This window comes from Sycon ciliatum, chromosome 3 (assembly GCF_964019385.1).
Source record: "Sycon ciliatum chromosome 3, ocSycCili1.1, whole genome shotgun sequence".
Lineage (NCBI taxonomy): Eukaryota > Metazoa > Porifera > Calcarea > Leucosolenida > Sycettidae > Sycon > Sycon ciliatum.
In genome coordinates, this window is record NC_088645.1 from 12,611,086 (window position 1) to 12,681,957 (window position 70,872).

Sequence of the window (70,872 nt, forward strand, 5' to 3'; positions counted from 1 at the left end):
ACTGCGCCGGGTCCTGGTCTGGATCGACAGCGAGCTGGGCCACGAGGCGGGGGGTGCGGACGAGGATGCGTGGAACGTGGAGAGGATCTGGCAGCAAGACATGATCGCCACGATGCACCTTCTCATCGCACTCAATCGCCATTTCACCGCTCAGGGAAAGGGCCCGGCCAGTCCGATTCCCGAGAACGTGGCGATCGAGGTTCATCGGAACGAGATCGACCCGATATCGCTGAGGCTTGTACACAAGAAGTGGCGAGAGCACTTAACGGGTATAGCCGGATTATCACTGGCGTCCACATCTCCATTGCCACGACAAGCCGATGTCTTCGATAAGTTCTTCGTCGAGGCGCCACAAAAGATCGTCGAAGCCGAACAGGTCCTGTTGAAGTTCGCTAACCTGCACCTCTGCAAACTGTCGTTTCAGCAGCCGCTCACGGATTTCCACGAGGACTTCCGCGACGGCGTTAGTATAGTGATGCTGTTGTCTATACTGGGTGGGTTCTGCATTCGATTTCACGAATTACGGTTGCCCGTAGGGAAGGACGACGATCGTGCTAACAACTTGCTGTTGGCATTTCGCCTGATGCGGGATGCGTCCATTGAGCATCCCGGAGTCGATCGCCCCGATGACATTATCCAGGGCTGCCCTAAGGCGACCATGCGCGTCCTATTTCCCATCTTCAAACTCTACAAGCATGCAGTGTAGAGTCGTGTGGAATGCTTGCCTCTGTCGCGTAGACACAGTGTGTGGCTCTGGAGTGTGTGGCTCTGGAGTGTGTGGCTCTGGTGCTACCTAACTGTACACAGTCTGTACATTCGGATACTGGTAAAATATTTTAGACACTACAAACACAGCTGGGCATTGTACTTGATCAGACTTGACTAGGACCACCCCAACCCGCTTGCCTTCCCAGGCAACCAAATCCCGATGCTCTCTTTTTAAAGCTCGATCCTACCTGACGGTCCATCATGACTTGAAGTTGTGTTTACGTTCACAGCCTGAGTGTGAGTTACTTGAAGCAATACAACTGCTACTTGACCTGACACTTACCCCAGCAATATTCCATTCTCTTTCCTTATATATTCAGCCATGATATGGGCACAGTGTCAGCTGGCACGGTGCTGTGCTGCACATGGCTGGGGTTGAGTACTGATCAACACCAGTTCAGCTAGATGTAACTCCGAAAAATGACTGAGTATTTCTGACTTAATTATCATCTACGGACATATCCGCTTTTTACCGCTTCCGTACCAGGAACGATTTACAAGTTATTGATAACGATGAGTCCGTTCTTTCACAATTATGCTAAAACTAATGCATCGGCTCCGGGTCATGCAAACCGGGCCACGGAAGCCATTGCAAGGGCAAAATGAAGCTTTCACACTGCATGCCTAATGTTCGCTATAACAAAATTAATATCCGCGAACAGTTGGCAACGCGAGTCACCTGCAGCTCGGGTCGAAATTTGGAGTTTTGACATGAAATTGCGCGTACCGTCGGAAATAGCGTGCATCTTAACCTCTCTATTCTGAAATGCCTACAACCCTACACAAAAATCACTGTGGGAGAAGTAAGCAGTGCCGAGTTGAAAGACTAGTGCAGTATATGACTTGAGAACGGAGATGTTGTTTTTCATCAGATTGACTCCGGAACTAATCACACGCGATTTTCTTCAAGAGGCATTGATTGTAAAGGAAGGCCAGCAATTCTGTGAATTTTCACGGATTTCGCCCGGCTCTGCCGATTTCAACGCTTTTCGAGCACTACCGGCGCGCGGTATCTGCAAAGGCCTATCCAAGGCCGTGCATGTGAACTAGCACAGTAATAGCAAATACGGCACACTGCATGACGTATGTAATCAAGCACGCTCAGAAGGTCATGATGGCTGAATCTTGCCCGAGCCTGCAGCCCAAGGGCCGTAGGCCCGAGGGCTGCAGGCAAGGGCAAGATTCAGCCATCATGACAGACAGAGCGTGCTTGATTTGATTTCTTACATCGCGAAGCAACATATTAGGGAAGGTCAAAGGTCGAAAGGTCGAAAAATTATTCCCGAAATGACATCAAACGGTCCGAACATTCCCGAAATGACGTCAAACGGTCCTGAAACTCCCGAAATGACGTCAAACGGTCCTGATGGCCTGATTATGCCCGCGGCGGGAAGATCGCCTATTGGCCATGGCCCCGGCAACGATCACGTGTCATGTAAGAATACACTGTCCAGACCGGGCGAAAATACAGGCGAAGATACGCAGCGCCCTCATCATGTCGAGCTCTGGAAAACAGGAGGTCTCGAACACCTCCTGCCTCTTCGGCCAGAATCGATTACGGGCTACCCTTAGCTTATAATCACAAACACGATCAAGACCAGAACATTGATACAACATTACTAGCACAAGCAGTAGAACAGAAAACAAAGCAGTGCAGCAAGGCGATGGAAAACAAAGCAGTGCAGCAAGGCGATGGAAAACAAAGCAGTGCAGCAAGGCGATGGAAAACAAAGCAGTGCAGCAAGGCGATGGAAAACAAAGCAGTGCAGCAAGGCGATGGAAAACAAAGCAGTGCAGCAAGGTTATGAAGCTCAACCAAAGGGACACGGGGGAAACACATGAATCCATGTATACACACAGGAACCAGCGGTAAGAGATAAAACAGGACAAACGGTCGCTACAATTGCCTAGCTCCACGGTAACAAGTAATGGCCAGGATGAATAACCAAGCCTAGCTAACTGTTATGGAGACATGATAACTTGAAGTTTGAAATACACACAACGTGGCGGCTTTTCTCAGTGTTGGGCATGAGAACCGGCAAATGCTAGGAAGGCGGTTGGGATTCAGAGCAAGAGTATGCCAACCAGGGAGTCGTGAAAACCTGGGCTTTACGACTCCCCGGTGCCAACCTGCAACGACCTGCTCTCTTTAGTCTGTGAGTCTAGTTCCAGAATGATTGCGAAGGGCCAATCTGGCAGCAGTTTAATGAGACGACTGTGTGCACTGCACAAAGACATGCAACAACGGTGGTACAGCACACTATGATCACAGTGAGCCCAAATCAGTGTATTATTTTGATTTAAGAGGTACCAAAGCCCAAAGGTGGTACGGTCTATACCACAGTGACCGTACCGTGTCCGACCGGCCACTGCACTGCACCACTGCACTGCACCACTGCACTGCACCACTGCACTGCACCACTGCACTGCACCACTGCACTGCACCACTGCACTGCACCACTGCACTGCACCACTGCACTGCACCACTGCACTGCACCACTGCACTGCACCACTGCACTGCACCACTGCACAGCGGCTGGAGGCACAACTACAGGGAGACGATCACAGTGCACGATGGCCGCCGTCGTCGCAGGAGATCACCAGTAAGGTAATCACACTGCGCCAGCGCTACCACAGCAGGGAACACCAGCGAGCACGAAGCAATGGCTACAATGCTGCGGTGAGAGCTGTCCGGAAGCAATGCGCCCAAACATTGTCATACCGTACGCCGCAAAACAATAGAAGAGAGCGAGCACAATCACGTACGTTGTACATCTGCTCAGTGATGATGCCTTACTGGGACACGGTCTCGCTTGCTCTAACGGCGGCAGTCAGCTGGCAAGCCAGCGTGTGTACCTATATGACCTGAAAGTACAGTGATACGTCTACAGCCATGTACACGGGACAAGGCTTGGCCATACTGTGTAAAGCATACTGCAGTGTTCAGTCTACCATGGGCATCACGGCAAGACAACGCCAAGGAGAAGCATATACGGTGCGTGAAGCAGTGGTTAAGATCGAACACACGTCGAGAGCAGTCCTCTCGAAGTTCTGGTGGCGGCTGCTGATGCGTGGATGGGTACAGCATGGTGTGTAGCGCGTCCACTGTACATATACCAACGTGGTGTGTAGCGCGCCCACTGTACCAACACGGTGCGGTGGCCTGAGTACAGAACAGCTTACATGCTACGCTGCGCTCCTTGGTTAGGGTCAATGAAGGATGGCGAAGCAGCAGGTAGCTCCGAGCGGCGTGATCGGCTGGCAGCATGCAGCAGAGTTTTTTTTTAAACGATCTTGAAGTAGCATATTCGTTCTGTCCATGATCGCCTGGAAATACACAGTGCTAGTAGTCGGTGTGGCTAGTCATCAAGTGCCATCGCATCGTCATCATCATCTTCCTGGTTGTTGTCGTCGTCGTCGTCAAACTGCAGCGGAATGGCCCCACCACCACCGGCAGCAAAACCTCCAGTCCTGGCGGGCGGCGGCTCGTTAGCCTCCGATGCCATGGCGTCGTAGCTCAGCTGCCAGTTGGGACTGGCCACGTTGCTGCTCTGGCCCTGCGGTGGATCCAGACTACCCATGCCTTCGAACAGGCGATCGTCGTCATCGAGATCGCTTCCTTCTTGGGCTCCATCTGCGCTCTGGTCGTGCCGTGGCTCCATACCACCCATGACCTCGTACATGTCACCTTCATTGATACGGGCTGCTGCCGCTGCTAGGTCTTCATCTAGATAGTAGTCGTCATCTGCACTGCCGTCCTCCTCCTCCTCATCTCCATCAGTGTACTCCTCTTGGTCATGATCACCGGCGTCTCCGTCGTCGTCCTCGTCGTTGTTTGTCGTGTCGTTGTGATCCTCATCTCCGCTGTCGGCGCCTCCCTCTTGCTTCAGGTACGCCGTCAGTTTCTGGTTGCTCACGTCGGTGCGTAGGCCGAAGATTGGCAGCTCGCTGTCGACGTTGTGGACTCTCTCCTCCTGCAGTGCAGGGAAAGCCAACACCACCATCATCATCATCAGCAGCAGCAGCAGTGACAACAGCAGCAGCAGCACATTTTTTCCTTTTGCAAGAATCGTGATTTTGTTGTTTCCTTTCTGGGGAACCGTGTGAAGGAGATTTGGTTTAGAGTTTGCAATTATTTTTTAACATTTTGGCTTCTTTTTTCTTTTCTTGTCTCTTCTATAAACATTGCTGTTGCATTTCACATTTTTATCAATCAATTTTGCTGTTCTCGTTTTTGAATTCTTTGCTCTCCCCGCATCCATATCATCATTGGTTTGTGCGTTCAATAAAACACGTTTTAGTAGCAGCAGCGACAGCAGGTCCACTGGATTGACACGAGCGTAACACACTTCGCTTGCACCAGAACGCCCGCCCCAAGCTCCCCGCCGCCTTTATTTTTGTCACTGAAAAAAAAGTACTATGATGTATTCGCATAAGATGCAATTGCACTCCAGCAGCTACCATACTTTCTATCCGTTGACCTTTTCTCATACAGTACTGTCGGGCGTTGAAGAACGGACCGCCGAAGAACGGCCAGGCTAGAATTTCACCACATTATTTTTAAGAACTGCCTAGGCTGGATTTTTGCAGATAAGAACGGAAACCGTAATGTACACTATAATGTACACTCAAGCGCATAACTCTGCATAAGTGTACATGTAAGACTGTACCATCGAATAAGAACGAAACCGCTGTGTTCGCTAAAAATAAGAACGGGCTAGAATAGAACCCTGACCCCCCCCCCCCCCCCCTCCCCCAGTTCTTCAGCGCCTGACTGTACTGTAGTGGATGATCAAGATGACTAGTACCGTAAAGTACCGTTGATCGGCCCCCTCTCTAATTCCCGCCCCCTGTCGATTTACTACCTGTGAAGCGATTTCGACGTATACAACGAAATACGATGTTGAACCGACGCTTGCACTGCTGTACACAATATGTGCCGATCCAGGATGAAAATGTGCACAATTTAGCACATCGAGTCTGATCTTTCAAGTTGTTGTACATCGTACTGCACTTTACAGCCTTGATCTAATTCCCGCCCCCTGCCGAAAAACCAGCTGGGAAGCGACATGGCGTGGGGGGATCAACGGTACTTTACGGTACAGCTGTTTGGAATGATCCATAGATTGCCAAATATAGTCTGTTCTTCTTCCCTCGTTTTTGATCGTGATGTAGTCCAAACTGACAATACCACAAGAAAACCTTCTTGGAAATACTAAACCGACCTCACCGACATGTGTGCGTATACTATAATTATAGTCATGGGTGCGCATTTTGTACATTTCTATCACTTCGAATGACACGCACGATGACCAAGGCGAAAACAAAGCATAGCGAGGGCACTGAGCTCTCCAGCTGTCTCGTTGGAAATTGTAAGTGCTTTTCAGTGTTGACACTCTGTACAGAGGTGGTGAATCACTCTTGCGAGGAGCATTACATCATTATATGACGTCACCTGAAATTCTGCCGGGACAGCATTGTATGCGGGAGTTGCACACTCTTCGGGTTGTGTGTTCTCTTGGCGACGAGGATTACTTTCCGCACCGCAGGTTCACATGACTCAAGACCTCCAGTCCGTGTGCAGTTTTGGACTGTGTGTGTGTGTGTGTGTGTGTTTGTGCCAGCTTGTTCGGTTGGTAGGTACACTTATGCCTGATTGTGTTGGGTCTGTTGCCAACAGGCTCGGCTGCTTGAAGGTGTAATGTTGTACCTGCCACCTTTGTTGGTTCCAGGGTTCATATACTTTCTATTTGAAGTATACATACCTGTTAACCATGGACTGCTTCTGGCTAGATGAACTCTTGTGTAATCAATGGTGCTAGTGAAGCTTTTATCAGATCCACTCTGATTTAGCCACTCACACTAGTAGCAAGTATTACCTTCACTGGGGGCAGGGGTAACTGCAGTTGGATCCCGGGACGGGTACCCTGATACCGTCAATCCTTTTTCTGCACCTTGTCCTCACCCACTTACTGAGGTGTGGTGAGCCCATAAGTGGGATCATTTTCAAGTCTACCCAGAGTTTTGGGGATTTCAGGGGTGTCGGCCGTTGGGCGGTTCAATAACCAATTGAGTCATCTTTCCAAGATTCCTTTTGAGTCTCTCTCCCCTCTCCCGGGGGGACTCACGTAACCAGTTTTGGCAGTGAGCAACAAGTACAGTGTGTGTTTGTGTGTGTGTGTGAAATGAAAAAGACCAAAAAGTAAGAGCCACTTCATAGCTGTGTGGTGTAGACCAGGCTAAATAGTGGCGGTCAATTCTTCAGCCTTGCAAGCTGTTGAATGGTGCAATCCCAGCACAAGGCTGCTATGGCTTCTGCTGTAGCATCGCTATCATCGCCTCCGGCGATGGGCGTCCAATGGTCCAATGGTGAGTGTGTGTTTGTGTGTGTGTGTGCGTGCATGTGTGTGTGTGTGTGTGTGTGTGTCTGTGTCAGCTAGTTCGGTTGGTGGGTACACTAATGCCTGATTGTGTTGGGTCTGTTGCCAACAGGCTCGGCTGCTTGAAGATGTATTGTTGTATCTGCCACCTTTGTTCGTTACACGGTTCATATACTTTCTATTACTAAGTAGAAGTATATATACCTGTTAACCATGGACTGCTTCTGGCTAGATTAACTCTTGTGTAATCAATGGTGCTAGTGACGCTTATAATTATCAGATCCACTCTGATTTAGCCACCCACACTACATGTATTACCTTCACTGGGAGCAGGGGTAACTGCAGTTGGATCCCGGGGCGGATACCCTGATGCCGTCAATCCTTTTTCTGCACCTTTTCCTCACCCACTTACTGAGGTGTGGTGAGCCCATGAGTGGGAATATTTGGAAGTCCACCCAGAGTTTTGGGGATTTCAGGGGTGTCTGCCGTTGGGCGGTTCAATAGCCAATTGAGTCATCTTTGCAAGATTCCTTTTGAGTCTCTCTCCCCTCTCCCGGGGAGATCCACGTGACCAGTTTTGGCAGTGAGCAACAAGTACAAGTACAAGTGTGTGTGTGTGTGTGTGTGTGTGTGGTGTGTGTGTGCGTGCTTGTGTGTGTGTGTGTGCGCGCGCGCGCGCGCGCGCGCGCGTGTATGCATGTGAGTGGTGGTGTGCGCGTGCGAGTGTGTGTGCGCACACGTGTTTGTCTGTGTGTGCATGTGCCTGTTTGTGTGTGTGTGTGAGTGCGTGTGCATGTGTATTGTGTATGCATGTGGGTTGTGGCGCACGCATGCGTGCTTGTGTGTGTGTGTGTGTGTGTGTGTGTGTGTGTGCGCGCGCGCGCGCGCGCGCGCAGGGATTTGCTACGATGCACCGTGCACTGTGCATCGCATTTCACGCGATGCAAAGAAGAATATCACTCAACGCACATCTGAGTGAGTTGTGACGTACAACTCTTGTCCACTGCTGTGCTTATGCCTTAGTTAGTCAGTCAAGTGTCAAGTCGTCGGTGGAATAGCGCGAGCTCCAGTGTGGGAGCAAACCCATTCCTAGGTGACTAAGCTATACAGTAATATTTCGGTACTGGGCAGGAAAACACGTGTTTGGCTTCTTCACTCGGAGCTCCCTCAGTGTACAAAATTAATTCAAATAAATTGATAATTCAAGAAATTCAGAGAAAAATAGAGTTGACACTCACAGCAATAACTACTTCATTCGCAGGCAGATACATGTACGCATGCTAGCTCTTCAAAACAGGAGAGAAACTACTATCGAGGAACATCATCTGGACACAAAAAAAGTCTTGAAAGTGTTTCCCTTACCCATTTTGTATACGATTTCTCCCTCTCGACTAGCTTGGTCTCTTCCGAGCGCTCTTTCTCCACTTCTCTTCCAAGATAAGGCGAAGGCCTGGTCTTGTACGACTGCCGGTGAATGTTGTCAAAAAACACTGAAGACATTGCTGAAGATTACTCTGCTGCTCGACGTCTTTAACTTTGTAACTAGTCTCTACACGACGACAAGTCCAACAAGCATCGCATTCCGATCCGAGATTCGCGAGAACTCTGCTGTCGATTCCGATATCGGGTGCTTCGTTTTTGTTTTTTGAATTTTCCGCCGCACCACGTGGGTCGCATCAGTTTTCTCAGGGATGTTTCGTGATACGACGTGGATAACCAGAGTGTTGTACATCTAACCTCGTTTCAGATCGAATTTTCCTTTCGTTTCTGGGTTGAATATTTGAAAAGCATTGAATGAGATTGACGAGTACGAGTATTATTGCAATAGTTTACATTCGTGTTTTATCATTTCCTGATGCCAAGCCATCCAAGAACATTTCTTTCAACACACGAGTAGATCTACTGGGTGTCTGTCCGCCAATCTAAATGCTGCGACTTCACAACCATGGTGAGTTCTTGAAATTAGCTTGGCCCAAGTCAAATTTTGTTTTGATTGAAAACAATTTGAACACATTTCAGGGAGGAATTTGAACTTCTTCCATAGATACAATGCAGTCATTGGTCCTAAGCAATAGAACTGTTCTAAATTGTCACAATTGGTCTATTTCTTGACGTTGTGCTCAATATCTCCGAAATTCCCCGAATCGCACGAGTATATTGTAGAGAATTTTGTTGAATTTGAAAATTCCATAATAAAAATTATGACAAAGTCATGTCCGCTGTACAGGTATCGGTGCTGTGCATTTGAAGCAACTTGGAATGATCCATACGGGCACGGGCACATGATATACCATGATGTACATGTAGTTGGTAGTGAATGGCATCATGATCAGAAGATCAGAATAGTCTAGACAGTACTGTATGCACCAGGACCGCCGGAAGCAGCAGTTTTTGATTAGTCCGGGGCCGGTCGATAGTATCATGGCCTTTCATACTTTTGCCACTGTGTGTGGTATGGTGGGCACACAGCCCTCCACAGTAGGAAACATGTGTTGTTGACCGAAAAGTTGGTCTGGTAATAACCTGACCAACCGGACTGGTTCCAGTGGGCCTGGTATACACAATGTCATGTACAGTCAGACCTCGCTTAACCACACACGTCTGTTTTCCACAAAAGATATCGGATAGGCGAGGGAACTGAATACTGTAATCGAACACACATACTGTATGTACGTATGACATATGCTGTAAATTGGTAACCAGCAATTTACTTCCGGATGGCGAGGGGTCCGGACAAAAGAGGACCGGATAAACGAGGTCTGACTGTACTCTGCGCGAATCGACACTGATATCTCGTTGTTATCGATCGGATCTTTCTTTTTGTTTCTACACAGCACAACACTGTGCAAGGACTCTGTGCAGATCACCCAAGTCATGCCCCAGCAGTACAGGCAGCAGCAGCAGTGCACCCAGATTCACTCAACACCGCACCGTCTTCTGGACGGAGTTCAAACCGAAGCGCACCGCCCGTGCTGTAGTGTCCGACTGGCAGTCCTCGGCGTCCCGTGTGCTGCATCAGCTTCAGGAGCAGGTTGACTCGGCGACGGGCCTGGCCAAGGTGGAGCAGGCGCAGCGGGACATTCAGCAACGACAGGACTCCGTTAACAAGCTCCGCATCGACGTGCGACGACAGCAGCGCGAGCTGGAGGAAGTACTGACGTCTCTAAACTCGGTGCGATCCCAACTGGAGCCAATCTCGGCACGTGACCCTCGCTACTTAGCGTTGACGACAAAACTTGTGGAGCTGCTCGAGAAAGAAGCAGCGTGTGCTGCCGGCGTCAAGCAAGCCGAGGAAGCAGAGCGCATGGCGTACACGTTGCTAACACAGCTAATCGTCGAGTCGCACATGCTGGAACGCACATCGACGGACCGCATGAAGGCCTGGGGCCTGGTGCTCTCCATTGCCGGCACCATCGTCGGCTTTCTCAGCTCGTCGCTTATGTACCGGCGGCGGCAACGCGAGATCAAGACATTGATAGCACAGACAGATCAGAGTATTGGCTGCCTGGCGCCACAGCTGGACGAAATCAACAGCAGCGTCGCGGGGCAGCAGTCCAAGTGGGACGAGCTCAAGACCACCATGCTGGCCATGCTCGAGGAACAGACGGACGCCATCGCACGCCTGCTCCTGCAGCAGAAACTCGGAGAGCTGCTTAGCGACGACGCGCCCGGCGGTGCGTCGGGAAGCCCGGAGTTTGGCAGCCGCACGCTGTCCGAAGAGCAAGCACTGAAGCTGGGTGGCCGGATCAGTGAGGAGGTGAGCAGGCACGTTCACCACATCTTACACCAACACATGTGCAAGATGCAGGACGAGTTTGATGCGGTCAAGTCACAAGTGAGCACCAACTCTGAGCGAGTTGTCGAGACCGCTGCTGCTACTGCCGGTGGACCCGTTCCAGAGTCAGCGTCCGGCGGAAGTGGTTCCACGGACAGCACAGCTCCGACCACTGCTTTATCAAGGGATGTTACACTGTCACAGAAACTGGAGCAGAGTGAGAACATGTTCTTAGAACTGCTGACGATCTCAATCGGGCTGGCGTTAATAGTGACCTTGCACTCGGTGGCAGGTATTTAGCAGTGCTGAGGCCATGCTCTCTATGACATCATCACTGTGGCCATACTGTGTATGACATCACCATTGTGGTATGACACCACCATGACATCATCACGGCCTTTCTCTATACCACACCGGCAACTGACCGATGTGGTTCCAACCATGGCACCCTGGTTCGTGTGTGTCGGGCACTGTGCGGATCATTTATGCCCGTCTGGCGGATGGCGGTACACCACTGGTCACTGCAAGCGTACACAAGATCATGCAAGCCCGTACTGACCGACACGTCAACGTTCACACGCTTTCCATGCCTTCATCACTGTATGACTGGGTGGGATACAGTGTGTAACCGAGTCGGCATCTTCACAAGCCAGTTGCTCTGCAGTCTATTTGCTGGTTATACTGCATAGTGGACTGCTGCATTGTGAATGCCAGGTGCACAGCATTGCAGCGCTAAACTATGAACAGTCGTTTCCAATCACGAGGCGATTGTATCCTGCTTCAGCGCACACTGGCACTGTGCTATTCTGAGTGAATCATGCTGAAGTAACAATCAAGCATGGCGATCAATCACACTGCAAATGGTCGCGAACCTGCGAGCAGCGCGCGCTTGGCCCATGCTAGGAATCTCTATTGCTGCATCAGCAGTATGCCAAGCCTCAGCCCTCTTGCTTGGCCATTGCCCCCAGCCATGCCAATACGCCAAGGTGCAGATGGCATGCGTGTCTCTTTGCAGCCCCGTGACATACTCTGAATATATGTCGCCGTTTGTTTCATGGATACACCATAAAATTGATTTTTGATTTTCTGCTATACAGTAGCAGCAAATATGATTTCCCTCAGCTGGTCTGAGTAACTTAATCACGAATCCATAATAATAATAACATGCCACCACGTGTTGTATTGTGTGCGTGCGCCTAATGCAGTGGTCCTTTTTTAATCCGGCGTCATTTGTGCTACGGAAATTCTGCTGGTTTAGGGAGGGTGCTGGATTAACAAATCTGACTTACTGTCGCACAATATACATGAAAAGGACATTTTGGTTACTGAAAGTTATGCGGGTTTAAAAAGTGTCGGATTATAGAGGACTGTATTTAGAACTTCAATAGCATGGGTATTTATTTTATTTTACGGGCATAGTTGGGTACTTTTGTTCCACGTGAACTTCACAGTTGATTGGGTAAGAAAATCATCGAGTCATCCAATCGAGCACTACTAGTACTGTAGTAGATAGTACATGATGTACCCATGTGTTCATTATTAATGTACATGTGTCTTCATTCGTTGACTGCCCTGAGTGTGATTCGTCTGGAGAGCGATAGGACTCTAACGTGATACAGAACTGTCGGGCGCCGAAGAAGGACCAGGCTAGAATTTCATCAAGCACAGCATACCAATGTGTTCACGCTGACTCAACTGCACATAGACGAAGCTCATGCATAACGGTCCAGCTAGGCTGCCCCCCCCCCCCCCCCAACAGTACTCTGTAGGCCGCAGGCAGTCATACCTGACCAAACCTGGCTTGGGTATGACTCACCGATCAGCTGGCATCACAGACACAGATCCGGCTAGGATGAGTTGCAGGCAACGATAATGAGTCTGCCAAGCCAGCATTCACTCTCACAGAACCCAAAGCTCATCACATGCCATGTCCTACCCCCTCACGCACGCAGCGGCGGATCCAGAGATCTCTACAGGGGATGTCCAGTTTAGCCAAAACTGAATAGCTGATACAGGCACACGTACAATCATGTACATGCATCATTACGGTTTCCAGTAGTACACAACTCCCCTGGATCCGCAACTGGCATTCAAACTCGGTCTGGTCTCAACTTGCAAATCAGCAATGATCTGAGGATAGAGTTGTCGGTTGAAAAGATGTTAACATGATGTATTGCATAGTTTCTAATGAAGATAGAAAAAACCCAGAACGTTAGAAATGAGGACACAAGCAGGCGTCACCCGGCAGAAGAGGTTGACAAGCACGGGTAGGCTGTCCAGGAAGCTTTGAACACAAGCTACCGCTAACGCAGAGTGCAGGGAAACTCAAAACCCGACGCACAAGAAGCAGAGAAAAAGCAGCCCAACGGTGGTGAGAGGAGTGGAACAATTGAACTAGCAGCACCAAACTCAAGAACAGCACAGCACAGCATTCTTGCCCGCAAGCGGAAGAGCGACAGGGCAATGGGTACAGGCATGGGCTGGTCGGACACTGCGCACACAGTCAGACAAACTGACACGGCAGACTACGCAGTACCAAAGTCACCGCGAGCCTGCTTGTCCTGGAAGAACAAACGCACATCAGCACATACACGCACGCACGCACACACACACATCAGCTAAGTTCACACATGGTCAACGCGCATTCTAACAAAATCCCCTGCCACCATCAACACAACCGTATGAACCAATCATGTATGCACACTTTAAAAAGTGTGCATGACCGTGTCTTCATGAGTTGTGTATGTGACATGATGAAAGTGTGTGATACCAAGCTGGGTAGTAGCCAGAGGGCTTGTGCCACGTGAGTCTAAGTCTAGGAGAGGGACACACATGCATTCACACACTCACACAGACCCCCCCCCCCCACCACATGCACCCCCCCCCCCCCACCACACACACACACGCACGCCTCAGACCTGCCCATCGCGGAAGTGATGATAGCGAACAGCTATGTTTAAAATAGACATAGCAACGTGTGCTGGGATTACACCATTCAACAGTTTGCAAGGCTGATGAATTGACCGCCACTAATTTTAGCCTGGTATCCACCACACAGCTGATTGAAGTGGCTTTTTCTGGCCAGTGGGTCCCCACGCACACCCACACAGAAGCCGTCCACATACCTGTGATTCTGTCCACGCCTTGCTGAGGTTTCTCTTCATGTCGTCATCTCCGTCATCGTACATCTTCTTCAGCATGTTCATGAGGCCGGCGGATGGATCGTCGGACGGTGTTTTCCCTACATCAGCCATCTTAGACTTTCTGTCAAGAGACGGCAATCAAGTATCAGAGCCAACACAAACAGCAAAGCAATCGAATGGTAAATGGCACAGTAACGCTTCAACAGAAAGTACAGTTGTGCTCGGCGAAGTCCGACCCAAAGTGCATACAGTCGTCCCTCTCCAATCCAGCACTTTATAAACCAGCACCCTCGATAAACCGGCACAATTTTCAGTAGCCAAAATGTCCCCTTCATGCACATTGCAGCAGTATATCTGATTTGTTAATCCAGCACCCTCCCTAATCCAGCAGATTGTCCGTGGCACAAATGGTGCCGGATTATAGAGGGACCACTGTACTGGTATTTGGCGCCCTCAACTTGCACGGCCATTGACGCCCTGGAAGTGGTACTAATGTGGCTGGACGTACACATGTACAAATACAGTGGTGTAATCGGAACTGGTCCAGGGCGCCAAGTTTGCACTTTGGGTCGGATATCAGTGCAAGCGCAACTGTACAAATCAAATGATTACAGTCAAAAGCGCTTACACGCAGTACACAGCGTAAGGCGGAATACTACACATGTGTAATAGTACATATCAGACAATCGCTTGACCATCACGAGGGTAACGCTTACATTTACCCCCCCCCCCCCCCCCCCCTCTGGACAGCATTGCTTCTGCTGTTCCAAAGAGCCTCAACATTAATGATAGCTTGCATGCCGTCCTACCGGTAGGACCCAAGAAATCGCGCTACAAAAGTGATTTTGGTTGAGAAATTTCTTGAAACAATTGTTGAGATGAGGTCTTTGTCAGGCAAAGTAATGGCGCAAAAATGCAAGACTATGTCCAGTGCATTGCATACGCGCAATTTTATCAATTGTCAAAATGGCCGCACATACTCTTGTCGGAGCGCTAGCAACTCTGTCCAAAGTGAATTTTGACCATGGCACATCAATCGTGGTGAGGTACTAATGTTTTTATTAGTCTGCCAAGGCAGTGGAATGCATAATTCCATACACCGTTTCCATGGTTACCATTTGCTGTTACCATGGAATTTCGTACTATGCCTTGTGCGATCACGTCTAAAATTTGTGGACTCCTTCATTAGCCCCTGAGCAACAGTTTAGGGTCAAGTTTTAGGTCAATGTTAGAACAGAGGCCATGCAGCATGTCTGTGTATGATGGTCCTACCGGTAGGTCCTACCGGTAGGACCGAGGTCTATGCAAGCTATCACTAGGGAGGTTCTGCTCTACGTTTTGGGAACGCGACGCAAAGAATCACGCGAACTTTCTTCGCGTTCCCGTAACGTAAAGAAATGCTGTTCTGCTCTACGTTTCACCTAGAGAAGTCACGTGGAATGTGTACTGGGAATTTCCCCTTCCATATTTGGCAGTTTTCTGCATCCAGTTGATCGATACCCAGCAAATCCGTACGCATTTTCTCTGCGTGTGCCACAACGTAGAGAACCTCATCTCCGCGTAGAAATCTGGAGCCAAAACACGCGAAGCCGTAGACTCTAACCCAGACACCTGCTCTCTACGTGATTTCTCTACGTTTCACGTATAGCAGAACCTCTCTATTAACAATCTGGACTCCCACTTTGTTGACAAAGAAAGAGTGAATGCCGGAAAAATTTCACGGTTCGCACGAGACTCGGCTGGAGGCCGAGTCTTTCGCATCCGTAGGGACGCCACCACCCTCTGGGATCAAGGCGCAAATGCAGCTCCTAAAGCGGTGGGAGGTGAGTAGATCAGACCCACCACCAAGTGGTCAAAGACCGAAAATCCCATTCCTGGAAAACCGAAAACTAAGTCTCAAAATGCTGGATCCCCACCACCACTTACTTTTTTTCTTCTGTTTTCTTTTCCTTAGCGGTCAGGTGACTCCAGCTGCCTGGTGTAGCCTTGTGTAAAGTCACCTGCACGCTGGTGCGGCGAATCTGTCAAAACACCATAGTAGTGGATGCACACAGTCACACACGCACACACACACACACACGCACGCACACACACACACACACAGTTGCACACAGTCACATACACAAAAAAACGAGGAGCTGAACTGTCATCCGTGAAGCACGATCACACGAGTGGTGTTTCCCCAGCATTGGTCAACCTCAGCGGCGTAGAGAGAGAGAGAGAGAGAGAGAGAGAGAGAGAGAGAGATAGAGAGAGAGAGAGAATCAAAATGGAGACCAACTGCCTGGGTACAAACCTTGAAAGTAGACTTCTCTGGTACGATTTCATCACCGAGCGTAACGGCCAGTGTGTGATTCTTGCCATTCAAGTTTTCGACAAGAAGAGAGAACGACCTGGACACAAGTGGCAGAAATAGGTACACATCATAAGCACACAAACATACAAACACACACACACACACACATACACACACACACACACACACACACACACACACACACACATACTTGTTGCTCACTGCCAAAACTGGTCACGTGGGTCTCCCCGGGAGAGGGGAGAGAGACTCAAAAGGACTCTTGGAAAGATGACTCAACTGGCTATTGAACCGCCCAACGGCCGACACCCCCTGAAATCCCCAAAACTCTGGGTGGGCTTGAAAATGATCCCACTTATGGGCTCACCACACCTCAGTAAGTGGTTGAGGACAAGGTGCAGAAAACACACACACACACACACACACACACACTACTACTACTATTGACAGCTGCCAGAAATGGCCACGCCGCTCCCCAAAGGGAGGTACTGTCAGAGAGGTTAGGGGAGAGGTAGGCAGTGCTTCAAATGGCGCTCCAGGTCCTGTCGCCTCCGAAACTGGCGCTGACTACAGACTCGGCAATGATGTTCAAAGTGCTGGCGATCAGTCACTGTAGGGCGCTTCGGGCGGGGTCCACAGCGATGGCGCTTGAGGCCAGCAGTAGACTTGAAAGTACGCTGGCAGGCAGTACACACCGGGACCTCGGCAACAGGAGGAGCATCAAAAGGCGGTCGGTCGTCACAGTTGTCACTCCCTAGGCACTTATGCACTGCAAGCCCACCCCTGCTCCGGAGCCATCTACTGCAGGCAGGACACTGTACCGACCCGGGCTGCTGTGATACGGGGAGCTGTCGGACTGCTGTGCACTTGTGCCGGGCCATGTCGGCACGCCGACGAAACAGGCGGCCGCAAACGTGGCACACAATCGTCTTCGGGGCAGGCTCCTTCACCCCCGCTGCTGCCGACACTATGTCACGCCACTCTCCGCGATCATTGGCTGATGGGAACCAATTGTGCACACCGGCCACAGTCAGATCAGCCTGGACAACGTCCTTCCAGCGATGTCGGGGGCCGCAAAACGGGCGGGTTCGTGGAAGATGAGCGAAGAGCAACTGCTTGGGTAACCGATTGTTATCAAGCCGAGCTAGGTGCCCAAGCCACTCCAAGCGTCTTCGCTGTACCATGCACGACAGTGGAGTAGGGTCACCCCACTGTGTGCGTAGTTGCTCCGATGTAATGTGCTGCTCCCACTGGCGGCCGCGCGAAATGCCAAGGATTGACCGTAGGTTGGCGTGATGGAACCTGTCCAGCTTGTCCAAGTCCGACTTCAATGGGGTCCAACACTCCGAGCCATACAAAACCGTGGTGAGAACACATACCACATACAAATGCCGTCGAGTAGGCAGGTTCAGACTCTGATCATGTAAAATCCGCCGAAGACAGCCAAAGGCCCTGGCACCCTTCGCAAGGCGGCTCTGGACATCGGCATGAGCTCGCGAATCCGGAGTTATAACAGATCCAAGATAGGGGAAGGAGGTAACAGCTTCAACCCTTTCATTGCCAATTGCCAGATCGGAACAATCAGCGGCAGCGACTCCATAGCCCGCGACCAGTAGCTTAGTCTTCGTCATGCTGACCGTGAGGCCAAAGCTGGATGCCACATCGCAGAAGGCGGACAGGGACAGGTCGGCTGCAGCACGAGTTGTTGCGAGTAGGACGGCGTCATCGGCAAACTCAAAATCATCAGCATGACCAGTCTGAGACTGTCGACGTCGCCCAGCTGCACGGGGAAACAACTGTCCATTAATCAAGAAGCTGAAATCCACACCAGACTCGATGCCGCGCTCCCTGAGAACAGACCTCCACCGCTCCATCACCAATCCGAAATACAGGTTGAACAGCACAGGAGCCATGACACACCCCTGCCGCAAACCATTTTGTACAGAGATCGGATCGGTACAACCACCAGCAACACGAACAGACGCCAACATGTCCGTATGGAACGACTTCACGAGAGCCACAGCCTGAGGGGGGACACCGAGCCGAAGCAATGCCTGCCACAGAGCCTCACGAGGCACAGAGTCGTATGCTTTGCGGAGGTCCACAAAGACGCAAAACAGCTTCGATCTATGCTCATATGATTTCTCTACCAGTTGGCGGACAGAGAAGATGGCATCAGCACAACCACGGTTTCGCCGGAACCCACACTGCGACTCCGGTAGCTCATCCTCAGCGAGCACTTGCAGCCGATTCTGCACGACCCTAGCAACTAGCTTCCCCACAACCTCCAGCAACGCAATTCCTCGCCAGTTGTCGCAGCGAGAAAGGTCACCCTTCTTAGGTATGGGGATGAGCACTGCATCACGCCAGTCCTGCGGTACGTAACCCTCCGACCAGACAGATTGAAGCAGGTCCAGAAGGAGTGGGTGGAGGACGGGCACACCAGCCTTCAACAGTTCAGGCACGATCTGCGACATGCCACCAGCCTTGCCGTTCTTCAGATGTCTCAGGGCATGGGTCAACTCCTCTCCCGACGGTGGCTGCGTTAGCGAGTGCATGATCTCCCGCTGGGGGATTTGCTGGAATACCTCTGCATCGTAAGTACTGCAGACATTCAAAACACCTGAGAAGTGCCCGTGCCATGTGTCCCTCTGCTCTTGCACAGATCCACAGACGTCTCCCCGAGTGTCGCGGATAGCCTGTACAGATATTGGCTTTAGCCCACCAAAACAGCGCTGCATATCTTGGATGGCAGACCACACATATTTGCCGCTGAAACGTCCCCGCTGCACCACCGCCGCTTTTTCCATTAACCAGGTGGTCTTTGCCCGCCGTATACCAGCCCGAGCCTGGCCACGAGCCTCCTTGAAAGCCCTGTGATCATTCTGATCACACACATTCTGATCACACACACACACACACACACACACACACACACACACACACACACACACACACACACACACACACACACACACACACACACACATACACACACACACACACACACACACACACACACACACACACACACACACACACACACCTCAGACCTGCCCATCGCGGAAGCAATGATAGCAAACAGCCATGTTAGACATACAGTAAAACCTGTGACTACCGACCACCCCTTGGTGCCAGCAAAAGCGGTCTTTAGTAGCAGGTGGTCTTTAGTTAGAGGTTTGCACCGTGCGACCATATATGGATCCCAGTATATGATATGCATATCAAAATGCAGCTAATACCCCCAGGACTTGCGCAATGCCATTCTTATTTCAGGTCAAACAACACTTGGAGAGAAAGACGGAGAGATGGAGAGAGACAAAAAAGAGAGAGAGAAGATTAATTTTTGTGCAGACATCAAATTCAGCTGCTACTTCTGAAGCCAGGAGTCAAACGTTCCCTGTGGAAGTTTCGTTTTGTGCTGGGCTTCAAATTTGTTCATCCGATCAATCCTACCGATTGTTCGAACGCGATCCTTCAGCATCAGGACCTTGCGGTGCTGCTTTGCTTCTGGATTCCTTGACGCCATCGTCGATTCATTTGTATGGCTGGGGTGACAGAGCCGCTCAGTCTTCGTTTCTCCTCCGAGTAGTGACATCGAGCAGAGAGCGCTTTCGATGCGCTCTCAAAGACGTTTCCTATCATGTTTATTCTTGACAGCGCTTGAAATTCTGACAGGTGTAGTGCAGTCCACACCGACTCCACAGCCATAATGGCATAATGGCCTGCGTTCATTTGTTCAGCTGTAGTACCGAAAGATTCCTTTCAGGACCATGGAAAATCAGCAAAATTTCACGAAGGAGCTTCGAGCAACATTTGATTTCCTACATCGCGGTCGCTAGTTACGGGTCAAAAATCGTCTTTGGGACAAGAAAAGGCGGTCGCTGGTCGCGTTCAGCAGGTAGTCGCTAGTCACAGTGCATTTTGAATGTGAGACCGTCCGTGCCTGGCCAAGTGGTCGGTAGTACCAGGCTGGTCGCTAGTCACGGTGGTCTTTAGTTACAGGTTTTACTGTAGCAACTTGTGCTGGGATTACACCATTCAACAGCTTGCGAGGCTGATGAATTGACCACCACTAATTTTAGCCTGGTCTACACCACACAGCTGATTGAAGTGGCTTTTTTCTGCGCGCGCACAAACACACACACACACACACACACACACACACACACACACACACACACACACAGCCGTAGACGGAAAATATGTCACAGACTCCCTGTATTAGTACATGTACAGTGCTGTATGGGCTCCTGTAGAGAACACGTGACATACAGTAGCGCACTGTACATTGGTTCCTGAAAGCCATGAAACTCATGTCAGACATCTCATTTTTATTTCCTTCGTTGTCTCGCTTGGCTGGGTATCAGAGTAGATCTACTTACTCCTTGGCGAATGTCACCTGGACTTGTTCTTTCGGCAGTCCACCGACACCGTCCAGTGTGACATAGATCTTGACGGAGTTCGACTCCTGGTCCCAGCCTGTGTAACAGCCAGAAAGTGTTGTGCACACACACACACACATGCACCCAGACACACGTGCACACATACACACACACACGCACACACACACACACACGCATGCACCCAGACACACACGCATACACACACACACACACACACACACACACATGCACAGACAAAGACACATGCGCGCACGTCCAAACGCATCATCATACACTACGTTGCCAGTGGCAGGGACAACAATGAAGAACCCAATCAGAGTCAGAAGAGGGGGCTCAAATACAGTATCGCATTTTCTGGAGCATAAGCCGCACCCCCCCCCCCCCTTTCGACATAAAATACAGATATTACTACCCTATTTATCACCGCTAATTTGATCAACGGAGTATAAGCCGCAACCCCCTTTTTTTGGGGTGAATTTTGAGTGTTCAAAGTCCGGCTTGCACTCCGGAAGATACGGTACTCAATGCAGCATAGAGCAGAGCGAAAAGTCTCATCCCCTGTGCGTGGAATCCACAAACTGGTACTGTAAAACCGGAAAGTCTCACGAGTCACTAAGTCTAAGATCAATTTTTTTCTGTTTAACCCTTTACCATCCGTGCGTACTTGAATCGATCTCTAGAGATCGATGGACATGCATACACTAAAACATTCGTAACTCGATCGATTCTTGGCGGAATTTAAATAACTAAGTATCTAGGAAGAAGCCGAAGAGCCCAGCTTTCCATTGCATCATTCGGTGAAGAGCTGCGATGTCACATTCCAAAGATATTCCGCTCGACATTTCGGCCACGGCAAAAGTCGAATTTCTTTCCGAGTGACTGACCTTGAGCGGGGAATTTCCCCTCTCCTGACATGCTGAGTCACTTTGGCATGCTTTGAGTGCGTGGGCAGCATGAAAAGAAACTCAAGCAAAAAATTTGGATTGTTTACGATGAAGGAGCGAGAAATGGCTGGCGAGGAGAGAATTTCCTCGTACATCAAGCGATGGGGTGTATTTGAAGCTCCCTGGCGCTGGATATGTGATCTTGGTAGTGTCCTGTTTGAGCTCAATGGACGCAGCTCGTGGAGAGCTTTCCAGAATGCCCAAGTTTGTGAAAATTGGTTGATTAGAACCGAAGATATTCTGAAAATAAGGTGAAAATTATTGCATTTGGGACTGCTGGGGAATTTTGGTCGGATGGTAAAGGGTTAATAATAAGGACGTTTAGCAACGCGAAAGTTCGAAAGAAAATTCGAGTCTGGGAATGAGTACAGGAAAAAAGCTCGAAACTTCGAAAACTTGGACGCGAAGTTGCAGTGATTTGCGAAAGTAACTTTCTCTTTTCTCGGTACGCATTTGACTACAGGGAGTAGTAATTTTACAGCCCCCTGCTTGAGACTGACCTGCATTATACGGTACGGTACTATAAGATTCAAATTACTTCGAGAAAAAGTCATTTCGCATTGCTAAACCTCACAAGTTTTCTTTTTCGAAATACGTTTTCGCGAAATATCACCACCAACAAAAGTTCGAATTTTCGCATTGCTAAACGTCCTTAGTATTTAAAGAAACGTTATCACGAACCCGGTTTGAAAATGTCTGTGTAAAGACGCGCACACAGATGGGTGGCCAGGTAACCATCGTTAAACTTTCTGCACGTAATCATGCCAAAACTACAAAAACGTTATACTTTTTGGTCGTTAAACTTTCCGGTTTTACAGTACATACCGCAACCGGTATGATGTAATCTGGCCAAATTCTGCGAAACCTGGCTGAAGTTCCTTATGGAATGCTCCACAGTGCAGGGAACATACTGCAGTGACCATAAAAAGCAGCAATCCAAGCACATTCCCAGAGGATCGTACATGTAGTGGAGAAATTGGGATATTCTCAAATCGCCGCGGTGGTTCTTTCTAGAAGAACGGTAGGTTACATTAGAGTGGACGCATACTACAGTTTCACTCGGTGAAATCCCACCCAGAGTGCCCTCAACTAGCACGCCCTGGAATTGGCGCGAATGCGGCTGGACGTACGCATGTACAAATACAACGTTGTAATCGGAACTAGTCCAGAGCGTCAGCTTCGCAATTCAGGTCGGATTTCACCAAGCACAACTGTAGTACCAGGATGACACAAGGGGTGCATGGATGTGGGTAGTGGCACTATCGGCGCTTGTGACAGTGGTTAAGTTGCGAGACGTATCACCTCACCCCACCGTCAGGCGCTGCGGCCGCGGCTGGGTTATCCGTGGTTTTAGCAGCCATCGAGAGTTCCTCAGGAACGGATATGAAAATTGACTCCTTTTCTAAACAATAAGAGGACGGAAAAAGTGTTTTAATCTGAGTTTCGTGCACTAAGCGATCATCAGAGTTAAAACACTTTTCCGTCCTCTTATGGTTTGAACCAGCTCTGCCTCTTGGTATCGAGCACTCTCTTGGACAGCCTGGAACCCCTCTGTTTTACGCCTTTTTTATTATTATGACTGGTATGCCAGAATGACAACGAGTGAACAAGACAGGAAGAAACACACTGTCAGCAAAGAGATGATAAAATCCGACACGTCGAATACGCCGCTTACCGTACGACTTGATGGGTGCAGCAAACACCTTGCTATCTCTCGCCTTGGTGGCGGTGGTGGCCGCGGTGGCAGTAGCCGACGCACTGCTCTGTGTCTCCGCGGCGCCCGCGCTAGTGTTGGTGCTGGAGGCTGCCGGCAGAGTGTTGAGCAGACGCTGGACTTCCGTCTCCAGCAGTTTCTTCACGTTGGGCCGCTCGGCTATCTGCGCAAGACGCTGCAGCTCGCCTACATCTTTCTGCAATGCAACACGCACAAGAGACAGCATGCTTACTTTGTCTTGCACATATTGTACCCCAGTGGAACGACGCGTTGGAAGCCACTCACATACATAAGCCCAAGTACACTATTCACTGGTTTGAGGGAAAGATGCAAACGGGAAAAGTCAGAAGAAAAAATTGACTGTAGCCACCAGTACTCGAACCAGGGACCTTCGCTTTTAGCCAGTGATGCTCTAACCACTGAGCTATGGTGTAGCCATCATCCCAGCAGAGATCGTTCAACAAGTTTTAGTACACTACGGCGGCATTCATATTGAGAACCACCCGGGCCAAAAACGGTGCATCACGTGCACATAACAGTGTATTATCCTGTCCACCCAGCAGTAGCGTGACGGGAGTTACGGGATCACATTAAGGCCATGCATTACATCATCGCTGTTCGCGAAAGGCACCTACCGTATTTCCCCGATTATAAGTCGCACCTTTTTTACACTAAAATTCAGGGTAAAAAAGGGGGTGCGACTTACAATCGAGCATGACTTACTACTGAAGTGAATATATTGCAACAATATTGCTCAAACCTGAAAATGGCGGTGCGACTATCGAGTGCGACTTATAATCGGGGAAATACGGTACTCATCTACTAGTACTCTGACGTTTCAGTGACAAATGCACAGCCCTGTGAAGAGCCCTGTGAAGAGCCCTATTCCACCTCACACAGCAAGCTACCACCCGACATACAGTGGAACCTCGTTAGGAAGAACACTGATAAGACGAATGTTTGCCTAAGAAGAACTAGTATTCGTAACTGTATTGGATAAACCCCGGTGTATTTCACCGGGTAAAACACATGGAAAAGAAGAACTCCCGTTATTGCGAACAAATATCATCGGTCCCTTGATGTTCGTCCAAAAGAGGTTTGACTGTAACAACAAATTTACAAAATTATCATAACTCATTACAGTCCATTCATAAAAAGATGGGCTCTGGCTCTAGCGAGCTCCCGTATTTGGCGATTTTTCGTGATTTCATCGTACACAGTGCAGTGCTGCGAAATTTGAAATTTGAAAAAGGGTCCAAAAAGGGTACCTGAACTGGGGTTCGAACCGCACAATGCACTGTTGCAGACGGGGTCAAACGGCCTGGATTTTTATGGTTTTTCCCAATTCAATGCTTTGGGGGCAAAACCTGGCCGAAATCCTATTCTTGTTATGGCTTGCTTTTTGGAGAAAAAAACTTCAGAAACAGAAGAGGATTCCATAGAGGATTGCAGAAAAAAATTCTAAAAAAACTCAACGTTTGACCCATTTATGGCCAAAAGCTAGAAGTTCATTTTTTTCTGAATGGACTGTAGGCACACCACGCACCAATCCCAAGTGCTCAAATCGAAAACAAGGAAATACCACCTACTAAAGGTCGGAAGGAGCACGTGACGCAACAAACAAAGCGTGGAAAAGTACCCACGTCCCACGCACATTAGACAAACGACAGTCAAAACAATAATATCCTACTCGGGCGAGTGAGTGATAGATGAAGAAAACGCAGGGCAGCATTTCATTCAATGTTTCCATTCAAACAAAAGTAGTCATCAATTTCAAATTTCAGCATAAATTCAAACGACTTGGATCACGAGCATTTGTTTGTGGATGCTACTGTGTTTCGAATACATACTATTCTTACCATTGTGTCATTGGTCGCCATTGTGATAACCACGCCACGTACTCACAGTGTCCACAGCTGCACAACAAGTCCTGAGAGCAAACAGTTCGTTTCTGACAAGGTTTTTCGACCAACTTTTTTCAAGCTTGTCGCGTTTGCCTTGCCGGAAAATCACGACCAAAAGGCAAAACAGAAATTTCGTGTTGGGAGAAACCATGGAAACGTGTACAGTCAGATGTACGCGTGACGTAAGCGTCAGACTTCGGTCTGCGATTTGGGGGATCCCCTGATTCCCCTCACGTGGGGACTCACGTGCACGAGCACGAGTAACAGTTTGACACCGTACTTGAAAAGTATGCGTACATCATCACGTACATGGCGTGGCCCACGTTCCAGCTTCCTTTCTCTCATAAACTATTATTTTTAGGAATCACCCCTAAAAAAGTCAGTAGTCCAAGAAATCGAAAGAAAACAAGCCCTTAGAGGTTTCTCCAAGCGGCTCAGCCCAGGGAATTTGGAACATGTCGTTTCGTCAGTGATCTTGAGGAATCGCGGAAAGGCTCTCGAACTGACAGGTAAGAAAGAACATGTCCTTGGGACGGGGTTCAAAGTTCATAGCATGCCCTTTGCTCCGACGGCACAAACACAGCAGTGAAAGTCCAAATCATAGAAGAGGGCGTTCTTTAGCTAATACCTACTGAGTTTGAGTGATCAGGTTGTTGTCTTGTTTGTCTGACAAGTCGACTGTGGCAGTGTGCATGCACATTGTACATGTATAATACTAAAGTGCAATCCAGCATTGTATGGCGGATTGGTCATACTCATTAGACAAAAGTTTCCGACACCTCCATCTCAGTGATACTTCCACTGTACAATCATGTACATCATGTACATGTAGATCTACCACATGTACTTCTGCTAGTGGCAGTGTGCTACCCACCAATGGAGTTGAAAAAATAGCACTCCCTGTCAGAATCCCACTCAGCTTGCGGCGAGTCATCACTCATCAGCATGATGATCATGGCGGATATTTGTGCGTGAAGTCCCGCACAAGCATTGCCTTACTTCAAGTACAGCATTGCACGTGAAACCCGGGGGGGGGGGGGGGGGGGGGGGTGATCGCTGCAATTTGCGGCTACTAACCGTAGAAAAAACTCAAATCCGGCCAGCATGATCATCATTTCACTACGTAACGAAGACATCACGCTGCGCACAGCATAGCTCGGAGAATAGGGTTGCACGCGCTTGGGGTTATGCCCTAATCTAGCAAGTATTGATATGCCGCTCTCCAAATTTCATTCACTGTGCACTGTGCGATTACCAGACAAACGTCTACAATAGAGGTACAGCACAGCATATTGGCTTTATGAAGGTGCTAATACATGTATGTGGGAGGTGTTAGTCCTAGCGGGTTCTGGGTATGAGAGTTAGTGTCTGCGACCAGATAAGGTGTGATCATAGCAGTGCGGATCCTGTGCTGGTGAAAAGCAGAGCCAGTGCTGGGTGAGGCCCAGGTGGCCGAGTCTTCTCTTTTTTGGTCCATGTCGCCACAAATCAAACTAGTTTGAAAACTTTAGAGCCTAGATTCCACAACTACCTCTTAGCGTACACTGATACATCTACACACAAAGCACATCAGATGAATGCACTGGATTACTTGAGTGATATCAGTTATCCCAAGTCAATGATCCTGCTCAGGTGTATATGGATGCACATGAAGTCACACCTTACCTTCCTGACCCCTTGGGGTGCAATATCATGCAGCTAAATCACTACCCATCACGCCCAACTGTGCAACATTCGTGCCCTCAACTACATGCACTAGTATATCATCGCGCTGACCCTTCGTGCATCACATTCACATCAAGATGTGAGGTGTATAACTATCTTTGTAGGGTATAATCCATTGTTTACTCTATTGGGCTTTGTTTCCTGATGGTTGTGGCCCAGTGAAATAAACTCTGAGCACAGATGCACAAATTTTGCACGAAACCTTGTGTGTAACTGTGCTTTCTGGGAATTTTGTCTATGCTTCACTGCAGTATTGATCAAGCTCTGCACAATGCGTCGCCAGGCATTCTAGCATATTCCCAGAGCCAGAACAGCTCAAATCATTGGCTCATACCCCGATGAAGGAGTGCTGTTTCCGTCTTGTGGGACCATGATAAGTCCTGGATCAGTGCCAGTATGCCAAGGAGAGACTGAAGCCATGGGGCTGGGGCGAGCGGGTTTGAAACCCCGTCCAATCCCTGCTCTGATGAGCATGGCTATACGAAGGGAGCCAATGAGGAGAAAAATGCCTGGAAATCTAAGGTACTGTATATTCTCCATTACTAGCACAGTCTCACAGTCGCACTGTGAGCACCTTTCGAAACATTATAAGCAGCCTCTATTGTTAGCGCGGTCTTGATGGAAATCAATGTTGCATGCATGATGTCTAGCATGTTTGCTTTTTTTACTCCTCCCTCACTCTTCTTCTTGCTCTGTATGAATGTGTCTGGTTGGTTGAAAAAACAGAAGCACTGTCTCCAATTAAGCGCGGTCTCCAATATAAGCATAGGGTAGAGGGGTGTTGAAAAATATATGCCCAACACTTATAAAAGAGAATATCCTGTATGTATCTGTGTTGCATGCCCAGGATGCCCGGTGCAGGACTAGAGCGATGTGTTTCCTTTTATGACGTGCAGGAAACCGGAAATTAGGATGCAAGACCTCTTCTCTTCTGAGGCGAGTGGTGTGGTTTGCGGAATCCGCTGTGCTGGAGGAAGGCTTGTCTAGCTCAGCCATTGGTAGGACAAGAGTCGCACAATCATAGCGGCTACGTGCTACACTGCAGCCAGCAACAGCGTCTTATGATGGCTTGCCCAAGTATTCAATAATTGAGAGGTATGTTGAACAAGATTGATTGCGGTTTGTGGTTTATGTGGTTATTGATGCACTTAGTTTTTTTAGACTCCTTGTTACTTTGGGAGTTGAATCTACAACTCGGTTCTTGAAATACTGAAAATTCAGCCCGACTGACAGTCAGACTCTAACACTAGCCTAACACTTCTTATTCATGACTAATTTTGGATCTATGTGTTGCTTCTGATGCATTTCCCACGTCACTGGGATGTTGAGTTGTTCCACGAGAAAGTGCAATTAAAGCTCACGCTTCAATGTGGCTTGCCACACTGGAGACTCAGAGTAGCCACGTTGCCTGCACAAGTCTTCAATGGGTGTCGCAGTCACGGTGCAGTTCCTCATCGTGTACTGGTACCTTAACCAGTGTAAGCTGCATCAGTGACATGCTCCGTGCCTCACTTCCACACACACACCCTGGTGTTGTGTGCATGGTTGGTTGCACTGCCATTGTGACTGTCTGTGTTCCACCACTGGCTCAGTTGCATGCCTGCCATTCACCTATACATACTTGAGTACACGATTCCAATACTAAGTACGGCTGCACTGTCTCAGGGGTTGCATGGCTGGATGGCAAAATTCGATTGCACCACGATGAAAAAATACATTGAATTTGATTTTGATTTTGCTGGCCTGGCATGGCTGCTGGCACCTGCAGTCGATATAATTTTCAATCGGCCCACCGCATGCGAAGCGATTGAGTCACAGTGCCACTCATTTCTTTTATCACCACCGGAGCACTAGTATGCAATTGTCATCAAGTGGAACTGGCAAACAGGAATCTAGATTGTAGTCTGATGCTAGCTATCAAGTTAAACATGTGATCGCTGAGCAGGCATGCAATGGCATCATGATGACATGTCCACCTGGTGAAGGCCCTGGAGTGTCCGCTATGACTTGGCCATTCTCTGTTCAGCGCCGGCTTACGCAACTTTACCCTTCAAGTCTTGGACACCATTGTTGCGAAACCCTCCATAACTCCTAATAATTATGGTTGCCATGGTTTCTCATAATACCAGTACATTGCTAAGCTGGTAACCTTAAATGCTTTAAGTACGCCGGGCATTGCGTAGCCCTAGACCTGCGAACACTGGACTGCGAAATGATGCAAGCCGGAAGCTTGATTGGCGCATTGAGCAGGATTGTATGTAGAAACAGCTGGTGGTGATTGACAAAAGACAAACAATTGTTTTTGGCTTTTAGTCGACCATTGACGTCAGCCTGTACGAACACATTGGTCACCACAAAACAGACGAACCCAGCGGAGCAAGATATTGACGTTGCTGGGCTGTGACTGCTGTACATGTGTATCGCACGGATTCACGTCACTGTGCTCGTGTGTGTATGTGTGTGTGTGTGTGTGTGTGTGTGTGTGTGTGTGTGTGTGTGTGTGTGTGTGTGTGTGTGTGTGTGTGTGTGCGTTTGTGTATATCACCAGTACGACAGACCCATCTGTTCGCATCATAAATTGCATACATCACCATAATCACATGACCATTGAATGCGTCCATATGAGTGCTATCTCACGAGTTGTATTGGTTCTATGCCTCTCAGCCCGATGCATGCAGTTAATCCATGGGTGCAAGTTCATGCTCTGCACCGCCTGTCCCCTCGAAAGTACACTCACAAACCATGTTCCACTAGTGTTTAGCAGGACACCATTTGCATGGTTTGGTACTCCTATTACTCAGACCACTCCTCTGTGCAGTGTGACATGCTGCTAGACCCGGACAAGTATAAGCAATTCAGAATGATCTGCAGCGTTAAACATTCCCAGAATTGTTTCGACTGTTCGGGTTTTTCTTGCACGTTTTAGTCAGGAATACTGGTGCTAGAGCAGTTAGTCCATGTCACAGTACACATATCCGGCTAGTCCTGACAAATCAATGATGCTTACTGGCTGATCAACAAATGTTCTCTTGTCCCTGTTACATGCGATTCAGCACAATATGGACTGGAAACTAACAAGAGATAACATAGGCTCCCCAGTAAACTCTGCGGAGCTTATGTACAGTACTCTTGGAGTTTATGTACTCTTGCTAGTAGTTGTTTATAATAGTAAAAATAAAAACAGCCTGTACACAAACAATGCATAATTTTGAATTTAAAATGGTTTAAAAAACTCATTGTTTGTGATTCGGTTGGAAACCCCCCTAGAGGTGACCCTGCGTACGCGCCTGTCAGGTGTCTTGCTGCAGTAGGTTTGTAGCATTTCTTGTTGCATTTTATCTTGGAGGTCCTCTGTGTTATCACGTCTCAACCTGTAAACGGTAAGCCATTATTCATACCGTGCGTTATCGCATGAACAGCACACACACGCATACCCAATCGAGCTATCGGCCGTCAAAATTGATGCAATCACCAGTGCATGTATGTGTAGCTGTATGGTGTGCGTCACTGCTCCCTGTTCACTCTTGTCAATGTCGCTTGCAACGGATTAACTACGATGAGTGGGCAGCTTGAATGAGGTCCACTATCATAATGACTAATGACCGGCTCCATAGCGAATTTAAGATAGTGTGCGACACTATCGCCATTTTGTCCATTTTACACACAGAAAACCTCGCTGTTCATTAGCAGCATGTCTAGTGTGGAGCCTTGCTGGTGATCTGAATAGAATTTGCAGCTCTGTCGTATTTCCCCGTTTGCAGTTTACCAATATTGTAGCGTAAACGTGTTAGCATCCGGGCCTAACCGAGAACTGAGATCACTTTGCATGAAGTCCGAGTTGCAGCTAAACCTCGTTCTGCTTTTCTCTGCATGACCTTTAGCTCCGTCTATGTAAATTCACCAAGTTATACAGTGACTGATTTCATGATGTGGACTAGATTCCAGAAACATTGATACAATTCGCCGCCTGCGTGTGGAAGAGCTGGAGCGCTTAGCCAGAAGTTGCTGAATCGCTCAATGCCAGTCGCGTCCAGGACTGGAATAGGCATTGGGAGATATAACATCAAGCAATACCTGGATCTGAACATGCAGCTCCTGACGACCAAATCATGCACAACTTTGTTGAATTTGCTATTGCTCATTCAGAACTGTAGGTGATGGAGTTCAACACAGGGGTCATCCATTGTATACATCTGCATCACATGATCAGCATTTCAAACAAGCCGCCATTCGGTCTCATCCAATCAGAGTGTTTGTTTGGTCTTCTGTCTTGTGATGACATTCCCTTATTGCTCAAGTTGTTGGAATGCCACAGATACAGACCGGCTAACGTCAGACATGCACACATGACATTCTCCCGAAGAGCTCCTTATATGGACACCAGTGCCATGTAGAGTGCGTCAGTAAGGCACCTGGCACATGTATTACACGTAGGGTATGAGCGGATGGCTATACAGCATGCTGCAGCAGCTGCATCACAATGTTGATCTGATGGAGGGTCATGTTTGTGTGTCATACTCGGACCCTATGATGTCTTCATCGCTGGGTTGAATGGTATGGGGGTACTTGATTGTATCTCCAGGTAGGCTCTGCATCCCCACAGAACTCCATAGCCAGTGGTAGTGCTGGTGCTACATCCATGATTGTATACATCATGTACACTGGTCGCTAAAACCAGAGGTCGCTTACACCTGGTTTTACTGCACCCTGTAGTCTTGCACAGAGATTCAATGCAGCCAGTGCAGTGTCAAAGGTCACCCCTACTATCCATAGTCATACTCACTCCGGCCAGTGGCACTGTGAATGGTGAATGTTGATCTTGTGATGGCCATGATGTAGGCATGTGACGTCAGGCCTAGGACAAGCAAGGCGCCAGGCGAGATCTGTACCGAAGTCCTTACGACAGCCCTTCAGGTATGGAATTGCAGTTGTCTAAATCCGACGTCGGCACATTACCAGTACCACTGCAGTAGTTTGAGTGCAGAGGAGCTAAGCCTTCTTGCTGAGTCAAAGTCAGCGTGCTGCCTGATCACGAGGTCCACAGCGATAGCCCTGCCACGCCAGAGCACTAGTCTTATGGACACACCTTCGTCAGTACGCAACACGAGACAGGCTTCAAGGGACCCAAACCTTGCACACACATTCGCTGTCGTCCTGGGGCCAAATGCAGCCAGTGAAGGCAAATCCTGAATGCTCTCTTCCAAAGCAATGACACTTTGACAGTCGCGACTAGCGCCAGTGGTTGACAGTAGCTCATGATAAACATACGCAGCGACATCGTCATCTTCATCTAAACTCCTTTCATGCAGCCAGAGCACAGATATATAGATAGCTCTACATCCCGCCTATAGATACGAACATCGTCGATGAATTGTCCCAAGCGAAAGGACAATATTAGATGCAGTGGTCTCCAACTTAGCCTCAAAGCCTCTCAGAACGTGCAGGACTCGGAACGTGCAGACCTTCATCTTCCCCCGAAGTCAAGTGTGGACAGGCGAACGTGCAACACAAATCGTGAGTACAAACCTGTACATGTGCTGAAGTCAGTTCTCATGGTAGAGTCTCTAAATATAGACCACTAACTGCTACTTCTATACCATGCCCTTCGTGATATGATCAATGTTTACCTTGGTTTGTCTGGCCAACTCTCGTCTTGCCAACTCTTGTTGAAAGTCTACGACTGAGCCGGGCAATGGATAGCTTAAGTTTGATTTGCTTCATTAGAACGAAGATCTAAAGTTTATCAGATGGGTCTGGTTGCTTGTAACACTCCTAGTATGTTGCCAAAGGGGTTTGTCGCCAAGCTGCTGTTAGCAAAACGCGTCCCGGTGACTATGGTAGAGTTGAGGTGAAAGAGAAGGACCTCAATTGGAACTTGAAATGAAGTGATCCAAATCAGTTACAACCAAGGACGTTTGTGAGCCCACCAAAGCAGAAGGAAACCTCCAGCAGCCAGTGCTAGATCTCTGAGTTGAACTCCACTTTTCTATCCCAAATCAAGTTACCATGCGGGAAAATCGCATTATGGTACAGTGCACTAGTCGAGGGAATGGAAAAGGGAAAGGTCTAAAGACGAAATCACTGTCACCTCCAGGACTCGAACCAGGGACTTTCGCTTGAGGCCAGCGATGCTCTAACCATTGAGCAATGGTGTAGCTGTCATTCCAGTAGAGACCGTTCAGAGTTTTTCTCCGACTTCGAAACGCGTGCTTCCTGTGAAACTACACAGTGGTACGGTTATTACTGTTAGTCAGTGGACGGGAGCGTTCATTAATGCGACCTCATCGAGAGTATTCCCCTTCGGTACTCTTCGCCGTCCCCCCGACACACCTGGAAGTAACGTTACATGCGTCTGGAAAGGTGGAAGCACCTACTCAGGCTACTGAGTGAAGTATCAGTAGATGGACGGGCTGCCCAAGATTCGTTCCGTCGTCCTCTCCGCCTTCCACGCAGTTTACACACTTTCCACTGTACATGCCATGAGTTTGTGGCCATGAGACTGGTCTAGGTCTGCGTCTGAGTGTGCAGCTGCATACAAAGCTGTTAGCTTTGAACCAGATGCTTAGAACTGTCATCAGTAGCAGTTTGATGCTTTGAAGCAACTTACAAATGCTTCAGTATTCGCCAGACCTCTCACTGCGATCGACTCTGCCAGTCATTCTAAGCTGTGCTAAGGAGACCGAAGAAGGTTGAAATAGCTACTACAGTAGTAGTGGCCACCCGGAGATTGAATGCAGTTCTGTTAGGCGAACCTGAGCAGTTAGGCGAATCACCTACAATGTAACTAGAGAGATACAGATCAGGACTTAGTGCGTGTTCACAGATGGAAAGATGGCTTACGGCGTGTAGCCAAGCTAGCTGAATTCAAGATCTCAGTCTGTAGCAAACATGTACTGAAGTGATTATAATAATAGCAAAATCTACGTTTTGTAGTTTGAGCACTCTGGCGCTAGAGCGACGAGCTATCTTAATGCCTGTGGTGCCTCCTTTGCACCATGGCTGGTAGCTCGGCCTATTTAGCTCGTAGTTGTACTGATGAGGCCTTTATGGCCGAAACAGCTTGCTGTCTACAGCATTGGGTTGCAAAATCTACATGTAGTCGGAGCCTTCCCAACAGATGGTACAGCTTCGGAGGGAGTCTTCTTTTCTCTGTCCTTCAGTTTTGAATGCGGGTCCCGGGGCTAGCCAGATCATGGGAGTGATGACAATCTAGCTACAAACCCTATCCGGCTACAAGCAGTGGTCATTGGGTGCATTGCAGGGTGTGTAACATGCAGAGGATGCCCGTCATTTGAGATACCAAACATTCGTCAGGGACGCTGATATCCCACCCGTGTTTTCTTGGTTTGGACATATGTTCAAAGCGATCAGTATCTTTCCCGTTGGCCAATGATTCGGGTGTCCTACAGTGCAGTACTGTTTTAGTCTAGTGGGAGATTGAGTATTGAGAAGTTGCACAGAAGGCAGAAGGAGGTTTTCTTTGCAAAAGTTCTGGCAGAATTTTGCCTCAGGATAGCGTAACACGAAACTCGAGTACCAGGCAAACCTCTTTCTGCCTTCTTTTAAATTATAAGGAAGCTTCTATTGAGCACGGTACAGTGGACAGAGGGATAGTTCTACTTTGTAATGGGTGGTTAAATAGATCAGAATTCTAACAACGACCTTATGCTTGTACGTTGTGGTGCCGAACATCCAAGATGCATGTACAGTAAACACCTGGTGTAAGCGACCTCTCGTTGTAGCGACCACCTGCTCTTAACGACCGTTTTTCCATGCACGGACAGTTCTACACAGACACTGTGGGACCTGGTTCTATAGACCCCCTGGCTTTAACGACCGCTTTTCCTCTGCACCGTGGGGTGGTCGCTTAAACCAGGTGTTAGTGTATGTACATGTATTGTCAGAGGGCATGAGTGGCTTTCTTTGCCAGAAAGCGCTTTGTTGCAGTCGCTGCATCCAGGATCGATTGACTTTGTGGGTGTGCTAGCCAAACAGGCTTCGGGTTTCAGCCCATACCATCTCTATGGTCTCGTCACCAGGTCACTAACACGGACGCTTCTGCGGATTAAAAAAAATGCTATTAATGCGATTGGCCTGGCCCAGACGGAGCTCTGGAGTCTGGGTTCTGTTTTAGTCCCTTGTTTTGTCCGATGTGGTAAAGATCGATAGACGATGATGAAATCTCAAGTGCAGTTGTTTACTCGAGGCACATCAGCACTGTTCTCGTTTCTAGTGATCGCATTTGGCAATAGCGTACCTGTACAGTAGGGCAGTGTTCGCGGAGAAGGCAGCAAGCTAAAGGCAAAAGGAGAAAGCTGCAGTGGCGATGTGGATAACGAAAACAATGCATAATTATTGTTGTTCTTTCAATGGGGAATTGACAGGCTCAGGAGGTTGGGCACATTCGAAGTCGCGACTTTTCTTGACGTCAATTATAAGTGACAGGCTGGTCGAGCATAGGCAGCTGGGAAAGAAAAAAATATGAAAGAATGACGAGTTCTTGACACGCCAGACGGTCATGTTTTCTGACAACATAGCACGCTTTGACTTTATCCTACACGTGCTAGGCGAATGTGGAGAATGAGTGATGGATTCAATGAACAGGCCCTAGGCCCTGTTGGGGAAAGCCAAGGACCTCGGTCGGGCCTTCACAACATCAGAAAGGGCATCATCCACTCACGTGACTGCTTGGCGCTCCAAGTACACACGCAACTATTTAGACCACACATCGACGTACAAATTCTCCCCGACATGTACCAGTCGGTACTGGCTGACAGCGCCAGCGTAGTCCTGTTTGTTGGAACTACTGCCGTCCAGGATCAGCTATGGTCGCGACAAGTACAGAATGTACCGTGTATTTACCGTGCCTACTGAACAAGAGGTCGAAGAAAAAAATGACTGAGCTTACTGCTGCCTGCTGCGGTCGCTCCCGCGAACAATTCGTCAACTAGCAGCTTGCGTCATGCTCTGACAGGTTTTTGACATTTTGACACGTGCCTGGGCAACGTCAGCAGACCATCGGCTCCACTCACCCGCTGCGTACTCAAACGTCTGGTGCGAAGCTGAGGCCTCTTGACCGAATTCGGACAAAGCAAAATAGGGCACAGTCCCAGCAGTACTCGTAGCGACAAGAGTATACTCTTGATGGTGACGTGGATGGATTTATGAACATGGGAGAAGAATATTATTATGATGAATACTGACGATAAACAGCAGTTCAGTAAGACGCCGGCATGTGATCTAAACGTCATCTTTACTCTATGGAAGTGACTTTATCAAGAGTTTCCCCTGGCCACTTGCCGACCATTTCCACTGGCCCCGACACGAAGTCTCTTGTACGTCGGGCGAGGGGTATGAACGGTCATATCTGCAGGCAACATACATGTATCGCGCTACTACCTACAGTACAGCTATCTATCATCTATCTATAACGTTAAGGTGATTGGTTCGGGCCAGGTCAAGCGCATTTCCATGGGGGAAATGAATAGGTTTACCCTGTGATGTGTGAAGTGTATGTGGAGTCGTAGAGAATTGAAGTGAAGCACAAAGTCCGAAGTACTAGTAATTGCAATAGTACAGCTGGCTCATATAAGAACCAAAACAACGAAGTGCAACCTTCTGCTGACTCATAGGGCGATTGCCTGAAATCATGAGATGCACATGCAGCTGACAGCCGTCTCTCCAAGACGATACGTTACACGCGATGAGTAACGCACATGCATACGCGCACACTGGACTACGCGGCCAATAGTTCCAACTCCATCATAGCCTAGCAGACGTCTGGACAGGCGCTGTCAATGTCACTGTCAGTGCGCGCCATTCAGCCATCAACTCCGGTGACGTGTGGAATTCTGTTCCATCTGTTGCCAGCTCAGACCACAAGTCTTGCATTGGATGCAGGCCTTGCAGTGATTAAAAGATGCTGTTGTCTTTCGAACTGCTACCTGGAAAAAGAGACAGTAGTACAGCTGGGTTGCGGGATTGTTGTAAAATAAAATACGCTGTAGATGTGGAGGGACTCACAGACAGAGAGGGAGATATACATGCAAAGCAGAGTTGCCGTTCAGTTGGCCTGTCTGACAAGCACGTCTTTCTGCAGATAGAGGTGGTAACAGCCCCCTCCCCTCTCTGATCCCATCAGGACACATAATATTATTCAAGGCAGAAACAAACCAGAAGTGGGTGAAGAACATTGGTTTTGAAATCACAACGGGACTTTAAATACACTGGCAACCTACATGTATTATACTTCACTGCAGCGAAGGGAAAAGGAGGTTAGAACATGTCCGGTCAAGGGACCCGTCAGGGTCAAGGCGTTAGCTGGTGCGGGCAGTAGCACTCGACAACGCCACACCGCTCTGGGGAAGAGGGGGTTGGGTACAGGCCCAGGTTGCCCAACTGCAGGCTTGCAATCATGGCCTGGGTGCTGTACCAAGTCTTGTACACTATAGACCTGTTTTGCAAGAGGCTCCAAAGCCGTTCATGGGACCCCATCCCTTGCTGTCCAATCCGTCAAGGCTGTTGTGTATCAGGCAACAGCATATTGCCATTGGTAGTGTCTAGTGTGGTGCCAGTGACTGTGTAGGTATTCATTGGCGGTCACGTGGTGATTATGATCAACGTCGATGCTATCTTCAAGTCTCCCACGCTGTACAGGCTCCCTCCCTGTCGTTCTTGTCCGGATCTAGGTGCACGTGTTCCATTCGGTAATTGCCCACGGTATATCGACGTATACATGAACATGTAGAATACGCGCCACTGTATTACGCAATCCCAGCACAGTCAACTACTCGCGGTGGTGCTACGAGAAATAATTGAAGAAAACAACCAGTCTGGGTGGCCGCGATCTCTCGTACAATCTACGTGGTATATCTGTTTGCCAAAAGTTCCAGCTGTCGTGTGGTGAGCGATTACACGAATGCATGGAGCCTGGCGGCTGGCCCAGATTTGTTTATGCTATTGAGTATTGTGGTTGCTCTGGCTCCCCTTACAAGTAAAGCTGAGGATTTTAATACATAGTACATGGCACTATGATGTCATACCTAACTTGCACGAATCAATCTGTCATAGCTTGGTAATATTAATGATATGGGCAAGAGAATGCAAACCGGTAACCAGGGAGTCGACGGTGTACGGCTCCCTGACATGATGCAAACCCGTGAAAGTGGTTTTCAGGTTTATCCCGCATGGGTATGGAGCAGGGAGTCAACTCCCTGATGTGGCTTAGCGTTGTACAGTCACTCTAGTCTAGAGGCGCGTAGCACCGCCATTGGGGGTGGTGCGGTCAGGGGGTCCGGAGGGATGTCCCCCACGGATTTGTTTTGAAATTAATTATTTATTAGGGTGCAAAATCCTGCATTCTGGGCACTTTTGGCATTGTTTTACTATGGTGGTCGTGGTCGGGCGAAAAAGTGGTCCGGCCAAAGCCGGACCGGCGAGAGCGGCTGCTACGCCCCTGCTCTACAAGTCAATACTTTGAGCTGGAGTCCCTAACCTCAGGGATTATTCAATCTTGCTACATGTATGCGCGAGAGTGACAACAATACTGCCTGCCCGTGCGTTCATCTGTCTGTCCCTTCCTTCTGCTCCATTCAGGGAGCACATGTAGCAACATATTTTACTGCTCCCTCGTTTGCTGCTACTATTGTACCAGTATAGTTTCCCGACTCGTGGTTCTCTGCACATGCCATGATATCGATTGTACTGTTGCATGCGATTTCAAATAAAGCTTCAAGTTGTTATCTTGGTATCAGAGTGAAATGTGGCTTTTGTTATAGCAAGTACATTGTTTAGTTGCAACACATGCATGCCATCAAGAGTACATAACCCCAGTTATGTACTCTTGATGCCACGCGATGATGTGACTACATTATTATAGTCAAGAGTTGTACGGTACGGTAAGAAACACCCCTGCGCATGTGCTCAAGTTTTATACAGCTGGGATGCTAGACTTGCTTGCTGATCGCTGAACCGTACAACTCCGTAAACGCAATTCTTGCCTTGAGCCTTCGGCAAATATGGCAGGGTCAGATGAGATCCTGAGACTAACAGTTACTTGGAAATAGCGAGCGTGTAGACGATGCAGAAAGGTGGATGGCACAGCATCCCCAAAGCCGTTAGTGATCCGGGATGAAATACTGTGCGTGGGATTGCATCCCTGCCAGGCCAATGGCTTTCTCTCCAGCACGCGGCACCCGGCCCGACAAGGATAAATCTGGCGGAGAGCAGGACGGCAAAGTCCTCTGCTGCAAATCACTTCCGACTCCAAATATTAGACAGGCTGTTGTCATTGTCCCTGCTTCTATCCAACCTTTTGCTCCGTTCTCGGTGTATGCCTGACTGTGTAGCCGAATTCGAACGTACCAGCGGTAGCAAACAAGATGACGGACGTGATTCGCAGTGCAATGATCGAGCTGGGGCTGGACGCTGATGAAGTGCCTATCGAGTATCGCATCCAAGACGTGTTCGGCAGGTAAGCAGTGCATTCCCTGAGCTCCTGGCCTTGGCTTGGGTTCACATCATCTCAGTATCTGCCTATGTAATGCTCCTGTTTCGGGTGTAAAACGCATTGTTTGAAATAGGACCGAATCGAATAGTTTCTAAAGGAATCGAATACCGGACATGCTATACCCACCAACCTCCTGTGAGTGTTAGTAAAACGTCCTGGCAGCTCAATATAGGATATTATCCTATATTAGGCATCAAGGAGGCCAGCAAATAAGGCAAATGGTACGTTTTGAGAGGGTCGATAACTAACTTCATCCATCCACCTCCTGTTGTATAAATCCTGGCACCTGACTGTCAAGGAGGCCAACAGACAAGATCAATGAGATCTTTAGAGAGGGCCAATGACCTCCTGGTAGTGATGTAAACTTGTAGGGAGTTTGCTAGTGATTGTGTAGCCTGCACCCTGTATTACCAGCAGTATGCCAAGCTGATCACAACCATTTACAGTGTATCATTTAATAACGTTATTATTATTATTGTAGAAAGGAAAAGGACATAAGGATACGAGTTAAGAGTTAAAAGTAACTCTCCATCACTGTAACTGGATTCTATCCTTTCTACATTTATTATTATTATTAGAGATTTTCGAAAATCGAATATCCTAGATAGAGAAACGAATACTTGGAATGCCTGGCAAAGTGTCTGCAGCATATCCAGTCTGGTGTTTTCAGTTTTCACCCCATGGTCATGTAGTGTATGTAACATGAATGGCAGTATGGATTTCTTCCAAAATTGCAATTTCCGCGTTCCGTGCATCAGCGGAGCTGCGGAACTCAATGCATAACTCTTAGTTCAGTACCTTCACTGATGCGAGGAACACTACAATGCATTTCAAGATTTTCGCAAACTGGTTTGTCAAGAGAATTGCATGAGGACATGGGGAATTTGAGAATCAAATTACACAGAAGGGCTTGCTTATCACGGTGTGGCAAAACTGGTCGTTGAAGTTTTCAGGGAACGGCTGATTATTATTATTATTATCGTGAAGTGTGTGGGTTACAGTGAGGGCTGCGTGCCACCCGCCTGTGTGGATTCACAGGAAGTGTGAGTTACGAAGTCTGAAGAAAATGTTGAACGGCCTCTGCTGGGATGACGACTACACCATAGCTCAGTGGTTAGAGCATCGCTGGCTACAAGCGAGGGTCCCTGGTTCGAGTCCTGGTGGTGACAGTCAATTTTTTCTTCAGACTTTTCCCGTTTGTCTCTTTCCTTCAAACCAGTTAATATTATTATTATTATTATTATTATTACACCTTACACCTATTACACCTTCCAGTGGCTAGAGATGAATCAGTGCCAATATAGATGAGGAGGGGGCGTTTGCCAGCCATGGCGGGATTAGGAACTAGAAATATGGCTAGGTGTAGACCTTCCGTCGATCTCACTGACATTCCATTTCATCATAGCCTAGGAGCTGTGGCATCATTCATGATCCACAGCAAGAAGACAGCAATGCCTATACCTACATTTGTACGGTGAACTGGTAAAAAGAAGATAACATAACATTCCGTTTCCGTCTTCTCAGGGATATCCTGTGGCGGGTCAGCATGTGTGTTTGAGGTGAGGTTGGAGGGTAACGGCTGTGAAGGGAACTCAGCATTAGTGACTGTCTAGTTGTTCTTGGCTAGGAAGGTCCAGTGCTTGCAGGACAGCAACAGCATGTATTTTTGGTCCCATCGGCCTCTTCATATTTGTGCACCTGCACTGTTGAGCTTCTGATGTAAAAAGAACACAAATAATAATAATAATAATAATAACAGCAGCAGCAGCAGCAGCAAGAGCAGATGGTTGTGTCTTAGCCAAGAACAATGCCAGTGGTCAGTGCGTAGTTGTTCAGTAGCAGGTGTCCAAAATCAGTCCCCTGTTCCTCACTGGCACCCAAGCTTGGCCGGTGAGTGCATACATTGACTGGGGTTTGACTAGTCTTGTGTTTGTATGTTCCCGTTTTGCATCTGCATCTAGCTCTCGATCGTACTGCTCGCACTGCCACCGCACATGGAGCTCACACATCTCCTGGGTGAAGATGGACCTGAAGACGCAGCGCGTACTCAAGAACTGGAAGCAGCGCTGCTTGAACTGTAGCCAAGAGGTAACTGCTGCTCTTGACTGGCTTGCTTGCTTATTGATCAATCAGATCACGTTACTTCATCACGTGTCATGTGATTTGGGTCCCTTTGGGTTTTGACCCCCGCCTCTCCATGGATTGGTTCAATTTGGGCTCTATACAGCAAAAACCTGCCCAGGCGACCGCTTTGATAGGGCAGCCACCTGTCCTGCACGGACCAATGCAACTAGAGAGTAGAGAGAAGCAATGGATGTCATTTCCAGTCAAACTGTCCTGGATAAGGAGACCACCTGTACACAAAGACCACCTGTGCACAAAGACCACCTGTGCACAAAGACCACCTGTGCACAAAGACCACCTGTGCACAAAGACCACCTGTGCACAAAGACCACCTGTACACAAAGACCGCATGCGTAAGGTCCCTTGAGGGGGTCGACTTACACAGGTTTCTCTGTATTTTCAAAGGTTTCCACACATTTCTCGAATCTCCATACATTTTCGCCATGGTGTGATTCGATGCCTTTTTGGGTCACCTTCCGTGTCCAAGATTCAAGTTTTTGATTTCTTTCAAATTTCAATAACATCTTTTGTCATGCCTGCAGGTGAATCCCTACATCACCCCGGAGGAACTGAAGAGAATTTCAACACTGGCTGTGAAGAGAGCACAGGCTCTCATGAATGGTAAGTGTGCACACGAGTGTGTGGTTTGTAACTACTTGAAAAAACTCTGCACTTAATTCGTAAGAAATGTAAGATGGAGGAGATGACAAAAACAGCAGACTAACAATGCATCAAAGTGAGTGGAGCTGCAATGTAAGGCAGCTGTGGTGATCGCGCGTGAGTGAGTGTGTGTGTGTGTGTGTGTGTGCCAGCTAGTTCGGTTGGTGGGTACACTTATGCCAGATAGTGCTGGGCCTGTTGCCAACGGGCTTGACTGCTTGAAGGTGTATTGTTGTACCTACCACCTTTGTTGGTTTCAGGGTTCATATACTTTCTATTTGAAGTATACATACCTGTTAACCATGGACTGCTTCTGGCTATATTAACTCTTGTGTAATCAATGGTGCTAGTGAAGCTTGTATCAGATCCACTCTGATTTAGCCACCCACACTAGTACCAAGTATTACCTTCACTGGGGGCAGAGGGTACCTGCAGTTGGATCCCGGGACGGATACCCTGATGCCGTCAATCCTTTTTCTGCACCTTGTTCTCACCCACTTACTGAGGTGTGGTGAGCCCATAAGTGGGATCATTTCAAATCCACCCTAGTTTGGGGATTTCAGGGGGTGTCGGCCGTTGGGTGGTTCAATGGCCAATTGAGTCATCTTTCCAAGATTCCTTTTGAGTCTCTCTCCCCTCTCCCAGGGAGACCCACGTGACCAGTTTTGGCAGTGAGCAAGTACAAGTGTGTGTGTGTGTGTGTGTGTGTGTGTGTGTGTGTGTGTGTGCGTGTGTTAGTGTGTGTGTGTTGGTTCGTGTTGGTCACCTAAACCATCACATAGCCTCCTGTGTTCTTGCATTCTGTTGTTGAAGTTGGATTGGTGGAAAGCTGTGATTTCATGCACCTTGGAGACATACCCTTAATCAGACCAGTTGACACTTTAAACTTAACATAAACTTGTTACTACGGGCTGAAAAGCAGGGAAAGTTGTTGGTTAGCAAATCATCCCGAAATTGATGGCATCGAGAGCTCTGTTTTTTAAAGGCGTTTATCATTGTCTTCTATTCACCAAGCCAAGTTGTGACCCCTGAGTACAGGTGGTCTCCTTATCCAGGGTCATTTGACCCCATGCAATAACTTCCTTTGATCCTAGTTGTAATGGTGTTCTGAGACTGATACCAGGTGGTGGGTTTATCAGAGCGGCGCCCTTGACACACTTTACTGTACACATATAAATTCCATTTTTTTTGTAGAGGAAAACATTTCTGGAGTTCTCCAGCTGTGATCATGCCCAGCGCTACTGCGATTTACCTAAAGCCTTGCCTCTTGTGCGCGTGTGTTTGTATATGTGTGCGTCTGTGTTGGCATGCCTGTGCCGGTCACGGTGCGTGTTGTTGTTGTCTTCAGGTACGTTCCGGCCCATGTCGCACGCCCGTCGCACATCGCCGCACAACACCACCACGTGCGAGAAGTGCAAGTACGGCCGTCGGCCGTGCTGGATCGCCAAGACGCGGCCCAGCCTGTCCATGGAGCAGCTGCAGAACTCCGTCGACGGTCTGGCAACGCCGGTGTCCAACCAGCGCTCGGCCAGCCCGCCGTTGGTCAAGCAGTACCTGATCGACGACATCTCCAGCAGCCTGGCGCAGATGTCCCTTCAGCACGTCGTCGCCGCTCAGCCTCAGCCGCGGCACCACATTCCCGTCGGCCATGCCATGCAGTATCAGCCGTATGGCAACACGGCCGCTGCCGCCACACAGCCTGTCTTCACCACCACGTCGACCATGCAGCCATCGGCCATGGTGGCCACTGCACCATATGTTACTTACTACCCAGCCGCACAGCCCATGGCCAAGGTCTACTAGGCTCACCGCCGACACCGCGAGGAACTCGAAACAGTAAGCTTCTGCCCCTGACACTGCCATTGCCATGCGTGGTTTCTTGAACGGCGATCGTAAAGATCCACGCTGTTGCCACAGAACGGGAGCTCTTTGCAATGAGTTACCATCAGCAACTGCAGTGGCAAGACTCGTCTTCAACCCCGTCTAACTCTGGCCCTTTTCATCTAGATAGTCTAGTGTCTTGCATAGGGTGTTCATCGTCGTCATAGGAACCGTAACACTGCCGGTGCATCGCAATCCGCTGCTGGCTGCGTTCAGAGCACGGCCCCTGGGGCCTGTCGTATCATGATGTATGCGCACACCACTGACTAGCTGCTGCGCTTTAGAACTCAGCAGTCATGGCCTTAAGGCAATGATGTCACACCCCCACTCAGTACACTGCAAGATACATCCATTGCCCTATACTTTTTGTCTATCCTGCCTGAAAATTGAAAACAACTGATAAAAAATGTACGCATCTCAATTCACCTCCGTCACATATTATGTTCTCGTCAACTGCCCAATTCAGCATCATTCACCGCAAGTCCAATAGCTGCAGTCGTTTCTTCGATAGATTTTCTGCCCAAGTAAGGTAAACAAGAATTACTTTAGAGGATGTTCCTCAGCCGGACTGAGAGCTTCCAACTGCAAGCGGCTGGAACCATACATCTCCCATAGCGAGAACTTAGAACAAAACACGCCTAATTTCTTTCCTGTTTAACTAGTCACGGCTGCTACATGCATATGTATGTGTGCATCCTCCATGCAAGCCTTCTGTGTGTGTCCGCATTATCAGCTCAATTTCGTCATGCTCTCTATATACCCTACCGTACTCAGTTTGGGATTGAATCAAATATGTAGCGTGTATATTTAACAATAACTATACTGTGTGGTCTGAGTGGCTGTGGATGCTGATGGGAGGGAAGGGTGGGGTGTGCATCCACGTGACTGAAGCGCGAATGCTGTCCCTGTGGCTGTGAATGTTACACTTACTGACATTTGTAAATCAACTTATTTTTCCAGCCAATTCAATTTTGCTGAGTTCACCCCTTGGTACGGTCCCAACCAGCCAAAGTAAGTCCCTGGCCACACACAGTGCTCACTCAACGAGAATCAGCCATGGTTGTTACTTGTATCCCCCGGGAACTTTACTATGCAGTAGAATGCCCCCCCCCTCAATCTGTCCCTTTGGAAAACGCGGACAAGAACTCTAAATTGCACGGCAAATGCTGCGGGGAAAAGGGGGTTATAATATATATATATGTATTCCGTGGCATTTTCTGCTGTATAATCAATAACAAGAGTACATTTATGTACTCTTGTCAATAATCTGTGGCACTTTCTGAACGTTTTTCACCCTTCTTGTAATGGATACATGTATGACACCTACATGTACATGTAGTTGAATGAAGGAGTACTGGTCACGCTATCCTTTGCTATGCTGTCACCAATTGATTGGATGGAAAACCTCACACACACACACGCACGCACGCACGCACGCACACACACACACACACACCATCATTCTTCAAGTTCAATCCAAGTGGTCTCTTTGCTGCAAATTACAATAATTCTCAATCAAGTCTTCGGCCAGGAGCCATCATCAGGATTAAGGAGAAAAACAAGTGAGGTAGACCTATAACAGGCAACAGAAGTCATGACCTCTGGATTTTAGCAGCCATTATATGACTGCAGGCTATGATGTATAGTTGATGTTCGGTCATGATGGAAGGAGAAGTGGAGCTACGGGAAAGATGAGCTGATTATTCGCTGGGTGACATCGGTTGGACGAGTATGATGATTACGAAGACAGTTGAACATGATAATTTTCAAAGGTAACTCAAACTAATTTGGCATTGAAATAATATTTTTACTTTAGTACAAAAGAAATCAAGTAATGAATAGAAGAAGTAATGTTTTCTCTTTTCCATGTTAATCTCTAACATGCATGGACACCTTGGTATGGGGATACTCATGTATTTTGTTGTACTTATGGCCACTTGCAACTTGCAAGTACGAAAAAGGCACAATTTTCCGAACTTTGAGGCTCGATAAGTAAAACAAAGTGAATATAATATATCCCCGGGTGCCAAAGCATAATATGAGGATTTTACAATGCGAGAATCCATGAAAGCATAATTCTATGATTTCGCGAGCATAATCTGCCGGAGCCTATCCTGGGAATGCACGGTATAATACATGTACAAGTACAAGTACCTACAATGCTCTATTCCAGGGAGCGAGTGTGCACTCTACTGCCTGCAGTATACTGAGCCACTAAGTTAGAGGCACGTATATGTAGTCTTCAGAAACCTTCACCGTTCACAAAATGTAGGATTGCAACACGATATCAGAACAGTCAGAACTTGGTGCATTCTCTGGTGTGTTTCATGTATGTGCTGGTATGTAGATCATTTCATGGCTTGCTTCAAGTGTGAAGCAGACTCACATTAGCCCTTTCCCAAAGATGATATAATTTTTCGCAACTTATGCTTTTCCAGGCCCGTCGCACCGACTTTGGAGGTGGGGCGGCCATGGAAGGGGGGGACTGGGGGCCGGGAAAAAATTTCAAAAATTGAGGCCAATAGCAAGCATTTTCGGGTATTTGGTGCCATTTCAGTGTAACTACAAATTACAATGAAAGACTTTTTGATTCTGCAACAAGCCAAGAAGACGCTACGATGGTGGGGGGGGGGGGGGACAAGGGTTCTTCATTATCCTCCCCCGGGAAAAAATTCAAAAATTGAAGCCAATTGCAAGCATTTTCAGGCATTTGGTGCCATTTCAGTGCAATGAAAGAGTTTTTTGATTCTGCAATAAACCACGATCGGGGTCGTGGAAAGGATTCTTCATTATTTGCCACGTTTGGGCTGAGCTGCGATCTTCGCGCATACTGTTGCAGTGTGCTAAAAAAAACGGCCGAAAAAGTGGGGCGGCCTCATGACTCTTCTCTCAGCCTGCGACCGTGACGTCCTTGTTTTCGCAACCGTGTCAAAACAAGTGCTAGTTGCTGAAATCACATCCATATCTTCAGAAAAAGCTCAAAAGTAAGTGCAGCAAAGTCTGAGCAAACCAGTACACCCTTTCCTTCTGTGAACCACCATTTTACACAATGCCAGTAGCCTGTTGCATGTATCCTACATCATTCCAGTGCACGGAAAAGGGAATGCACATTTTCGTAACTACCGTTGATCTACCGTTTCTCTGAACTGAGTCTGAAGGCAGACGAGAAATGAGCGAGCATGTATTTGTCCCACATGTACATGTAGTCTGTGATTTGGCAATTTGACCCCATGCCATGGGGCCAAGGTTGCGGAAAACTTGCCAAATAGTTCGTGAAAATGAAGTAAGTTGCGAAAGGTGCGATTGCTTCCCATTAAAACAACGAAACGTTGCGAAAAGAAGTGGTGAGCATCTTTGGGAAAGGGCTAACTCACATTGCTTGAGATATTTTTCGTCACGTTTTCATAATGACCGATCCGCTGCTAGTCAAAAATCATCCCATTCCGTTTCGGGCATAATATTGTGATTATTTTCTTCACAATACAGTCATGCACCCGTAGTCGCACACATGTACGAAGGCATTAGTTGCCTGTTTGTGATGCGACTTGAATTAAATAGCAACAACACCTTCAGCGTCATAATTTCAGTGCAATGTACTTCAGACCTTGAGGGCCGCCAGCTCTCTCCTTTCAACGAAGAAACACGACCAGTACACAAACAATGAATGGTGGCTCTTTTCATTCGAGTTTATTTAAAGGGGCATGGAGTATTGGATGTGGCCGCAAAGGGCAGAATCAATGTATCTACACCACTATGACATCTTCAGAAAAGGCAAGCGGAATAGAGGTACATGATTATTCTGCTAACTGTATATATAGAACTAGCTGTGGAGAAGCTACTATGTAGTCTAAGAACATAATTATAGCTTGTAGATGCTGGCACTTACTCGGTACCACGGCAAAATGATGGAGAGATGATTGTTATTATTATTGCAAATAACGCTGAGTAATTACACGAATGCATAAAAACCAGCATTTGCTTCCGGGAAGGATTCACAAACATAAGACAAAAACACCATGGCTCAATGTAACTGCACATACGAAAAGCAGCTTCTATTGTCAAGTTCGAGTGGCAATGTCAGAAAGACGCGTTGCCACTCGAACTTGGAGAGTTATTTGCTGACCGCGAATAGCTTCGTCCAATTTAGCGGCGGCGGCGGCGACGGAGATCAAGGATAGTAGCAAGCACGTTTTCTACGCCTTCGACGGGAGCGTCATTACCGTTAATATCACCACCTCGAATGTATGGCAGCGCGCCACGTGGTAGATTGCCGTCAGCGGGGATCTCCCTTGGTGGTTCGGGCTCAGCATGATGGATTGGAGGGAAAAGGGACCATTGCTGTGGTGGAGCAGCCTTAGCATCTGCCATGCCGGAGAAGACACAAGCCACCAGGCAAATGGCGAGTGCCACTGCAGCAAGAAGAGGCGAGCACTTCATTCTTCCTGTTTGTAGATTCCAACGGCGGACGTCTAACAGTCGACGGGCAACGGAGCAGACAATAATTATTGCTGTTGGTAGTTCTCCTTCAGCTGCTGGCTTCAGGCTGGACGTTTGCGAATGCGATATCCTGGGAAGGCATGGGCTCTTTTATACTACACCAAGAGTCCATGCCTCCCTGGGGGGGAGGGGGGGAGGGGTACTTTTGACTTTTGACAACTCGTATACCCAATCCTAAATGGCTGGTTCACCCTAAAGACGTGTAACATTTGCGATAAACAGTGTAGGGCGTCTGCGATGACAGACCCCCGCAATGCTGGACAAACCCGTACACACAACCTGGAGGCTTCGAAGGGATCACTACACCTGTGTGGAATGCGTTATTGCGCACATGCGCGGGCCCCTGATCTACACCCTATGCAAGATAGCAAGAGTACAGTTTGAAGCAGGGAGTAGTACAATATTATTGTACTACTCCCTGGTTTGAAGTGACATGATAGCCGTGTGTACTGTCAGTCCGTGCGCCAAGGGGAGGTATATTATGGCACCGCAGGCCGCGCACCTGAGGGCCTTTCTGGAAGCCTTACTCGATCGGATAGAGCGAAACTGAGCTTATACGATAGGATCTCCTTGCTGGATTCTTGTCTATCCTTCTTGCTTCTCTTTTTCTTTATTCCTTTCTTTTCTTTTCTTGCCGTGGTTGGCTATCACCCCTCTCGCGCACTTTGCATGCCAATTGGTCATGGACCACGAGTTGAGTGAAATATATAAATAAATGAATAAGTGCAGCAAGGTCTGAGCAAACTCGTACACCCACCCCTTCCTGCTGTGAACCACCACTTTACACAATGCCAGTAGCCTGTTGCCTGTACATTATTCCAGTTCACGGAAAAGGGAATGCAGATTTTCGTAACTACCGTTGATCTACTGTTTCTCTGAAATGAGTCTGAAGGCAGACGAGAAATGAGCGAGCATGTATTTGTCCCATATGTACATGTAGTCTGTGATTTGGCAATTTGACCCCATGCCATGGGGCCAAGGTTGCGGAAAACTTGCCAAATAGTTCGTGAAAATGAAGTAAGGTGCGAAAGGTGCGATTTCTTCCTAAACAAAGAAAAGTTGCGAAAAAAGTGGCGAGCGTCTTTGGGAAAGGGCAAACTCACATTGCTTGAGATATTTTTCGTAACGTTATCATACTGACCAATCCGCTGCTAGTCTAAAAATCATCCCATTCCGTTTCGGGCATATTAATTATTGTGATTATTTTCTTCACAATACAGTCATGCACCTGTAGTCGCACACATGTACGAAGGCATTAGTTGCCTGTTTGTGATGCGGCTTGAATTAAATAGCAACAACACCTTCAGCGCCATGATTTCAGTGCAATGTATGCCAGGGCCAGCAATTCAGAGCTTGAGGCCAACCAGCTCTCTCCTTTCAACGAAGAAACACGACCCGACCAGCACACAAACAATGGATGATGGCTCTTTTCATTCGAGTTTATTTAAAGGGTCACGGAGTATTGGATGTGGCCGCAAAGGGCAGAATCACATGTATGTACACCACTATGACATCATCAGAAAAGGCAAGCGGAATAGAGGTACATGATTATCCTGCTAACTGTATATAGAAACTAACTGTGGAGAAGCTACTATGTAGTCTAAGAACATAAGTATAGCTTGTAGATGCTGGCACTTACTCAGTACCACGGCAAAATGATGGAGAGATGATTGCTGACCGCGAGCAGCTTCGTCCAATCTAGCGGCGGCGGCGGCGGCGACGGAGATCAAGGATAGTAGCAAGGACGTTTTCTATGCCTTCGACGGGAGCGTCATTACCGTTGACATCACCACCTCGAATGTATGGCAGCGCGCCACGTGGTAGATTGCCGTCAGCGGGGATCTCCCTTGGTGGTTCGGGCTCAGCATGATGGATTGGAGGGAAAAGGGACCATTGCTGTGGCGGAGCAGCCTTAGCATCTGCCATGCCGGAGAAGACACAAGCGACCAGGCAAACGGCGAGTGCCACTGCAGCAAGAAGAGGCGAGCACTTCATTCTTCCTGTTTGTAGATTCCAACGGCGGACGTCGAACAGTCGAACAATTACGGGCAAAGGAGCAGACAATTGCTGTTGGTAGTTCTCCTTCAGCTGCTGGCTTCAGACTGGACGTTTGCGAATGAGATATCCTGGGGAGACATGGGCTCTTTTATACTACACCAAGAGTCCATACCTCTCCGGAGGGGGGGGGGGAGGGGAGGGGTACTATTGACTTTCGACAACTCGTACAGCCAGTCCTAAATGGCTGGTTCACCCTAAAGACGTGTAACAGTTGCAATAAACAGTGTAGGGCGTCTGCGATGACAGACCGCCGCATTGCTGGACAAACCCATACACACAACCTGGAGGCTTCCAAGGGATCACTACACCTGTGTGGATTGCGTTATTGCGCACATGGGTGGGCCCCTGATCTACACCCTATGCAAGATAGCAAGAGTACAGTTTGAAGTACATGATTGTACTTCACACCTGTGTGTACAGTATCACTCATTGCAGGTTGCATGCGTCTGCCCAGTGTTGACTCCGAGACCCACGGTCGGACGAGCTGCCCAGGCCTCACCACCACTGCCGTTTCCGTGCTGCCTTCTCGACACATACGTATGTACACTGTATATCATGTACACATTCACATGTCTGAAGGTTTGTGGTTTTCCAATTAAAAAAAAGAAAAAAAGCACGTGATGACATGATGCACAGTTCAGGAAATCCATTGCTAAATGGAGGGGGGGGGGGGGCGATAATCCCCCCCCCCCATATTCCCCGCTACTGCTGTATATAGCAGAGTGCACATCGCCTACCATAATAGCTGGTCTATGCCCTGCCCCTGCTCGGCCTGCTGCCTCCTACCCCCCCCCCCCCCCTCCTCCCCATCTACACCTAGCAATGGGTTTCCTGAACCGTGCATCATTGCATGGCTTGCAACCTGTACGGTTTCCGGTACCTACCTACAGAGCTGGGGGGAAGGGGCCTGAATTTCCAAACCTTGACTATGTACATGTATGCATCACCCATGAGTACGTGGGGGATACCGTTGTGATCGAAATGCTAAACATTTCAAAGTACGAAACGGAAGTAGTCGGCGCACGATGGCTGTCTCCTGTTCACACTCGAATTTTTGCAGATCATATCATACACAAGGTATGAAAGATCATGGTATAGCCGGATCAATCAAAAAATACTTCGGGCGGTCCGGGGGATACACGGTAAATACATGGACATGTAACAGTACCTACAATGCTCTATTCCAGGGAGCAAGTGTGCACTCTACTGCCTGCATTGTAGCCACTAAGTTAGAGGCACGTATATGTAGTCTTCAGAAACCTTCACCGTTCACAAAATGTAGGATTGCAACACGATATTATGAGAACAGTCAGAACTTGGTGCATTCTCTGTTGTGTTTCATGCATGTGTTGATAAGTGTGAACCAGTGTTGTAAACCACCAGTTCTCAATTGGGAAAGGCCTTCGCGCTTATGGCATTGTATTCGTTGAAATGTTGTATTTCGACTCCGCCGTACCGCTGATGTTGCTGCATGGCATACGCTATATGCGTTGTGTGCGTTTTGCTGTATACGCTGTTATGTCCAGTTTTATATGCTTATGTTTTGCATGTACGCTGTTTCTGCATGCTATAAATAGCTGGTGTTATTAGTGTTCATTGTTAATTATCAGATGAAGTGAAATATACTGTGTAAAGGAAAAGAGTTGTCCTCGTGCCGTGTGGTCGTACGATCCTGACAATTTAGAGAATCTTAGAGGGTTCATAACATTTGGCGACCACGCCAGGATAGGAGCGAGCATGGCAGAGCAACTACACAATTTGGAAGCCAGCTTTATCGCCAATGGAGTTCGGTTAGGATTAGAAGGCGAGTTGTTGATGGAACATGTGGAGCAGAGGCTCCAACAGTACGAGGAGCGTGAGGAGCGCAGTGCCAGACGGCGAGAGGAGGCGCTCCGCACCGAGTTTGACAAAACACTAAAGGACATTAACGAGCGCATCGCCAATGCGTATGAGGGTGATGGTAAAGCCGCGATGGGAGGTACAGAGGAAGCTCCCAGTAACAGCGGGGGGCGTCAACCGTTGATGAAAATCCCCTCATATGATGGAACGCAGCCATTGGAGCGTTATCTTGACCTGTTCGAGGACATCTGCTCCAAGAACGAGTTCGAAGAAAGCGAATGGCTGCTGCGACTGCGCATCGCGCTAGCGGGTAGCAAAGCGGAGAGGATATGTATTGGATGCAATAATTACGAGGAAGCGAAGCGAGAGTTGCTCGCCTCGCTCGGAAAGACTCCGGATAAAGCGTGGAAGACATTGCTGACAGGCAAGCAGCGGTCAGATGAGTCGTTTCACCAATACGTTGTCCGTGTTTGCCGAGAAGTAGAAGTGTGGGCCACACTCGCTATGACAGAAGATGGCGAGGTGGACACCAAGTATAGCGCCGATATAGGTAAAATGTCCCCGGTGCTGCAAGCAATGGCAAAGCAGGTAATCTTGGAGCAATGCGGACCTGAGATGAAGACGTACCTGGTCGAACGGCAGTGCTATGGGATGTCACTGCGCCAGGTACAGGAGCACGGCGCGTCTTACCAGGTCGCGCACGGACGACAGGGTGATACTGCCAGGAAGATAGTAGAACGATCCGTGCCAAGGCCCACGGCGTCGGCACAGTGCATGGCGATATCGGTCGCAGATGCAGAGAAGCAGCTAAAGTCGCTGCCACTGGAAGGGAGAAAGGGTTTTCTGCAGCGAGAGAGACTCTGCTGGAACTGCCTTAAGTATGGCCATATGGCCAGAGAATGTCGGTCAGGCTCGAGATGCACGAAATGCCAGAGGAAACACCACCTGCTAATACATGAGGTGTTGGATAGAGCAGGTTCCAGCCGGGAGAAACCGACTGAGATAGTTACGGAGAAGAATGTTGGGTCGTGCTGTCTACACTCGCCAAGTGTGCGGCTGATGACCGGAGTGGCACGAGTTGAGGGAAGAACTCGAAACGCGAAGGTTCGCGTGTTCCTGGACTCGGGTGCTGAGGCGTCATTCGTGACTGCAGCGTTGGTGTCAGCCATCGATGCAGAACACGTTGGGGTTGAAAATGTAGAGGTGAAGCCGTTCGGCGCGGAACCAACCCAACAGCGCATGGATAAGTACGCCATCACGATCCAGGGTAGCTCCGCTAGCATTCGGGTACGCGCGTTCGTGAAACCAACGCTTGAGATGGACCTGAAGTGCGCAAGTCCGCAGACCATTGCCCAGTGGCACAGTTGGGGAGTAGAGCTGAGTGACAAGCCTCAACAAGGGACATCAGACGAAATACATATGCTGATTGGTGCAGACTATATCAACGCGGTACTGCACAGCAAGAAGGAAGTTAATGGTGAGACGGTGTGGAACACAGAGATAGGTAATGTATTATCTGGTCCAGCGTCTGCACTAAGTCGAAACAGTCAGCCGGTGACTGTGTCATGTGTCACAGCCCACATTGAACAACTATGGCAGTTGGATGAACCTCCAGAACAACATCAGCACCTGCCATCTTTCCCGCTATGTCGCCAGGGCAGCGGGTACCAAGTGGGTCTCTTGTGGCGAAATGAGCGTCGCCCAACGGATAACTTTGGTCAAGCTAGAGTCATCGCAACGCGGCTTCTTGAAAAGCTGAAGAGGAATGGGAAGCGTGCGCTCTATGATGATGTGCTGATCAGGGAGTACCGCGAGCTTGGAGCAATTGAGCTGGAGCCATGTGAGAGCGATGCCGGGTACTATGTACCGCATCATGGTGTATTCCGCGAGCACGCTGCAACCACGAAGTTAAGAGTGGTGTTCAATGCCTCGGCGACGGCTCCAGATGGCAAGTCGTTGAACGACATGGTTGACCCTGGACCGTCGCTATTACCGAGTCTCGCAGGTATGCTATTACGGTTCCGTGAATATAAGAGCGCGCTGCAAGCGGACATCCGCAAGGCTTTCTTCATGGTCGCGGTTAATCCCGAAGACCGTCCGTACCTGCGTTTCTTGTGGCCCGGTCGAAGCGACAGCGATGAACTGTTAACCTGGAGGCTAACGAAACTGCCATTTGGCGTAAACTGCTCGCCGTACATGCTTACTGCGGTGATTCAGCCTCACTTGAAGGAGCTACGGGCGTTGTCTGCACCCAAAGAGCGAGATCGTATTGATCTCTTGCTCACGAGTTTCTACGTTGACGATTTGGTCTCCAGTGTGTCAAATGCCTCGGAAGCCAAGGAGATGCAAGAGTTCAGCGTGCGTGTGCTTACGGATGCTGGCGTGGAGTTACGCAAGTGGCGAGGCAACGAAATCCCGTGCGATCCAGAGGCCGGAGATAAAGTCCTCGGTCTGAAATGGAAAACCAGTGATGACTTGCTCAGCATAGCAGCGCTAGGCGAGTCCGATAGGCCGTCTGTTTGGACCCGGCGATCCCTCCTCAAGTGTGTTGCATCAGTGTTTGATCCGCTAGGTCTAGCAGCACCGGCAGTTGTGCCGGGAAAGATACTGCTACAGCAAGCCTGGAAAGTCGGAGGCGACTGGGATGATATGTTGCCTGATGGCATCGCAGCCGCATGTGCGCAATGGTGGGGAGAGTTGGCCGAAGTGGTGAGCATTGACATACCACGTTGGATTTGCTGCAATCTTGACACGCCGATTGCGCTTCATGCCTTCGCCGATGCCAGTGAGAAAGCGTTTGGATGTTGTTTGTATGCAGTCGTCAATGGACAGTCGCACTTGGTATTTGCCAAGGCCAAAGTGTCACCTGTGTCTCCGCCCACGTTAGCCCGCCTTGAGTTACAAGCAGTATGTTTAGCGGCTCGCTACGCTGAGTTTGTGGTGAAGGAGCTGCGTGTTACCGTCACGCAAGTCTATGGCTGGACTGACAGTCTCACTACCGTTCATTGGATCAGTAATCCATCGTACAAATGGAAAACATTTGTGGCTAACCGCGTCAGTCAAGTCCAAGAGATATCGAAGAAGGTCGGCATTGTGTGGAACCATTGCCCGGGCCTTCACAACCCAGCAGATTTACCGTCGCGAGGGAGTAGTGCACAGCAGATCCGTAGTCCGTTCTGGAGGGGCGGACCAACCTGGATCACGGAGCCCAATGACTGGCCCACCGCATCCTCAACCGCAGCTACAGATGAGTCCAGTGTAGAAGTACGAGTGTCAGCCACCACCTGTAGTCGAGAATCTGATAAGGAATGGTGGCTCCGATTCAGTAAATGGTCGAGGGCACAGGGCATGGTGACTCGGATGTTGCAGTGGAAGCACACTGAGCCTCGTGCTGAACTCTATTTTGCAGCAGACAACGTATTGTACCGCATCGTTCAAGCCGCATGTTTCGCTGAGGATCTTGAGCTGATCAAGCAAGGTCAACCAGTGAAGCCCGGGTCGAGGGTGTATCAGCTTGCACCGTTTCTGGATGAGCATGGAGTGCTCAGAGCCGGGGGACGACTTCAGCACAGCGAGTTGGCGTATGGAGCCAAGCACCCAGTCCTGTTAGGCAAACATCATCTGACCGATTTGCTGTTGGAGAAAATGCATGTTGAAAGGATGCACCAAGGTGTAGAAGGAGTCTTGTCGTTTATCCGTCAGAAATTCTGGATTATCGGTGGTCGACGAGCGCTACGCAACATTACTCAGCGATGTGTTACATGCCGCCGCTACAAGGCTAAGGCTGCCTCAGAAGTCTGCCCGCCGCTGCCAGAAGACCGAGTTGTTCACGAGAGGCCGTTCGCAACTACCGGCATCGACTATGCTGGTCCGTTGTACGTGCGCCGTGGTGAGTCATCTCCGAAGGTATGGATAGCATTGTTTGTGTGTGCCACCACCAGAGCAGTTCACTTGGAGGTGGTCGATAGTTTAAGTACCGAGTCATTTTTGATGGCATTTCGGAAGTTTGTCGCGAGACGTAGTTTGCCGTCTCGGATCAGGTCTGACAACGCTACAACGTTCAAGGCGGCATCTGACAAACTGAGTGTGCCATGGATGTTCAATCCTCCAGCTGCACCATGGCATGGAGGCTTCTATGAGCGAATGGTTGGTACAGTGAAGAGTGCCTTGAAAAAGGTAATGGGAACAGCGTTTCTGAAGGTTCAGGAGCTTGAGACCATCTTGTATGAGGTTGAAGCAGTGGTGAATAGTCGTCCGTTAACTTATGTGTCTGATAGCCTGGATGAGCCACCAGTAACCCCTGCAATGATGATGGGTAACATTTGGATGTCGTCAGCGAAGCCAGCAGGTACCCCGGACGCTACGCATATGTCAGCGAGATTGCGTTACCTCAGTCAGACACTGAAGCATGTCAAGAATCGTTGGGAGGTGGAGTACCTAAGTCAGCTGAACAAGCACCAACAGACCATGTCGCGCCCTTTAGCTGTGGGTGATGTTGTCTTTGTTCTCGATGATACCAAGCGCAAACAGTTCTGGCGTTTGGGACGGATCATCGAGTTATTCCCTGGTCGAGATGGCAAGCGTCGTGTTGCCAAGGTTAAGTTGAGTACCAGTACCCTGTTGAGGCCGATCCAAAGGTTAGTGCCATTAGAAGTATCGTCACAGGACGTGGCTCCTGGGCTTGCCGATACCGCTCAACCTGCTATCGTCCCTCAGCAGCCAGCGTATGAACCGCCGGCACCGTTACCACCACCACGGCAGCAGGAGATGACGCGTTCTGGGCGCGTAGTCAGAGCCCCGGATCGTTTTTGACTTGTGTGCATTGTTGTACGGCGGTGAGAAGCCCTTTGGTGGGGAGAATGTTGTAAACCACCAGTTCTCAATTGGGAAAGGCCTTCGCGCTTATGGCATTGTATTCGTTGAAATGTTGTATTTCGACTCCGCCGTACCGCTGATGTTGCTGCATGGCATACGCTATATGCGTTGTGTGCGTTTTGCTGTATACGCTGTTATGTCCAGTTTTATATGCTTATGTTTTGCATGTACGCTGTTTCTGCATGCTATAAATAGCTGGTGTTATTAGTGTTCATTGTTAATTATCAGATGAAGTGAAATATACTGTGTAAAGGAAAAGAGTTGTCCTCGTGCCGTGTGGTCGTACGATCCTGACAATTTAGAGAATCTTAGAGGGTTCATAACAACCAGACTCACATCAGCCCTTTCCCAAAGATGCCATAATGTTTCGCAACTTATGCTTTTCCAGGCCCGTCGCACCGACTTTGGTGGACCATGGAAGGGAGGGGGTCCGGGGCTGTACCTCGGTCAAAATTTCAAAAATTGAAGCATTTCCGGGTATTTGGTACCATTTCAGTGTAACTACAATGAAAGAATTTTTGATTCTGCAACAAACCAAGAAGAAGCTACGATCGGGAACATGGGTTCTTCATTATCCTCCGCCGGGAAAAATGATTCAAAAATTCAAAAATTGAAACCAATTGAAAGGATTTTCAGGCATTTGGTGCCATTTCAGTGCAATGAAAGAGATTTTTGATTCTGCAATAAACCACGATCGGGGACAAGGTTTCTTTATTATTAAAAATAAATAAAAAACGGCCGAAAAAGTGGGGCGGCCTCAGCCTGTGACTGTGACGTCCTTGTTTTCGCAACCGTGTCAAAACAAGTGCTAGTTGCTGAAATCGCATCCATATCTTCAGAAAATGCTCAACAGTTCCTAATAATTATCGCAACGTAAAATTGGAGAGTTCTTGTACAAAACCACTAAAAAAGGAGCAGGAATGGCAGAAGTGTAGCAACAGCAAAGTCTGAGCAAACCCGTTCACCCCTTCCTTCTGTGAACCAACACTTTACACAATGCCAGTAGCCTGTTACATGTGTCATGACAAAATATACCAGGAGTCCAGATACCCATTCCTCACCCTCACCACACAAGAAGACCAAAGCTACACTCTAGGGCCAAGTTCCAAGCAACAGAGAAGCAACAAGAACAACAACCACAACCGATCGACGCAAAGCATCGACCTACATGTATATACTGCTATATGACTGTACTAGTAGCGTGCAAGCTGAAGGAGCGAAGCGAGCGAGCAGCCAGCACAGCATGAATAGTGATATGTTTCCCAACGCTATTCATAGACGAGACACATCGACGCCACGGCAAACACTTGACAAAGATACATAGAGGAGCAGACGGAATACAATACAGATAGCAACACACGGACACGACACATGTATCCTAGATCATTCCAGTGCACGGAAAAGGGAATGCACATTTTCGTAACTACCGTTGATCTACCGTTTCTCTGAAATGAGTTTGAAGGCAGACGAGAAATTAGTAGCCATTGGCGGACTATGCTCGGCCAATCGTCAAATTTTGCTTTTGATTATGCCACAATTATGCCAACAAATATGCTGAATTATGGTGAATTAAGGGGGCACATCACCCAAAAATTCGCTGAAAAATCGAATTTGTAAATTCATATTGAGTGCTACGTCAGTTGAAAGAGCATGAATAGCTGCAAATTCTCTGAAAACTGTGTCCCTATCTGACCAGCCGTTCAAGAGTTATGGCCGAAAATGTGCCCTTGCAAGGAAAGATTTTTTTGTTGCATGCTGTCATTTGTTGGCAGCACTGTATTTGAATGTGAGCAGACCGTGCGCAACTTGTCGTATTATGGAAACACGCGAAAGTGTGCAGAATTTTGCCCCAAGTCCAAAAAAGTCCAAAAAATCACGTTAAAAAACCACGTATTGGGCTGCACGGCGGCGGGCGAAGCCCGCCGCCGTGCAGCAGGACTTTTGCCAGCACCCTCGTGACGTTGCAGATATGTGGCTTGATTATTGTAGTTGACGTTGATTTAGTGACTTTGGCAAGTTTGAGTCGTGTCAAGAAGTCAGGTAGGATTCAGTACTAGGCAGTAGTGAAACGTGAGTGGCAGTCTTTGCCGGTTTCTGAGGGCATCCTGGATTTGGTGTGCAGCGCTGTGGAAATGGCTTGCTGTGGAGGTTCCAGCACTGGATGTTGTATCAAAGGTACGACCTCGTAGCACGTGCTAAACCTAAAAAAATTCAAAAATAGACTTGGGCCTGTGGGAGTCCGCGAGAGAACGCCCACTCGTTCCGTTGTGACAGATTCCAGGGCCACGTAGAGGGGCCCTACCCCACCACCCATGGCTGCTTCTGGACTTGTTTTAGGTTTGGGTCCCGCGCACGGACAGAATGGGCAGGAAAATGTGAAAAAAATGTAAATGCATTTGTTTGGCTCCTGGGTGGCTCGCACACCGTGGCACTATGCCGGAAATTTGAGTTTTTCCGGCCTGGAAAGCCTGTCAGTGAGGCGCAAGAACTTGTAAATCATGTCCTGAGGGCCAGCATAGTGGCAGGAGTGTGTGGTCAAAATTTCACTCAAATCCACTGAGAAACACCAAAGTTACGGTCAAATGAATGCCATATGAAATTTTTGGGTGATGTGCCCCCTTAAGGGGGCACATCACCCAAAAATTCGCTGAAAAATCGAATTTGTAAATTCATATTGAGTGCTACGTCAGTTGAAAGAGCATGAATAGCTGCAAATTCTCTGAAAACTGTGTCCCTATCTGACCAGCCGTTCAAGAGTTATGGCCGAAAATGTGCCCTTGCAAGGAAAGATTTTTTTGTTGCATGCTGTCATTTGTTGGCAGCACTGTATTTGAATGTGAGCAGACCGTGCGCAACTTGTCGTATTATGGAAACACGCGAAAGTGTGCAGAATTTTGCCCCAAGTCCAAAAAAGTCCAAAAAATCACGTTAAAAAACCACGTATTGGGCTGCACGGCGGCGGGCGAAGCCCGCCGCCGTGCAGCAGGACTTTTGCCAGCACCCTCGTGACGTTGCAGATATGTGGCTTGATTATTGTAGTTGACGTTGATTTAGTGACTTTGGCAAGTTTGAGTCGTGTCAAGAAGTCAGGTAGGATTCAGTACTAGGCAGTAGTGAAACGTGAGTGGCAGTCTTTGCCGGTTTCTGAGGGCATCCTGGATTTGGTGTGCAGCGCTGTGGAAATGGCTTGCTGTGGAGGTTCCAGCACTGGATGTTGTATCAAAGGTACGACCTCGTAGCACGTGCTAAACCTAAAAAAATTCAAAAATAGACTTGGGCCTGTGGGAGTCCGCGAGAGAACGCCCACTCGTTCCGTTGTGACAGATTCCAGGGCCACGTAGAGGGGCCCTACCCCACCACCCATGGCTGCTTCTGGACTTGTTTTAGGTTTGGGTCCCGCGCACGGACAGAATGGGCAGGAAAATGTGAAAAAAATGTAAATGCATTTGTTTGGCTCCTGGGTGGCTCGCACACCGTGGCACTATGCCGGAAATTTGAGTTTTTCCGGCCTGGAAAGCCTGTCAGTGAGGCGCAAGAACTTGTAAATCATGTCCTGAGGGCCAGCATAGTGGCAGGAGTGTGTGGTCAAAATTTCACTCAAATCCACTGAGAAACACCAAAGTTACGGTCAAATGAATGCCATATGAAATTTTTGGGTGATGTGCCCCCTTAAGGGGGCACATCACCCAAAAATTCGCTGAAAAATCGAATTTGTAAATTCATATTGAGTGCTACGTCAGTTGAAAGAGCATGAATAGCTGCAAATTCTCTGAAAACTGTGTCCCTATCTGACCAGCCGTTCAAGAGTTATGGCCGAAAATGTGCCCTTGCAAGGAAAGATTTTTTTGTTGCATGCTGTCATTTGTTGGCAGCACTGTATTTGAATGTGAGCAGACCGTGCGCAACTTGTCGTATTATGGAAACACGCGAAAGTGTGCAGAATTTTGCCCCAAGTCCAAAAAAGTCCAAAAAATCACGTTAAAAAACCACGTATTGGGCTGCACGGCGGCGGGCGAAGCCCGCCGCCGTGCAGCAGGACTTTTGCCAGCACCCTCGTGACGTTGCAGATATGTGGCTTGATTATTGTAGTTGACGTTGATTTAGTGACTTTGGCAAGTTTGAGTCGTGTCAAGAAGTCAGGTAGGATTCAGTACTAGGCAGTAGTGAAACGTGAGTGGCAGTCTTTGCCGGTTTCTGAGGGCATCCTGGATTTGGTGTGCAGCGCTGTGGAAATGGCTTGCTGTGGAGGTTCCAGCACTGGATGTTGTATCAAAGGTACGACCTCGTAGCACGTGCTAAACCTAAAAAAATTCAAAAATAGACTTGGGCCTGTGGGAGTCCGCGAGAGAACGCCCACTCGTTCCGTTGTGACAGATTCCAGGGCCACGTAGAGGGGCCCTACCCCACCACCCATGGCTGCTTCTGGACTTGTTTTAGGTTTGGGTCCCGCGCACGGACAGAATGGGCAGGAAAATGTGAAAAAAATGTAAATGCATTTGTTTGGCTCCTGGGTGGCTCGCACACCGTGGCACTATGCCGGAAATTTGAGTTTTTCCGGCCTGGAAAGCCTGTCAGTGAGGCGCAAGAACTTGTAAATCATGTCCTGAGGGCCAGCATAGTGGCAGGAGTGTGTGGTCAAAATTTCACTCAAATCCACTGAGAAACACCAAAGTTACGGTCAAATGAATGCCATATGAAATTTTTGGGTGATGTGCCCCCTTAAGGGGGCACATCACCCAAAAATTCGCTGAAAAATCGAATTTGTAAATTCATATTGAGTGCTACGTCAGTTGAAAGAGCATGAATAGCTGCAAATTCTCTGAAAACTGTGTCCCTATCTGACCAGCCGTTCAAGAGTTATGGCCGAAAATGTGCCCTTGCAAGGAAAGATTTTTTTGTTGCATGCTGTCATTTGTTGGCAGCACTGTATTTGAATGTGAGCAGACCGTGCGCAACTTGTCGTATTATGGAAACACGCGAAAGTGTGCAGAATTTTGCCCCAAGTCCAAAAAAGTCCAAAAAATCACGTTAAAAAACCACGTATTGGGCTGCACGGCGGCGGGCGAAGCCCGCCGCCGTGCAGCAGGACTTTTGCCAGCACCCTCGTGACGTTGCAGATATGTGGCTTGATTATTGTAGTTGACGTTGATTTAGTGACTTTGGCAAGTTTGAGTCGTGTCAAGAAGTCAGGTAGGATTCAGTACTAGGCAGTAGTGAAACGTGAGTGGCAGTCTTTGCCGGTTTCTGAGGGCATCCTGGATTTGGTGTGCAGCGCTGTGGAAATGGCTTGCTGTGGAGGTTCCAGCACTGGATGTTGTATCAAAGGTACGACCTCGTAGCACGTGCTAAACCTAAAAAAATTCAAAAATAGACTTGGGCCTGTGGGAGTCCGCGAGAGAACGCCCACTCGTTCCGTTGTGACAGATTCCAGGGCCACGTAGAGGGGCCCTACCCCACCACCCATGGCTGCTTCTGGACTTGTTTTAGGTTTGGGTCCCGCGCACGGACAGAATGGGCAGGAAAATGTGAAAAAAATGTAAATGCATTTGTTTGGCTCCTGGGTGGCTCGCACACCGTGGCACTATGCCGGAAATTTGAGTTTTTCCGGCCTGGAAAGCCTGTCAGTGAGGCGCAAGAACTTGTAAATCATGTCCTGAGGGCCAGCATAGTGGCAGGAGTGTGTGGTCAAAATTTCACTCAAATCCACTGAGAAACACCAAAGTTACGGTCAATTGAATGCCATATGAAATTTTTGGGTGATGTGCCCCCTTAAGGGGGCACATCACCCAAAAATTCGCTGAAAAATCGAATTTGTAAATTCATATTGAGTGCTACGTCAGTTGAAAGAGCATGAATAGCTGCAAATTCTCTGAAAACTGTGTCCCTATCTGACCAGCCGTTCAAGAGTTATGGCCGAAAATGTGCCCTTGCAAGGAAAGATTTTTTTGTTGCATGCTGTCATTTGTTGGCAGCACTGTATTTGAATGTGAGCAGACCGTGCGCAACTTGTCGTATTATGGAAACACGCGAAAGTGTGCAGAATTTTGCCCCAAGTCCAAAAAAGTCCAAAAAATCACGTTAAAAAACCACGTATTGGGCTGCACGGCGGCGGGCGAAGCCCGCCGCCGTGCAGCAGGACTTTTGCCAGCACCCTCGTGACGTTGCAGATATGTGGCTTGATTATTGTAGTTGACGTTGATTTAGTGACTTTGGCAAGTTTGAGTCGTGTCAAGAAGTCAGGTAGGATTCAGTACTAGGCAGTAGTGAAACGTGAGTGGCAGTCTTTGCCGGTTTCTGAGGGCATCCTGGATTTGGTGTGCAGCGCTGTGGAAATGGCTTGCTGTGGAGGTTCCAGCACTGGATGTTGTATCAAAGGTACGACCTCGTAGCACGTGCTAAACCTAAAAAAATTCAAAAATAGACTTGGGCCTGTGGGAGTCCGCGAGAGAACGCCCACTCGTTCCGTTGTGACAGATTCCAGGGCCACGTAGAGGGGCCCTACCCCACCACCCATGGCTGCTTCTGGACTTGTTTTAGGTTTGGGTCCCGCGCACGGACAGAATGGGCAGGAAAATGTGAAAAAAATGTAAATGCATTTGTTTGGCTCCTGGGTGGCTCGCACACCGTGGCACTATGCCGGAAATTTGAGTTTTTCCGGCCTGGAAAGCCTGTCAGTGAGGCGCAAGAACTTGTAAATCATGTCCTGAGGGCCAGCATAGTGGCAGGAGTGTGTGGTCAAAATTTCACTCAAATCCACTGAGAAACACCAAAGTTACGGTCAATTGAATGCCATATGAAATTTTTGGGTGATGTGCCCCCTTAAGGGGGCACATCACCCAAAAATTCGCTGAAAAATCGAATTTGTAAATTCATATTGAGTGCTACGTCAGTTGAAAGAGCATGAATAGCTGCAAATTCTCTGAAAACTGTGTCCCTATCTGACCAGCCGTTCAAGAGTTATGGCCGAAAATGTGCCCTTGCAAGGAAAGATTTTTTTGTTGCATGCTGTCATTTGTTGGCAGCACTGTATTTGAATGTGAGCAGACCGTGCGCAACTTGTCGTATTATGGAAACACGCGAAAGTGTGCAGAATTTTGCCCCAAGTCCAAAAAAGTCCAAAAAATCACGTTAAAAAACCACGTATTGGGCTGCACGGCGGCGGGCGAAGCCCGCCGCCGTGCAGCAGGACTTTTGCCAGCACCCTCGTGACGTTGCAGATATGTGGCTTGATTATTGTAGTTGACGTTGATTTAGTGACTTTGGCAAGTTTGAGTCGTGTCAAGAAGTCAGGTAGGATTCAGTACTAGGCAGTAGTGAAACGTGAGTGGCAGTCTTTGCCGGTTTCTGAGGGCATCCTGGATTTGGTGTGCAGCGCTGTGGAAATGGCTTGCTGTGGAGGTTCCAGCACTGGATGTTGTATCAAAGGTACGACCTCGTAGCACGTGCTAAACCTAAAAAAATTCAAAAATAGACTTGGGCCTGTGGGAGTCCGCGAGAGAACGCCCACTCGTTCCGTTGTGACAGATTCCAGGGCCACGTAGAGGGGCCCTACCCCACCACCCATGGCTGCTTCTGGACTTGTTTTAGGTTTGGGTCCCGCGCACGGACAGAATGGGCAGGAAAATGTGAAAAAAATGTAAATGCATTTGTTTGGCTCCTGGGTGGCTCGCACACCGTGGCACTATGCCGGAAATTTGAGTTTTTCCGGCCTGGAAAGCCTGTCAGTGAGGCGCAAGAACTTGTAAATCATGTCCTGAGGGCCAGCATAGTGGCAGGAGTGTGTGGTCAAAATTTCACTCAAATCCACTGAGAAACACCAAAGTTACGGTCAATTGAATGCCATATGAAATTTTTGGGTGATGTGCCCCCTTAAGGGGGCACATCACCCAAAAATTCGCTGAAAAATCGAATTTGTAAATTCATATTGAGTGCTACGTCAGTTGAAAGAGCATGAATAGCTGCAAATTCTCTGAAAACTGTGTCCCTATCTGACCAGCCGTTCAAGAGTTATGGCCGAAAATGTGCCCTTGCAAGGAAAGATTTTTTTGTTGCATGCTGTCATTTGTTGGCAGCACTGTATTTGAATGTGAGCAGACCGTGCGCAACTTGTCGTATTATGGAAACACGCGAAAGTGTGCAGAATTTTGCCCCAAGTCCAAAAAAGTCCAAAAAATCACGTTAAAAAACCACGTATTGGGCTGCACGGCGGCGGGCGAAGCCCGCCGCCGTGCAGCAGGACTTTTGCCAGCACCCTCGTGACGTTGCAGATATGTGGCTTGATTATTGTAGTTGACGTTGATTTAGTGACTTTGGCAAGTTTGAGTCGTGTCAAGAAGTCAGGTAGGATTCAGTACTAGGCAGTAGTGAAACGTGAGTGGCAGTCTTTGCCGGTTTCTGAGGGCATCCTGGATTTGGTGTGCAGCGCTGTGGAAATGGCTTGCTGTGGAGGTTCCAGCACTGGATGTTGTATCAAAGGTACGACCTCGTAGCACGTGCTAAACCTAAAAAAATTCAAAAATAGACTTGGGCCTGTGGGAGTCCGCGAGAGAACGCCCACTCGTTCCGTTGTGACAGATTCCAGGGCCACGTAGAGGGGCCCTACCCCACCACCCATGGCTGCTTCTGGACTTGTTTTAGGTTTGGGTCCCGCGCACGGACAGAATGGGCAGGAAAATGTGAAAAAAATGTAAATGCATTTGTTTGGCTCCTGGGTGGCTCGCACACCGTGGCACTATGCCGGAAATTTGAGTTTTTCCGGCCTGGAAAGCCTGTCAGTGAGGCGCAAGAACTTGTAAATCATGTCCTGAGGGCCAGCATAGTGGCAGGAGTGTGTGGTCAAAATTTCACTCAAATCCACTGAGAAACACCAAAGTTACGGTCAATTGAATGCCATATGAAATTTTTGGGTGATGTGCCCCCTTAAGGGGGCACATCACCCAAAAATTCGCTGAAAAATCGAATTTGTAAATTCATATTGAGTGCTACGTCAGTTGAAAGAGCATGAATAGCTGCAAATTCTCTGAAAACTGTGTCCCTATCTGACCAGCCGTTCAAGAGTTATGGCCGAAAATGTGCCCTTGCAAGGAAAGATTTTTTTGTTGCATGCTGTCATTTGTTGGCAGCACTGTATTTGAATGTGAGCAGACCGTGCGCAACTTGTCGTATTATGGAAACACGCGAAAGTGTGCAGAATTTTTCCCCAAGTCCAAAAAAGTCCAAAAAATCACGTTAAAAAACCACGTATTGGGCTGCACGGCGGCGGGCGAAGCCCGCCGCCGTGCAGCAGGACTTTTGCCAGCACCCTCGTGACGTTGCAGATATGTGGCTTGATTATTGTAGTTGACGTTGATTTAGTGACTTTGGCAAGTTTGAGTCGTGTCAAGAAGTCAGGTAGGATTCAGTACTAGGCAGTAGTGAAACGTGAGTGGCAGTCTTTGCCGGTTTCTGAGGGCATCCTGGATTTGGTGTGCAGCGCTGTGGAAATGGCTTGCTGTGGAGGTTCCAGCACTGGATGTTGTATCAAAGGTACGACCTCGTAGCACGTGCTAAACCTAAAAAAATTCAAAAATAGACTTGGGCCTGTGGGAGTCCGCGAGAGAACGCCCACTCGTTCCGTTGTGACAGATTCCAGGGCCACGTAGAGGGGCCCTACCCCACCACCCATGGCTGCTTCTGGACTTGTTTTAGGTTTGGGTCCCGCGCACGGACAGAATGGGCAGGAAAATGTGAAAAAAATGTAAATGCATTTGTTTGGCTCCTGGGTGGCTCGCACACCGTGGCACTATGCCGGAAATTTGAGTTTTTCCGGCCTGGAAAGCCTGTCAGTGAGGCGCAAGAACTTGTAAATCATGTCCTGAGGGCCAGCATAGTGGCAGGAGTGTGTGGTCAAAATTTCACTCAAATCCACTGAGAAACACCAAAGTTACGGTCAATTGAATGCCATATGAAATTTTTGGGTGATGTGCCCCCTTAAGGGGGCACATCACCCAAAAATTCGCTGAAAAATCGAATTTGTAAATTCATATTGAGTGCTACGTCAGTTGAAAGAGCATGAATAGCTGCAAATTCTCTGAAAACTGTGTCCCTATCTGACCAGCCGTTCAAGAGTTATGGCCGAAAATGTGCCCTTGCAAGGAAAGATTTTTTTGTTGCATGCTGTCATTTGTTGGCAGCACTGTATTTGAATGTGAGCAGACCGTGCGCAACTTGTCGTATTATGGAAACACGCGAAAGTGTGCAGAATTTTGCCCCAAGTCCAAAAAAGTCCAAAAAATCACGTTAAAAAACCACGTATTGGGCTGCACGGCGGCGGGCGAAGCCCGCCGCCGTGCAGCAGGACTTTTGCCAGCACCCTCGTGACGTTGCAGATATGTGGCTTGATTATTGTAGTTGACGTTGATTTAGTGACTTTGGCAAGTTTGAGTCGTGTCAAGAAGTCAGGTAGGATTCAGTACTAGGCAGTAGTGAAACGTGAGTGGCAGTCTTTGCCGGTTTCTGAGGGCATCCTGGATTTGGTGTGCAGCGCTGTGGAAATGGCTTGCTGTGGAGGTTCCAGCACTGGATGTTGTATCAAAGGTACGACCTCGTAGCACGTGCTAAACCTAAAAAAATTCAAAAATAGACTTGGGCCTGTGGGAGTCCGCGAGAGAACGCCCACTCGTTCCGTTGTGACAGATTCCAGGGCCACGTAGAGGGGCCCTACCCCACCACCCATGGCTGCTTCTGGACTTGTTTTAGGTTTGGGTCCCGCGCACGGACAGAATGGGCAGGAAAATGTGAAAAAAATGTAAATGCATTTGTTTGGCTCCTGGGTGGCTCGCACACCGTGGCACTATGCCGGAAATTTGAGTTTTTCCGGCCTGGAAAGCCTGTCAGTGAGGCGCAAGAACTTGTAAATCATGTCCTGAGGGCCAGCATAGTGGCAGGAGTGTGTGGTCAAAATTTCACTCAAATCCACTGAGAAACACCAAAGTTACGGTCAATTGAATGCCATATGAAATTTTTGGGTGATGTGCCCCCTTAAGGGGGCACATCACCCAAAAATTCGCTGAAAAATCGAATTTGTAAATTCATATTGAGTGCTACGTCAGTTGAAAGAGCATGAATAGCTGCAAATTCTCTGAAAACTGTGTCCCTATCTGACCAGCCGTTCAAGAGTTATGGCCGAAAATGTGCCCTTGCAAGGAAAGATTTTTTTGTTGCATGCTGTCATTTGTTGGCAGCACTGTATTTGAATGTGAGCAGACCGTGCGCAACTTGTCGTATTATGGAAACACGCGAAAGTGTGCAGAATTTTGCCCCAAGTCCAAAAAAGTCCAAAAAATCACGTTAAAAAACCACGTATTGGGCTGCACGGCGGCGGGCGAAGCCCGCCGCCGTGCAGCAGGACTTTTGCCAGCACCCTCGTGACGTTGCAGATATGTGGCTTGATTATTGTAGTTGACGTTGATTTAGTGACTTTGGCAAGTTTGAGTCGTGTCAAGAAGTCAGGTAGGATTCAGTACTAGGCAGTAGTGAAACGTGAGTGGCAGTCTTTGCCGGTTTCTGAGGGCATCCTGGATTTGGTGTGCAGCGCTGTGGAAATGGCTTGCTGTGGAGGTTCCAGCACTGGATGTTGTATCAAAGGTACGACCTCGTAGCACGTGCTAAACCTAAAAAAATTCAAAAATAGACTTGGGCCTGTGGGAGTCCGCGAGAGAACGCCCACTCGTTCCGTTGTGACAGATTCCAGGGCCACGTAGAGGGGCCCTACCCCACCACCCATGGCTGCTTCTGGACTTGTTTTAGGTTTGGGTCCCGCGCACGGACAGAATGGGCAGGAAAATGTGAAAAAAATGTAAATGCATTTGTTTGGCTCCTGGGTGGCTCGCACACCGTGGCACTATGCCGGAAATTTGAGTTTTTCCGGCCTGGAAAGCCTGTCAGTGAGGCGCAAGAACTTGTAAATCATGTCCTGAGGGCCAGCATAGTGGCAGGAGTGTGTGGTCAAAATTTCACTCAAATCCACTGAGAAACACCAAAGTTACGGTCAATTGAATGCCATATGAAATTTTTGGGTGATGTGCCCCCTTAAGGGGGCACATCACCCAAAAATTCGCTGAAAAATCGAATTTGTAAATTCATATTGAGTGCTACGTCAGTTGAAAGAGCATGAATAGCTGCAAATTCTCTGAAAACTGTGTCCCTATCTGACCAGCCGTTCAAGAGTTATGGCCGAAAATGTGCCCTTGCAAGGAAAGATTTTTTTGTTGCATGCTGTCATTTGTTGGCAGCACTGTATTTGAATGTGAGCAGACCGTGCGCAACTTGTCGTATTATGGAAACACGCGAAAGTGTGCAGAATTTTGCCCCAAGTCCAAAAAAGTCCAAAAAATCACGTTAAAAAACCACGTATTGGGCTGCACGGCGGCGGGCGAAGCCCGCCGCCGTGCAGCAGGACTTTTGCCAGCACCCTCGTGACGTTGCAGATATGTGGCTTGATTATTGTAGTTGACGTTGATTTAGTGACTTTGGCAAGTTTGAGTCGTGTCAAGAAGTCAGGTAGGATTCAGTACTAGGCAGTAGTGAAACGTGAGTGGCAGTCTTTGCCGGTTTCTGAGGGCATCCTGGATTTGGTGTGCAGCGCTGTGGAAATGGCTTGCTGTGGAGGTTCCAGCACTGGATGTTGTATCAAAGGTACGACCTCGTAGCACGTGCTAAACCTAAAAAAATTCAAAAATTGACTTGGGCCTGTGGGAGTCCGCGAGAGAACGCCCACTCGTTCCGTTGTGACAGATTCCAGGGCCACGTAGAGGGGCCCTACCCCACCACCCATGGCTGCTTCTGGACTTGTTTTAGGTTTGGGTCCCGCGCACGGACAGAATGGGCAGGAAAATGTGAAAAAAATGTAAATGCATTTGTTTGGCTCCTGGGTGGCTCGCACACCGTGGCACTATGCCGGAAATTTGAGTTTTTCCGGCCTGGAAAGCCTGTCAGTGAGGCGCAAGAACTTGTAAATCATGTCCTGAGGGCCAGCATAGTGGCAGGAGTGTGTGGTCAAAATTTCACTCAAATCCACTGAGAAACACCAAAGTTACGGTCAATTGAATGCCATATGAAATTTTTGGGTGATGTGCCCCCTTAAGGGGGCACATCACCCAAAAATTCGCTGAAAAATCGAATTTGTAAATTCATATTGAGTGCTACGTCAGTTGAAAGAGCATGAATAGCTGCAAATTCTCTGAAAACTGTGTCCCTATCTGACCAGCCGTTCAAGAGTTATGGCCGAAAATGTGCCCTTGCAAGGAAAGATTTTTTTGTTGCATGCTGTCATTTGTTGGCAGCACTGTATTTGAATGTGAGCAGACCGTGCGCAACT

General features: G+C 48.5%; 5 protein-coding genes and 1 long non-coding RNA gene across 7 annotated transcripts in view; 4 read left to right on the forward strand and 2 right to left on the reverse strand.

The window, feature by feature from the left end:
- The window catches only part of LOC135811467 (paralyzed arrest at two-fold protein 6-like), a 2,630-nt gene extending 1,329 nt beyond the window's left edge, over positions 1–1,301 (forward strand). Inside the window, exon 1 of the mRNA XM_065324709.1 lies at positions 1–1,301. This exon is cut by the window's left edge and continues 1,329 nt beyond it. Coding sequence (XP_065180781.1) covers positions 1–706 — 706 coding nt within the window. The 3' untranslated portion in view covers positions 707–1,301.
- A 1,072-nt stretch (positions 1,302–2,373) lies between these two features.
- On the reverse strand, positions 2,374–8,681 carry LOC135811469 (protein PFC0760c-like). Its single transcript, XM_065324710.1, has 2 exons — positions 8,511–8,681; positions 2,374–4,742 (listed from the first exon to the last, which is right to left on the reverse strand). The coding sequence occupies exons 1-2, from the start codon at positions 8,646–8,648 to the stop codon at positions 4,128–4,130; spliced, it is 753 nt and encodes a 250-aa protein (XP_065180782.1). The 5' UTR covers positions 8,649–8,681; the 3' UTR covers positions 2,374–4,127.
- A 246-nt stretch (positions 8,682–8,927) lies between these two features.
- On the forward strand, positions 8,928–12,189 carry LOC135811470 (uncharacterized). Its single transcript, XM_065324711.1, has 2 exons — positions 8,928–9,096; positions 9,983–12,189. Exons 1-2 carry the CDS (start codon positions 9,075–9,077, stop codon positions 11,221–11,223), a joined length of 1,263 nt encoding a protein of 420 aa, XP_065180783.1. The 5' UTR covers positions 8,928–9,074; the 3' UTR covers positions 11,224–12,189.
- Positions 12,190–13,030: 841 nt separating this feature from the next.
- LOC135811471 (calcyclin-binding protein-like) lies at positions 13,031–25,446 on the reverse strand. The gene is made up of 7 exons (XM_065324712.1): positions 25,304–25,446; positions 23,406–23,640; positions 20,766–20,862; positions 16,363–16,459; positions 15,993–16,087; positions 14,049–14,187; positions 13,031–13,484 (listed from the first exon to the last, which is right to left on the reverse strand). The coding sequence occupies exons 1-7, from the start codon at positions 25,322–25,324 to the stop codon at positions 13,449–13,451; spliced, it is 720 nt and encodes a 239-aa protein (XP_065180784.1). The 5' UTR covers positions 25,325–25,446; the 3' UTR covers positions 13,031–13,448.
- A 297-nt stretch (positions 25,447–25,743) lies between these two features.
- LOC135811472 (uncharacterized) lies at positions 25,744–28,377 on the forward strand. Of its 2 annotated transcripts, none has more exons than XR_010552603.1 (3): positions 25,744–25,857; positions 27,325–27,595; positions 27,921–28,377. It is a non-coding gene; the product is annotated as an uncharacterized LOC135811472 (long non-coding RNA). The 2 variants fall into 2 exon arrangements; XR_010552604.1 differs by having other exon boundaries at positions 27,970–28,377.
- Positions 28,378–32,427: 4,050 nt separating this feature from the next.
- Positions 32,428–45,054, forward strand: LOC135811473 (uncharacterized). Its single transcript, XM_065324714.1, has 5 exons — positions 32,428–32,587; positions 39,421–39,545; positions 41,543–41,669; positions 42,248–42,326; positions 43,714–45,054. The coding sequence occupies exons 2-5, from the start codon at positions 39,454–39,456 to the stop codon at positions 44,166–44,168; spliced, it is 753 nt and encodes a 250-aa protein (XP_065180786.1). The 5' UTR covers positions 32,428–32,587; positions 39,421–39,453; the 3' UTR covers positions 44,169–45,054.
- The last annotated feature ends 25,818 nt before the right edge of the window (positions 45,055–70,872 follow it).

Coding starts and splice junctions, on each gene's coding strand:
- LOC135811471 (XM_065324712.1), bottom strand. CDS start 25,324: ATGGCGACCAATGACACAATG. Junction 20,863..23,405: donor TGCACCCATCAAGTCGTACG/GTAAGCGGCGTA, acceptor GCTGTTACACAG/GCTGGGACCAGGAGTCGAAC. Junction 13,485..14,048: donor AGGCGTGGACAGAATCACAG/GTATGTGGACGG, acceptor TTGTTCTTCCAG/GACAAGCAGGCTCGCGGTGA.
- LOC135811470 (XM_065324711.1), top strand. CDS start 9,075: ATGCTGCGACTTCACAACCATG. Junction 9,097..9,982: donor GCTGCGACTTCACAACCATG/GTGAGTTCTTGA, acceptor GTTTCTACACAG/CACAACACTGTGCAAGGACT.
- LOC135811473 (XM_065324714.1), top strand. CDS start 39,454: ATGACGGACGTGATTCGCAGTGCAATGATCGAGCTGGGGCTGGACGCT. Junction 39,546..41,542: donor ATCCAAGACGTGTTCGGCAG/GTAAGCAGTGCA, acceptor ATCTGCATCTAG/CTCTCGATCGTACTGCTCGC. Junction 42,327..43,713: donor AGCACAGGCTCTCATGAATG/GTAAGTGTGCAC, acceptor TGTTGTCTTCAG/GTACGTTCCGGCCCATGTCG.
- LOC135811469 (XM_065324710.1), bottom strand. CDS start 8,648: ATGTCTTCAGTGTTTTTTGACAACATTCACCGGCAGTCGTACAAGACC. Junction 4,743..8,510: donor AGAAATCGTATACAAAATGG/GTAAGGGAAACA, acceptor CCTGCACTGCAG/GAGGAGAGAGTCCACAACGT.